This window comes from Pseudonaja textilis, chromosome Z (genome assembly GCF_049901715.1).
Source record: "Pseudonaja textilis isolate UNSWEBS1 chromosome Z, rPseTex1.2, whole genome shotgun sequence".
NCBI lineage: Eukaryota > Metazoa > Chordata > Lepidosauria > Squamata > Elapidae > Pseudonaja > Pseudonaja textilis.
Genome location: NC_142008.1, coordinates 113,596,695 through 113,666,574, shown reverse-complemented (window position 1 = coordinate 113,666,574; position 69,880 = coordinate 113,596,695). Strand labels below are relative to the sequence as shown.

Here is a 69,880-nt window from a genome sequence, read left to right as displayed (position 1 = left end):
TCCACAAATAATATCCCCTTATTCATCAGAGACATCATGGAACATGAACAGAAACATCCAAATGCTATCTTATTTGGTCTCAAAGACAACAACGAATCACCAAAGTTCGCGATATCATAAGCAACATCACCAAAGTTTGCGATATTATAAGCAACTCAAATACAACAAACATCTCTCCTGAAGATATCATTGAAATAACCAGAGATGGCCCTGGGTACAAATACAATGACGGCTCAGTGGACCCAAGATTTTGTAGAGTTGTATGCAAAAATGAGTCCAGCAAATGCATATTCATTCATACAATAAACGCCATTGCAAAAAACCAATCCCAACCACAAAAAACTACATACTGCAAATAATCTTCTTGCATGAACTCCGTGCAGAACTCAAAAAACATCTAGACAATGGAGTAAAGGATCTATACATTGACTACCGAGCTGATTGCATCAAAAGAAAGTCACACAAACCACAACTCCACATCCAACCCTACCCCATACAATCCAACATCACTCAAAACTAGGCACACACACACACCCCAACTACCTCTATTTCAACCACAACTGGCCTTAGATGCAAACTACTCAATGCAAACTATTCAATGTAAATAAAATACCTGAATTTGTCCTCTTACCAAATATGGCTAAATTTGACATTATATTTGTCTGAGAAACATGGCTCAATGCATCTCTTCCTGACTCCATTAAGACAGTAACAGACTGTCATGTTTACTGATCAGATCGTGAAATCTGTAGAGGAGGTGGTGTTGCTATCTTCTATAAAAAGTCCCTACATCTAAAAAACATCCAAGTTACCCAGGAGCTTGCTATTCCTGAGACCATCATCTGTGAACTGTCCTTAAATATCACATTTCAGTTCTTACTATGTTACAGAGCCCCTGATTAGGACATATAAGATGCAAACAAGCTAAATACACTACTAAATTGGGCAGCATCCTGCCCACATGCTTTTTTCTTTCTTGATGCCTTCAATCTACCTCATATTAACTGGACCCTTTGCGGATGTACAACTGAACCCACATATGCAACTTTCTACAATGCAGTAACAAATCTGGGTCTGGAACAACTAGTAACCAACAATAGTAGACTTAACAACTGCCATGACCTCATCTTCTGCAATAGTTTGAATTCAGTTTACAGAATAGAAAATTAAAGAACCCTTTTCCAACAGTGACCACAACATGGTTGACTTTTGTCTCAACATACGGTCCACACAAAAACCATCACAATGATGGAATCCCCAATTATAACTTCAAAAAAGGCCACTATGATCTTACAAACAATGATCTCTCTTCCCTTCATTGACAATTTCTATTCACTGGATGCAATACTGTAGAAGACCATTAAAATATATTTTTACTTGAAGTCAAAAGAGTCATCAAACTATATGTACCAATAACAACTCCCAAAATCAGAAAAAACAAATTACCCATAACAATAAGGAAGCTTCAATCCAAAAAGAAATCACTTTGATGAAAAAACAAATCTGGTCACGTGGCCAACTTCAAAAGCTGATACAAAAATTTATGCCACCAGATAAAGATTGAATGCACCAATTATCACATTAAACAAGAGGAAAACCTTATATAAACCAATTCCACCTGTGCTTTCTACAATTTTGTAAACAACAAACTAAAAGACTCAAGGTCCATCGCACCCCTGAAAGGACTTAATGGTAAAGACTGCAATGACGACACTATTAAAGCCAACCTCCTTAACACATTGTTTGGCTCAGTATTTGTAAACAGCAATGGATCAAGGCCAGTACTTCCTAGTAAAACCACAGACAACTACAATGATCTAATACATATCAATTTTACAGAAGACAATGTTGAAAAAGCACTACGCAATCTAAAACCATCTCTATCTATTGGACCAGACGGAATATGTGCATACTTCAAAAAAAGCTATCCACTGCCATAGCCATAGTATAAACTTCAAAAAATCTTTCAGGACCAGCTCCTTGCCAAAACTATGGTCACAAGCCACAGTCATCCCCATCTTTAAAAAGGGAGACCCCAGCCTAGTTGAAAATTACAGATCAATCTATTTATGCTGTGTCCCATGTAAGGTCATGGAATCATTTATTAACCAATCCATCATCCTTGACTTAGAAAGAAACAACCTACTCTCTAATAAACAATTTGGTTTCAAGAAAAAACTATCATGTAATATGCAACCCTTACACTGCAAAAACATATGGACTACACAACTTGATCAGGGCAAAGCAATAGATGCAAAATACATAGACTTCTATGAAGCCTTTGATTCAGTGGTACATGTCAAACTACTCCTAAAACTAAAATCTTATGGTATCTCTGGAAACCTGCATAACTGGATAGAAGCATTCCTGTCAAACAGACAGCAAATGGTCAAAATTGGGAGTGTCCTGTCAAATTTTGTACCTGTCAACAGTGGTGTCCCCCAAGGCAGTGTTCTAGGACCAACTCTTTTCATACTCTACATAAATGACCTCTGTGATCATATTAAGTGCAACTGTGTTCTCTTCGCTGATGATGTAAAGCTGTTCAACACCACAGAAGATACAGCTACACTTCAAAAAGACCTTGACTGTGTATCAGAATGGTCAAACAAATGGCAACTTCAAATCTCAACAAATAAATGCTCTGTCTTACATATTGGCAAAAAAAAAAAAAATCAGAAAATAAAATACAGGCTGAATAGTCAAGACCTTGTTAATGATCCAAATTCTGTCAATGATCTTGGAATACTCATCTCTAATGATCTAAGTGCTAGAGCCCACTGTAACTACATAGCCAAAAAGTCATTAAGAGTTGTTAACCTAATCTTATGTAGCTTTTTCTCTGGTAATATTACACTAATAACTAGAGCTTACAAAACATTTGCTAGACCAATACTTGAATACAGCTCATCAATCTGGAACCCACATTATGTATCTGATATTAACACAGTTGAGAAAGTCCAGAAATATTTCGCAAGAAGAGTTTTCTATTCCTCTACTTGTTGCAGAATACCTTTTGCCCCCCGACTTGAAATTCTAGACCTAGAAAATCTAGAACTACATAGCCTTCGGTCCGATCTAAGCATAGTATATAAAATCATACATTGCAATGTCCTACCTGTCAATGAATACTTCAGCTTCAACCATAACAACACGAGAGCAAACAATAGATACAAACTTAAAGTTAATAGCATCAAACTTGATTGCATGAAATACGACTTCAGCAACAGAGTGGTCAATGTCTGGAATACTCTACCTGACTCTGTTATCAAAAACAGTTCAGTAACAGATTTATATCAAAACCAAGAAGAACGATGATCAGTAACAATCAATAGGGGAATGCAGGAACACACTCTCAGCAACAGAACAGAACTAACAACCCAGGTTTCTTGCTCCATCTTATGCTCATTTGAGGAACTACACCCAATTACAATTTTAGCATTCCCTTAAAGAGACAGTATTAAAATGGCTATCCTGATATTGTTTGATTACTCCTAACTTTTTTATTTTAAATTTCTTTTATAACAGTGATATTATTTTAGTAGCTTCCTGTCCAGTTTTGGTGATTAATGCTATGTCATCAGGGAACAATAGCAACAATGACACTACACAATTACTTTCCTTTTTAAACAAACATGGATCAGCCATGCCAGCTACAAACTTATCTTAGTTAATTCCTTAACTATATACTGGTTCCACTCATATCCCGATTGCTTCAAGCCAAAAAGACTCTTTTTCAATCTCCAGCAATCAGTTGTATTATCATTTTTGATACCTAAAGGTTTCTTTAAATATAGTGTGTTGCAACGGTGCATGCAGATATGCCGTCTCTACATCTAAACGATTTACAATGTATTTCTCCTTAGCTGCCCACACTAATGCTGCTAGTAATGTAGTAGCCTTCAGACTAGGTGCAAACACCTCATCATAGTCGTTTGCTGTCTGAGTGAACCCTTGTGCTACTAACCTGGCTTTATGGGTAACAGCCCCATCTACACTAGTCTTAAGTTTATAAACCCATTTACACCCCCTGACATGTTTACCTGGTGGTAACTTAACATTTTTGTATACCTCCAATTTTTGTAAGGATTTCTGTTTCTTATCCATTGCTTCCTGCCAAGCAGCCTGATCCTTAGCAGGATACAGTTTTAGTTCATTATAATTACTTGGAACTGTATTCACTTGGCATACAACACTAGCCTGATGTCTATCAGGTAGCCATGTTACTCAGGTTGAACGTCTAGGTAATACAGGGCTTCCTGGTGGACTTACCTGTGCCACCTGCTCCTGTTCTCCTACCTCCTCCTGTGCCTGTTCTCCTACTTCCTCCTGTTCTTCCTCTTTAATGGCTATTCGTAGTTTACTTATTTTATCTTTTGGGACTATTTGGGTGTCAATAATAATATCATTGCTGGATTCCTGTTCCAGTTTATTCCACCCAACGTGCTCAAGAAATTTTGCACTAGCGCTACAATAAACATGAGCTGTGCCTTGATCCCAAAATCTAAACAACCTATGGTTGGCTTCGTAACCTACAAAAAATAATTTCCTAGCCCTATGTTTCCCTTTCAGTCTTACTTGTGAGGGAATATGGACCCATGCTGGAGCTCCAAAAGTGTGTAGGTAGCTTAAATTTGGTTTTCTGCCATGCCAACAAGTGAATGACAATTCACCAGTTATTGTGTTAACTACATTGCTTAACACATGGTTGCTACACATTATGGCCTCACCCCACAGTGTTTCAGGCAAACCTGAATCAGATAACATAGTGCAAGCATGGCTTATAATGTTTGCCCTCTTCGTTCTATAAATGGGTTATGTTATCTGTAAGATGCAGAACATTTATGCTCGACACCAGCCAATTTCAACATAGTTTGGAATCTCTTGTTAATAAACTCAGTCCCGTTATTAGTAGCTAATGTAATTACTTTACTCCTCATTTTTCTCTCAGCAAATCTTAGCCAGTTAAAGAAATGTTGGAATGCTTCTGTTTTGTTTTTCAAGAGATAGCAGAAACGGTACCATGAGTAATGATCCATTATATTCAGAACATAGCAGTTCAGATTTTATATCAAAACCAAGCACGATGATCAGTAACAATCAATAGGTGAATGCAGGAACACACTCTCAGCAACAGGGCTCCATCTTATGCTCATTTGAGGAACTACACCCAATTACAATTTTAGCATTCCCTTAAAGAGACAGTATTAAAATGTCTATCCTGATATTGTTTGATTACTCCTAAATTTTTTATTTTAAATTTCTTTTATAACAGTGATATTATTTTAGTAGCTTCCTGTCCAGTTTTGGTGATTAATGCTATGTCATCAGGGAACAATAGCAACAATGACACTACACCATTACTTTCCTTTTTAAACAAACATGGATCAGCCATGCCAGCTACAAACTTATCTTAGTTAATTCCTTAACTATATACTGGTTCCACTCATATCCTGATTGCTTCAAGCCAAAAAGACTCTTTTTCAATCTCCAGCAATCAGTTGTATTATCATTTTTGATACCTAAAGGTTTCTTTAAATATAGTGTGTTGCAACGGTGCATGCAGATATGCCGTCTCTACATCTAAACGATTTACAATGTATTTCTCCTTAGCTGCCCACACTAATGCTGCTAGTAAAGTAGTAGCCTTCAGACTAGGTGCAAACACCTCATCATAGTCGTTTGCTGTCTGAGTGAACCCTTGTGCTACTAACCTGGCTTTATGGGTAACAGCCCCATCTACACTAGTCTTAAGTTTATAAACCCATTTACACCCCATGACATGTTTACCTGGTGGTAATTTAACATTTTTGTATACCTCCAGTTTTTGTAAGGATTTCTGTTTCTTATCCATTGCTTCCTGCCAAGCAGCCTAATCCTTAGCAGGATACAGTTTTAGTTCATTATAATTACTTGGAACTGTATTCACTTGGCATACAACACTAGCCTGATATCTATCAGGTAGCCATGTTACTCAGGTTGAACGTCTAGGTAATACAGGGCTTCCTGGTGGACTTACCTGTGCCACCTGCTCCTATTCTCCTACTTCCTCCTGTTCTTCCTCTTTAATGGCTATTCGTAGTTTACTTATTTTATCTTTTGGGACTATTTGGGTGTCAATAATAATATCATTGCTGGATTCCTGTTCCAGTTTATCCCACCCAACATGCTCAAGAAATTTTGCACTAGCGCTACAATAAACATGAGCTGTGCCTTGATCCCAAAATCAAAGCCTATGGTTGGCTTTGTAACCTACAAAAAATAATTTCCTAGCCCTATGTTGCCCTTTCAGTCTTACTTGTGAGGGAATGCTGGAGCTCCAAAAGTGTGTAGGTAGCTTAAATTTGGTTTTCTGCCATGCCAACAAGTGAATGACAATTCACCAGTTATTGTGTTAACTACATTGCTTAACACATGGTTGCTACACATTATGGCCTCACCCCACAGTGATTCAGGCAAACCTGAATCAGATAACATAGTGCAAGCATGGCTTATAATGTTTGCCCTCTTCGTTCTATAAATGAGTTATGTTATCTGTAAGATGCAGAACATTTATGCTTGACACCAGCCAATTTCAACATAGTTTGGAATCTCTTGTTAATAAACTCAGTCCCGTTATCAGTAGCTAATGTAATTACTTTACTCCTCATTTTTCTCTCAGCAAATCTTAGCCAGTTAGAGAAATGTTGGAATGTTTCTGTTTTGTTTTTCAAGAGATAACAGAATCAGTACCATGAGTAATGATCCATTATATTCAGAACATAGCAGGCACCTCCCAAGCTGGGTTTCTTAGGACCAATTATGTCAGCAAACACAACCTTTAAAGGTTCTTTGGTCTTAAACCCATTAAGTCTGTTTACTGGAATAACCTTGCTTTTCTCTTGGCTACAAGCATGACAGATTAAATACTTGCTACAGGGTTTTAATTTTACTCCCTCTGACAATTCAACAGTTCATTTAAGTGTTTTGAAATTAATATGTCCCAGACATCTATGCAGTAAATGTATACATTCATCATGTGGCTTAACATTGTTATAAACTGAGTTAGCCATCTTCAACTGGTCATCATGTATAACATATAAATCATTCTCGAAAGTAGCAGTAACACTTTTACCCTCTTTCTCTATTATACAGTTATCTCCCCTAAAGGTTACTACATAATCAAGATTAACTAAAACCCTTACTGATAACAAATTAAATTTCGGTTTAGGTACATCTAACATAGTTAAATGCTCATTTACACTAGAACAATATGCAGTACCTTCACCAGATGCTTTCATCTTCCATCCATTTGCCAATGATACATGTTGCTTACTCATAGACATCTTTACAAACCTCTCTCTATCTTTAGTAATGCACTGCGATGCTCTACTATCAACACCCCACAAATCATGGTTTACAGTTGAATTGCTAGACATAGCTAAACTAACATTCTTCTTAGCCTTCTGGTGATTACCAATATTCTGTCATTTTCCCTTCTTACAGAATCTAGCTATATGTCCCCTAGCCCCACAAGAAAAACATTTCCTAACAGTATAGGCAGTTGAAGACAAATCCTCTTCTTGTGGTTGTTCCTTCCTCAGTTGGTCCCTATCCAGCCTTCTTCTTGCTTCTTCTAAGGACCTTCTGGTTATGTCAGTCAATGTCAGTTCATCTTTGGTCAGGACTTCCAGTGAAGATACGTAATCATTATAACTTTCATCCAATGAGGAAAGAATGATATAAACTTGATGCAGCTCTGAAAATATCACTTCCTTTTCATGTAGCTCTTGAAAAGTTATTTTCATGAAGTTCAAATGAGCTAACATATCTCCACCTTTCAGAAGACGTGCTCAAAACAGTTTACATGTAAGATATATGTGTGCACCTACACTGTCATGAACATAAATCCTCTTCAAATTCTCCCAACACCTAGAAGCAGACTCTACCCCACAAATATGGACTAGTTGCTGGTCACTCAGTGTTAGTCCAATTATACAAAGAGTTCGTTCATTGTTCTGTTTAAAGTCAGCAAGCTTCTTGGCATTGTCCTCATTTTCTGGATCCCAAGCATTTACATCCAGTGGGTCTTGAACTACATTCCATTCCTACATTCCTTCTCTATGCAGAAGTAGACTGCACTTCATAAACCAGGAAACATAGTTTGTTCCATCCAACTGGGTTATCAGTGATAGACTTGTTGAAGGGTCTTGTACTATCTTTTACCAGGATAGTAAATCAAACAGTAAACAGCTGTAAATTAAACAGTAAACAGCTGTCTGTATATGGTACTGTGCATTCACACCAACTCTCAGCTATCTGAGCCTGGTATAGCCTGGGCCCATAACCAATGTTGAGGTAATTCCCCATTAGGAGAATGAGCTCACACAGGGAGACATAGTGAGAGTGGTGAAGAATGATACAAACAGCACACAGTTACACTGTATAGTAAAATGTAGGTTTTACTTCCAGTAAACAGTTAAGCAAAGTCCAGACACAGTCCAAGTCATTCATGGTTAAAGCAGTCAGTTTTCAGCCCAGGGATAATCCAATAACAAAGTCCAGTATCAAAAACAGTTCAGTAACAGACTTACATCAAACCCAAGAAGAACGATGATCAGTAACAGTCAATAGGGGAATGCAGGAACACACTCTCAGCAACAGGACAGAACTAACAACCCAGATTTATGGCTCCATCTTATGGCCATTTGAGGAACCACACCCAATTACAATTTTAGCATTCCCTTTAAGAGACAGTATTAAAATGTCTATCCTGGTTTATATATTTTCCAACCCAACTGTTACATTCCTAACATTCCAATACTTGAGGGGCTGCCACAGGGAGGAAGGGTTAAGCTATTTTCTAAAGCATCTATAGGCCAGACAAGGAATAATGGACGGAAACTGAACAAGGAGAGATTTAACCTGGAAATAAGGAGAAACTTTCTGACAGTGAGAACAATCAATCAATGGAACAGCTTGCACTCGGAAGTTGTGGGAGAGTCATCACTTGAGACTTTCAAGAAGAGATTGGACTGCCATTTGTCAGAAATTGTGTAGGGTCTCCTGCTTGGGCAGGGGGATGGACTAGATGACCTACAAGGTCCTTTCCAAATCTGATTATCTGTTATCTTATCTAGCACTTTCAACCACTACACTAAATTGCATTATTTTCTATTGCTTTCCTAGATACTTGCAGTATAGGAAGATTTCAGTTTGGCAAGTGGAATACAAGAAGAATAGAGCTTACTTTAAAAGGAATAAAAAAAAACAGTTTTCAAATATTTAAGGTTCTCCCATTAAATGCTTAACTTTGCTGTGCCTTTATGGATCTAAGTAGAGTATTTCTCAGATTTCTTTCATCAATGAATGTTTTTAACATCAGTATAGATTTGTAATATATTAGTTCCCACTAAGTTTTCCATACATTTAACATGTACCAAGTGTGATAAAGTACATATTCATTTATTATATTGCAGTTGTAAAAAGCATACCGAACAAATAGAACGACAGGTGATGCTGTTAATATGGCTGTGCACTACAGCCTACAACACCTTGAATCACCAAATACATATGCAAGGGTCTTCTTTGTAGACTTCAGTTCAGCATTCAAACCATCATTCCAGAAATTCTTCTAACTAAACTAAACCAGCTAGCAGTAACTGAACACACTTGTAAATGGTTCATAAGCTTCCTAACAGAAAGGAAGCAGCAGTGAAGCTTGGAAGAATCACATCTGATACCTGTATAATTGGCACACACACACACACCCAAGGCTGTGTGCTTTCTCCACTTCTCTTCTCCCTATATACCAATGATTGCATCTCAAACAATCCATCTGTTAAAATACGGACGTTTACAGATAATACAACAGTGATTGGTCTCATTCAAGACAATGACAAATCCACATAATGAACACACTCAAAGAAATGGTGGTAGAGAAACCCTCCCATACTATCACCTCTTACATCACTAGACAACTCAGTATCAACAGTAGAGACCTTCAAATGTCTAGGTTCTATTGTATCACAAGACCTAAAATGGACACCTAACATAAAAAAGCACAATAAAGAATGTTCTTTTTGTGCTAACTCAGAAAGCTCAAACTGTCCAAGGAACTGTTGATACAGTTCTACAGAGGAATTATTGAGTTTGTCATCTGTACCTCTATAACTGTCTGGTTTGGTTCTGCAACCCAACAAGACTAGCACAGACTTCAGAGAGTAATTAGGTCTGCAGAAAAAACAATTGCTACCCACCTGCCTTCAATCAAGGACCTGTATACTGCATGAGTCAAAAAGAGGGCTATGAAAATATTTACAGACCTTTCACATCCCGGACATAAACTGTTTCAATTCCTACCTTCAAAATGAAGCTATAAAGCACTACACATCAGAACAACTAGACACAAGGACAGTTTTTGCCCAGATGCCATCACTCTGCTAAACAAATAATTCCCTCTACACTGTCCAACTATTTACAAAGTCTGCATTACTATTACTATTAATCTTCTCATTACTCTTTATCACCCATCCATTGCCACTTGTGATTGTATGGTTGTTACTTTGTCACTTGTATCCTTATGATTTATATTGATTGTTTCCTAGTATGATTTAATTGCTTATTGCACCCTATGATTATTATTAAGTGTTAAGTGTTTAAATACCTTATGATTCTTGACTCTTGACGAATGTATCTTTTCTTTTATGGATACTAAGAGCGTATGCACCAAGATAAATTCCTTGTGTGTCAAATCACACTTAGCCAATAAAAGAATTCTTTCTTTCTTTCTTTCTTTCTTTCTTTCTTTCTTTCTTTCTTTCTTTCTTTCTTTCTTTCTTTCTTTCTTTCTTTCTTTCTTTCTACCATGCTACACATGAGAAGCGGTGTAGAAGAAAATAATTGATCTCACCTTGGTGTAAATAATTTGTGGTTTTCTGTGCAGCAGAAAATAACATAGTTATTATTTAAAAACCATATCAAGCACTAATACTTAGTAAGTTAAGTCTTAGTTTTCCATAGCTATTATTGGTATATTAGCATCTAGCCAAATTGTCCAGGCTATAAAATAAAATTCATCATTGTTTTTACAATAGTTGTAATAACTCATCTTTAAAATGTTTATAATAAGGTCTGGTAAATCATCTAGTTGAAATTCTTGTCTATTTTTGCCTTTTTAAAATAATTTCATAAAATCCCCTTCTTGTTATAGATCCATTCATTGTTTTTCCTTATCTATGATCTTTGGTAAATTTGGTTTGGTAAATTTTGGTTATGGTGCTTCCATCTTGCAATTTTAATAGTTTTTCTCTTTTTTGATCCCCAATTTATATGCCAACCATTTTGCTGGCTAATTTGCAAACTGAAATTATTTTGTTTTCCATAAACCATTTTTGCTCCATTTTAGGAAGCTGCCATCAAAGAAGTTTGATTTGTTGTGAAATAATTTTGCTTTCTGTGGATTTCTTTAATGTTTCCTCTTTTGCTTTTATCTGATTTAATCTGATCACTTGTGCATTCTGATTTCTTTTTTTAGTTTTCTATTACATTGTATAAAAGTCTCCTTCTAAAAGTACATCTTTCTATTCTACATCTAAACCATTCTTATATCTGTACCTTTGTTAAAGTTATTGTAAAAAAGCTTTTCATAATTTTCAATTATTTTTTTCTGTAACATTTCATTTAAACTCCATTTGGAGAAACTAATTATTCTTTTAAAATTTAAGAGAAAATTTAAATTGAAGCTAATTTTAGCAAATTGTAACCAGTTCATCAGAGTGAAGCTTGATCTAGAGTAAGAAGCTTACTAAATAAGTAATAACAAACCATGGTGTTCATTTTTGTTTTTTTAAAAGCTGCTTCTTTCTGTTCAAATCAGGCCTCACAACAATAATGTAGCATTTCGGGAAAAAGATGCAACCCAATAATCCTGCTGAAGAAGCCAAAATGGAGAAGACCTCCACAGCTACCATATACTTTCCCTTGGTGCTCAGATAGGTGGGAACAAACAACACCCAGACACTGCAAGAAACAAACATACTGAAAGTTATAAATTTGGCTTCATTAAAACTATCTGGTAACTTCCTGGCTTGGAAGGCCACTGTGAAGCTGATAAAAGTCAAGAGCCCCATAAAGCCTAGTACAATATAAAACATCATGACTGAACCTTCATTACATTCCAGGACAATTTCTCCAGCCTCTGAATGCATGTCTGAATCTGGAAATGGGGGAGAAATTGATAGCCACACACTACAAATGGTGGTTTGCACCAGGGAACAAGACAAGACAATGATGCTGGCTAGCCTTTTCCCCACCCATTTCCTCATTTTGGAATCTGGCTTAGTGGCCATGAAAGCAAGAAGCACTATGGTTGTTTTGCCCAATATGCAAGAAAGGGTTACAAAGAAGAGGATGCCAAAAGTAGCTTGTCTCATGAGACATTTTACTTGGTTAGGTTGCCCAATGAAAAGCAAAATGCAGAGGAAAGAGAACAAAAGAGCAATGAGAAGAATGTAGGTGAGGCTCCTATTGTTGGCTTTGACAATGGGAGTATGTTGGTGTTTAATGAAGATCCCCAGCACCACAACTGAGATGACAGAAAAGAAGAAAGCAACAGTGGTCAAGGTGATTCCCAAGGGTTCTTTGTAAGTCAAGAAAGTTATGAGTTTTTTAATGCAAACAATCTGATCCTTGTTGGGATAACTTTCTTCAGGACATGGGAAACAGTCATCTGAATCTGGAAAAGAAAACAGAGTTGTCAAGCATATTGAGAATTAGCACAGCCATCCCCAACTTTCACAAGCATAGGTTTTCAATATCTGTAATTTCAGAACTGTCACCATACAAAGTGGGAGTTTAAGAATTTAACATCTAATTTATTTGTATTGGCTATAGACCAGGAAAGTTCTAAAATTAAATTGCCTGAAATGAGATCCTTTGAAATTATTTTGACATTATTTAGTGTCCAAAAGAGACTTACATGCAGCCCCACTAGAAGTCCAATGGACAAGGCAAGTTGCTTTGACTGTTAGCCGATCAGATTATTGCAAAGGTTATATGGTAATAAACTCACAATGCTTTTGAACTCTATCCTGGCTCCTGGTTTCTTTTTGACAGTTGTTCTTGCAACTATTCATATTCCCAGAGTCTGTCAAGATAAAGAGTCCAGCCTCTGAAGCATGGGTAGTGCTTTGAACCTACTGACCTTCACACCTAATAGATATCAACATTCTTGTATGATATTTCTTACCTGTCTGGTTGGCAATTTTCCCTTCTGGGCAATTAAGGCATTTGTAACAGCAAAAAGGCTTCCCTTCTATTTTGATCTTGCTGTAACCCAAGTTGCAGGGATCATTGCACAAAGAAAGAGGTTGAGTCTGTAAATAAAAGAAAGAGTAATACAGAATTTAAACATTAGCAGTCTAGAGATTATCTTCTTTAAGGAATCTTTCCTTTCCTTTTTTTGATTGGAGTTAACAAAATTCTGTGCTTTTCTTATCCCTCAAAATATCTTTCTAGCATCACGATCATGCAAATGGAACTATCTCTTATCTATTTGATAGATCTCCAGGATTAGGACTAGTTAGCACAGAGATAGGAAGGACTATTTATGTATCAAAAGTATTGCTTTTCATCTACCTTTCTCCCACTGTAGTTTTGAAACTAGCAGAAAATATTTCATTCATTAATTTATCCAACTGTTCAAACAAGTTATTTGGAGATCAGCTACAGCATGAACAGTGAACCACTTTTTGAAAAATGAATTAAAAAAATACCTGGTTGAAAAGGTTGGGCCAGACAATATTATCTGCTGATAGAGACAGAAGGCTTTCATATTGAGTCGATGGATTTACTTTTCCAACTTTGATCTTATGAAAGGATTGATTTGGGAATGTGACCCAATTGATAATATCAAAGCCAGATGCAACCTTCCCATTCTGGTCAAAGAAAATGTTTTCTCCAGCACTGTTGTTAAAGGAGACTTTTCTCAGATAGTGATGAAGCTTGAGGGGATAACATGTCAGTAATTAATTTTACAAAAATAATTACTATTAATATTACAGTTACAAAATGGTATATATACACACACACACAGAGGGACATGATAACTTAGTGGCTATCTGACCTTTCTGAGCTTGTCAATCAGAAAGCTCAGCAGTTGAGTGGTTCAAAATCCTAGCACTATGTAACTGAGTGACCCCCCATTACTTGTCCCAGCTTCTGTGAACCTAGAAGTTTAAAAGCATGTAAAAATGCAAGCAGAAAAATTGGGACCACTTTGATGGGAAAGGTACATTCCATGTACCTTTGGCATTTAGTCATGCTGGCAACATGATCACAGAGATGTCTCTGGACAACACTAGTTCTTTGGCTTTGTAACAGAAATAAGCAACATCCCCTAGAGCTGGAAACAACTAGCACATATGTGTGAGGGGAACCTTTACCTTACCTTACACAAACACACACACACCACACACACACACACACACACACACACACACACACATACACAAGATATTATCTATCAAGATCAGCCTTATTATTGTTTCACAACTATACCATCCTCTTGTATCTCTGTCCTCACCATTGTGTCTCTGCTCTCTGTGTTGTAATTTTCATTCTTAGTGTCTGAACCCAGAAGCATTTTGCCCTGTTCTTTCCTTTTATAGTTATGCATCCATCTTTAAAGCAAAAATGGCCTTTAAAATTCTCTACTATATGTATTGAGAGACAAATGGATGCACTATTTTTTTTTCAGAGAAAATAGTGCTTCTCCTACCACTTTATACCACTAAAGGGAAGGTTCCATGGGTGCTGGCTCCTTTTTAGGATCTTTGCTTATAATTTAACTTAATAATGACATAGTAGACACAATTGTAGCAAGCCCACTTTGATCAGCAGATAACTAAAATGTTATATTGTTACAAAATAGAACTGTTACCAGTTATCAATACTATAAAAATCTATATGTAAAAAATGAATAGGAAGAATAATCAAAATATCTGGAACTTTGTGTCATAAAAGAACAATCTGGGGTGGACTAGCATTAGAATAGAATAGAATAGAATAGAATAGAATAGAATAGAATAGAATAGAATAGAATAGAATAGAATAGAATTATTTATTGGCCAAGTGTGATTGGACACACAAGGAATTTGTCTTGGTGCAAATCCTTTCAGTGTACATAAAAGAAAAGATACATTCATCAAGAATCAAGAATCATCAGGTACAACAATTAATAATAGTTATAGGGTACAAAAAGCAATCAACCATACTAGGAACCTGTCAATATAAATTGTAAGGATACAAGCGACAAAGTTAGAGTCATACAGCCATAAATGGGAGGAAATGAGTGAAAGGAAGGATGGGAGTGTTAATAGTAATAGTAATGCACACTTAATAAATAATTTGACAGTGTTGAGGGAATTATTTGTTTAGCAGAGTGATGGCATTCAGGGAAAAACTGTCCTTGTGTCTAGCTGTTCTGGTATGCAGTGCTCTATAGCTTTGAGGGTAGGAGTTGAAACAGTTTATGTCCAGAATGTGAAGGGTCTGTAAATATTTTCACATTTGATATGAAAAGATGTGTACATTATGATCTAAGTCTTTTCTCCACCTTTATATTTAAATTGGTTTCTATAAACTTGTACACCAGTAGATAGGAAAGCCATATCATCTGCTAAATTATTAAATACAGGAAATTACCTGCCACACTTGAGGATGGAGAAGTTTCTGTTTTCCACTACTGGCAATTGCTCTGTGTTTGGAGCTGGATGTAAGCATAGCATGGAGAGCATGTGCCACAGCATAGACTGCATTGTAGACACTGTAGCTTTGCCCAGTCATGCTCAATTCAAAAACAGAGTCTGGAAGAGTCTCCAGCTTCTCTTCCCCTGTGCACCTTTTCTCTGACTCTGGGTTTAATGTGGATTTTGAAAAAAAGCATCCAAAGGCTTGTTCCCAAAAGACTTTTGAAAAACTATCTTTGATTTCTAGAATACTGTTTCTGGCCTGAAAAAATCTATTGAATCCTAATAATTTTTTTGATGAAACTGCAAAAGAAAGAGCCCCATGAATGATGTCCATACTGCTTTCTCTTTGAAATGGAACTGAAGTATACTCCATTTGGGCTGGAAAAATCCACTTTGTCTTTTCTCTCAACTCGTGTATCCAAATAATCTGAAATGGAGGACATCATTCTGAAAAGAACCATGATCTGGTTTTCACAATACATAATCACAACATTGGACAAACTTGTCATAATGATTTCATATATTTTAAGAAAGTTATACATTTTTTCTTCCAGCTCGCTTGAGAAAGTTTCTAGCACAAGCTCTTCAATGTAATCAAAGCAGATTCCTTTTTCTGAAAATAAGATAAGAACTTGCCACTGAAATCTTTCACCAATCTTGTTTGCTTGACAAATCACCCCAATCCAGGTCCAATTAAAATGTAGCAGCAACTGGAGGATCCCCATAATTTGTAGCTGCTCATTTGGAAACATCTGATGAAAGAAAGCTGTATGAAACATGTTATCAATCACTGGAGCAGAGCCATATGTGAGCTAAGAGAGGGGGAATACAAAAAAAAGCATAGACATGGGTATTTTAATAAGCATGTGGGACATGTGATGAGGGGATAACCTTAGGAAGCAGAGCCATAGACGATACAGCAATCATGCAAAAATTATCTCAGTCCACAAATAGAAGAGGCATAGCAAGCCTTTTAGAAAGAGACTCTTCTGAAAAAAGAAGGCAGAGCCTCCTCGCTGACAGACTGTAGATTGCATCTCTCTGTGGCTATGGTCCGTGCTCTTTTGTTGGAGAGCCCTGATCATTATGATTAGGGGCTGAAGCTGCCTTGGAGGGTGGTGGAGTAAGGGGAAGATGCAAGCCAGGTTGAGGAGAGCCACATCTCCCCCCCGGGATTGGTCTTTTCCCCCCCGAAGACGACTGTAGTGGTGGTTTAAAATGGCCACCCTGAAGAGGAGGACTCAGCTGGATTAAGATTTGTGCAGGAGGGAAGAAAGAGGTGGATAACATCTGAACCAGGACAATTGGGCAATACAACTAAACAAAAGTACCCTGGGATTGAGGTAATTGGGAATTTTTAAGAAAAGAAAAGTGAGAAAGTGAGAAGAAAAGAAAAATTACAAAGGGACAGGGGAAAAAAAAAGAAAATATTTTTGACAGCTAAATGGGGCTTCAAACTGGGAAAGGAAGAAGCTGGAACTAAAGATTTAACTAAATTGGACTAAAATCTTTTGGCAATAAACAGGCATAAAATAAAGCTGGACTTAAGATTGTCAAAATAATAATAATAATAAAGTTTACAAATTGAAATAATAAGCCCTGGAGAATGCTAACATGCCTAAATCATGGTTGGAAGCATATATTACCCTTAATATCACTTTTAAATGTAGATTACAAAATAATGACTACAATATTGGCGGAAACCTGAGCTGGAACTTCCTTATTAAACAATTGATAGGCATGAAATTTGGTGAAAATTTTATAGGATTTATAAAGACAATTTATAACATGCAATCCAGAAAAATATTAATAAATGGGGAAAATACAGATACCATAAAGATAAATAAGGGAGTAAGACAAGGCTGCCCCCTAGCTCCTTTACTGTATATATTGGCAGAAGAGACTCTCTTAGTACAAATTAGGCAAAATCAAGAGATTAGAGGACTACAAATTAAAAAAGAGGAATATAAACTCCAGGCATTTGCCGATGATATGGCATTTATATTAGAAGAACCCTTAGAAACGAACCCTATACTACTAAGAGAAATAGAAGAATATGGAAAGTGGCAGGGTTAAAAATTAAGAAAGAAGAAACAAAAGTGTTAACAAAAAAAACTGTACAAAGGAGCAGAAGGAAGAACTAGCAAATAATTTAGGTATGCAGGTGGTAAATAAAGTAAAATACTTAGGGATCTGGTTGACTGCTAGATGTTCATCGATTAAAAAAGATAAATATGATAAGTTAATAATGCAAATAGTTAAAGGTTTAGATAATTGGGCCAAATTGCAGTTGTCGCTATTGGGACATATTTCAATAGTAAAAATGGATATTTTGCCAAAACTGTTGTTCCTGTTTCAGACAGTGCCAGTCAAGTTGGAAAAGAATTTTTTTGTAGAATTAAACAAATGTATATCTAAATTTATATGGTGGAGGAAAAAACCCAGAGTGAAATATAAATTATTACAGGATGCCATGAAAAAAGGAGGATTTGGCCTTCCAGATTTTGAATTATATTATGATGCTGCTATAGTAAACTGGCTTAAGGATTGGGTTAAATTAGAAAATAGAAGGTAACTAGTATTAGACAGTTTTGATCTCCAACTTGGCTGGCACGCCTTCATGTGGGATGGAAAATCTAAATAACATTCATATTTCCAAAGGCACCATGTAAGAAATGTATTGTTCAATATCTGGGGAAAGATTTAAAAAAACCACTACCCAAAGGTTCCACTGTGGCTGTCTACATTGGAAGCAGTCACATATCAAAATCTATTGGATTATGAAAATATTGTCAGGTATAAAGATTTACTATATGATACTGGAGAGCGTAAAAATAGGAACCAAATACAAATTCAAAGAAAGGAGATAGCATGGTGGCCCTTTGCACAAATACGAACCCATTATAAAAAAGATAGAGAACAATTTGGCTTTAATATGATCCCACAAGAATTAGATAAAATATGGCTAGGAGAGGAAAAGAAAACAATTAGTAAAACATATAAATATCCTTTGGATTACAAATTAAAAGAAGAAATAGTCACAGAATCTATGATAATTTGGGCTAAAAATGTGGGTCATAGTATTGAATTAGATAAGTGGGAACACATCTGACAAACAAATTACAAATTAACCATGTCAGTCTTGTATAAAGAAAACTTATACAAAATGGTTCATCGCTAGCAACTACCTCCCACGAGACTTGCTAAGATGTTCCCCAACCTACCACCCAACTGTTGGAAATGTAACTACGCACAAGGAACATATTTTCACATGTGGTGGACTTGCCCATGTGCTCAGAAGTTTTGGAGAAATATTAGAAATTGGATTTTAAATAAACAAAACAAAATTTAAAACTTGAACCCAATATCTTTCTGCTAAGTATGATAGATTTAAACATGGAGAAAAAAATATCAATATTTAATTTTGCACATCATAACTGCGGCCAGAATAACCTTATGCACAAAACTGGAAACTGTCTTTCATTCCTTCAGAGGATATATAATTTATAAAATACATGAATGTGCTGAGATGGATAGCCTAACCAAATTGTTAAAAAATAAACAAGATAGTGACTATTATGAAATATGGAACATTTGGTATGATTAGTTAAAGAAAAGGTAATATTTGATATTTGGATAAGTTATGGAAATGACAGAGACATGCATTTAATCATAAACTATATAGAGAAATTAAAACATTAAAAGAATAAAGGAGTTATTGTAACAAGGCAGATCACGCCAATGCTCAATATATGCTGTAAAATGTATGTGTGTGTGTGTGTGTGTGTGTGTGTGTGTGTGTGTGTGGTATTCAGCTTTGTTCGGGTATTTTCCCACGTCATTATAGTTGTGCTTTTAAAGTTGTAGCAACTTTTCGGCAGAATCTCATTTGCCATCATCAGGCTTCTGTATTGAGTTTGTCTGTGAGTCAGACTTTTACAGTTGTTGTAACTGTACAACAACTGTACAACAACTATAAAAGTCTGACTCATAGACAAACTCAATATAGAAGCCTGATGATAGCAGATGAGAAGCCTGATGATAGCAGATGAGATTCTGCCAAAACGTTGCTACAACTTTAAAAGCACAACTATAATGATGTGGGAAAATCCCCGAACAAAGCTGAATACCATACATGTAAGTACCCACGAAATCTTAAGAATATATATATATATGTTTTCTGAGGTTCTCGCGGTATTTATGGGATCTTTGTTGTTCGGGTTTCTCCGCGTAAGATTGAAGTATCTAGGCACGTTTGATGAAGTCTCATTCATCATCTTCAGGCTTCTGTCTCTGGCTCTGTGCTTCTCATTACTCCATTACTCTGAGAAGCACAGAGCCGGAGACAGAAGCCTGAAGATGATGAATGAGACTTCATCAACGTGCCTAGATATCTCTATCTCGTGAGAAAACCCGAACAACCAAAGATCCATATATATATATGTGTGTGTGTGTGTGTGTGTGTGTGTGTGTGTGTGTGTGTGTGTGTCTGTTTTAAATGTGTGTCAAATAAATGTTTTTTTCTAGAATATAAATTTTTGAAAAAAAAATACAAGAGTGTGTAATGATGATTACTCTTCGGGAATTAAAAATGGAACTTAAAAATAGGAGAGAATTACTACAGGAAAGAGGTGAATCACTTTGTTCTGTGTTAGAAAAAATGGAAATGGTGATTGAAGAACAAGAAAAAAGAGCTTTAGAGGAGGAGGAGTCGACTTAAGGAGAAGACATCTTAAAAAGACAATTAAAACAAAGAACGCTGCAAAGAAGTCAGGAAAGAAGGAAGGTTAAAAAGTTGAGACTTAAGAAGGCAATCAAAAGGGGGAATACCTGTGAAAAGACAGAAAAACCCAGCAGAAAAGGGGAAAGGAAGATATTAAGAAAGAGAGGGATATAAACTGAAATGAGAAAAGATATGGGGAAAAGAGGGGGAGGAGAAGCAGTAAGAAACAGGTGCATGAAATAAAGAAATACGGAAATAGTAAAATGTTGAAAAGAAATTGTTTTTTCAGAGATAATGATTGATGAATTAAAAAGGGGATTCTGCAAGGTGATCAGGGGTAATAAGAATATTTCTGCAATTAAAAATATTTAGAAAATAGGGTAATATAATTATTGATAACTCTTATTAAAAATTAAGGGGGGGAAATATGCTGCGGAATCCAAATTAAAAGATGAAATGATTATTATTGTAACTTCTTAAAAATAATGGTTTACTGGGAATCAAGATGAGGGAATAAAGGTATATTTTAACCACTGAGGTGTCACACTCAAAGCAGTGAAAGGGGGGAAACCTATACTTGTTTTTTTCTTTAGTGTTAAAACTTGTATTAATTTAGAATTGATAAAAAGAATGTGTAATGGAAAGGGAATATGAAAGACTAAAGAACCAACTAAATTGATAAGTCAATATAGACTATTAAAAGCAAGGAGAGACATTGGCAACCTTTTTGATGATGATGATGATGATAATGATGATGATGATGATGATGATAACACATATTGTTTATCTTTATTTTTAAAATAAATATTAAAGGATTCTATTTGAAATAATTGAAATGAAACAAAAAGATGTTTCGATTGAGATTAATTAAAGAGGCTAGAATTAATGTGTTTATTTTTCTCCTTACTGAAAATTTGGAATGGAAAAGGTAATGATAGAATTAAGTATGCATATATGAATGTATAATTGCTGTCATATTTGTATGTAAATGTGATGACCTGGAAATATGTTGTCCACTAAAAAGAGATTTTTGTTTTTATGTGAAAAACTGAATAAAATTTGTGAATTTTGTGAATACTTCATGAGTGCTTTCAGGCAATGCCAGATATGGGAGTGTGTTTAGGAGATGTGTTTTGTTCATTCACAAGATCTGTATTTCTGACAGGATCTTCCTTCCTTCCTTCCTTCCTTCCTTCCTTCCTTCCTTCCTTCCTTCCTTCCTTCCTTCCAAATAGCAATGTAGATATTGCAGCCCATGTAGTCCTCAGGTAACAACCACAATTGAAACTCACATCATTACTGTTGTTGTTAAATCAGCTACACTGAATTTTATGAACTTTTTTTTCTGCCCTAAGTCTGTTAAGCAATTCAAATGGAGCCAATTTCTTCTAATGATTAAAGCACAAGGCTACAAGCTAGAAGGCTGTGACTTTTAGTCTGATTTTAGGCATAAAGCTGGCTGGGTGACTTTCAGCCAGTCCTCCTCTCCCTCTCTCTCAGAACAACTGATTTTACAAGGTTGAAAATGTGAAAGAATATTGTTCAACTTCACTGCCTCAACTTATTTATAAAAATAGGGAAAAATTCATACAACATAGTATAATAGAGCTGGAAGGGACCTTAGAGGTCTTCTAGTCCCACCCCTGCTCAAGCAAGAGACCCTATATCATTTCAGACAAATGCTTGTCCAGTCTCTTTTTGAAAGCCCCCAGTGATGGAACACTCACAACTTCTGAAGGCAAGCTATTCGATTGGTTGATTGTTCCCACATTAGGAAATGTCTCATTAATTCTAGGTTGCTTCTTTCTTGGTTAGTCTCCATCCTTTATTATTTGTCTCACCTTTTGGTGCTTTGGAAAATAATTTGATGCCTCATCTTTGTAGGAGAACAAATTTTTGTGCCTCAAATGTTCGAACATCGCTATTGTTGTGGATCGAAGGAACAGACGAGGCTTAGACCAGAGCATACAACTAACAGTCTTTATTCAGGGAATAAAGGGTTGTCACGCTCTGCTAGCTAACAAGGCAGACTGCAGCGAACAACGGCTGGAGCTTGCTCGACAGCCGGCTTTTATAGCCGACTGTCAAACGGAGCCAACCAATGGGAGCTGCTGATGCTCCAGCTCAAACAGCAGACCTGGTTGGGAACTCCAACCAGTCCTAAAGACATAACACTCCTCCCCCTAGCTGGGCACATGCATAGTCTTTGAGGTATGAGGTGGACTTCGCTGGCGCACCGGAACATCATAGCTCAGGAGACTGCTGGTGGGCATCGAGTCCATGGAGCAAGACTCCGAGGTCGCCGGGTGTCATCTTGGCTTGGTGTTGGATCCTGGGAATGAGATGTCTCCCCTCGTTTGGGCTGGCTCGGCAGAACGGCTGGGTCTGGATGGTTGGTGTTCCTGCTGGGTGGATGTGATGGAGGTTCGGGTCGGCAGTCCAGGTCCGTTCTCGGCTCACTCTGTTCGAATGGGGATGTCTGGTCCCTCAGGAAACTTCCTTCTGGAACCTGGGCGAGGACTTGAGGGCTGGCTGGTGGATTCGGCTCACCTCTGGTCAGGTCGTTCCGCCGCCTGCGAAGTTGGTCCAGGTGCCTCCGCCACATGCGACCATCCTCTAATTGGACCCGGTAGGATCTTGGACTGGTGATAGCCACGATCTGTCCTGGCACCCACAATGGATCCCCTGTGTAGTTCCTTGCAAAAACTGGGTCCTGCAAGGCAAAGTCTCGTACCTGGCTGTCCGATCCCAAGGGGTATCCGGGCAGTAATGAGGGTGCAGCCTGTCAAGAGTAGTCCTTAAACGTCTCCCCATTAAGAGTTCAGCCGGGATTTGTTAGTGCTTGTGCATGGAGTTGTATGCTGGCTGAGGAGAAAACGGGACAACTTGGAATGCCAGTTTTCCTGACCGAATCTGGCTAGTGCCTCCTTAGCCGACTTGACTGCTCTCTCCACCATCCCATTACTAGCAGGGTGAAAGGGGGCCGTGAGGACGTGTCTGATGCCCAGATTCGTGACATACATGCTAAATTCACAGGACGTGAACTGCGGCCCGTTGTCGGAGACTATCGTGTCTGGAAGCCCATGAGTTACAAAAAGTCGGGTCAGGGCTTTAACAACTGCCTGTGTGGTGGTCATGGGAAGCAAGGCAATGTCTATCCATTTAGAATACGAATCCACGACCACCAAGAAAGTTTTGCCATGCACAGGCCCGGCCAGGTCGATGTGTAACCGTGACCATGGGGCATTGGCGCTTTCCACTTAGTGGGTGAGGCTGCTTGTGGGGCTGCCCTAGATTCTTGACAGGGTTTACAGGAGCTTACTCACTCTGCGATCTGATCGTCCATCCCCGGCCACCATACGTAACTGCGAGCCAATGCCTTCATTCGCACGATACCGGATGGCCCTCGTGCAGCACCTTCAATATGGGCACGCGAAGAGTGGTTGGGATAATGACTCTGGTACCCCACAGCAGGCATCCCTGGAGTTTTGATAATTCCTGTTGACGCGTTTTAAATGGGACAAAGTCAACTGAACACTTTGTATCCGGCCACCCCCTCCCACCCAGTCCAGAACCTGGGCGATTATTTTATCTTTCTTGGAGTGTGCCGCGATGTCATCTGCAGTCACAGGTAGCTTAAGTTCGTTGACTTCAAGATAGCGTGCACCGGAGCTGGGTCCTCAACTGGGGTCGGTAAGGGGCAGCGGCTGAGAGCATCTGCGTGGCTTAAAGTCTTACCGGGCGATAGACCAGCTTGAACGAATAGGCCGCCAGGATCAATGTCCATCTAGTCATCCTGGGGACAGCACTTGCGGAGTTTGCCTGTCCCCGATAAAAGTCCCAAAAGTGGCTTGTGATTGGTAATGAGTTCGAAATGGTGGCCAAAAAGGAATTCGTGGAATTTTTTTACTGCTGCTACTGCAGCCAGAGCCTCTTTATCAATCTGGCTGTAGTTTCTTTCAGTCATGGAAAGGGTCCTGGAGAAAAAAGCAATTGGTGCCTCGGTGCCATTGGGGAGTCTGTGACTTAGGACAGCTCCTATCCCGAAAGGGGATGCGTCAGCGGCCAAGATCAAGGGAAGGTGTTGGTTGAACTGAATTAGAACGGCATCAGAAGTGAGCAGAGATTTGATCGCTTTAAATGCATGGGACTCTTTGGGGCCCCAGTGCCATGGAGTGTCTTTATCTAATAACCTGTGTAAAGGTTCAGCGACTGAAGCTTTGTGTGGTAAGAATGAAGCGTAGAAATTTAATAAACTCAGGAAGGCTTGTAGTTCCGTTTTATTGGTAGGTGTGGGTGCCTCGTGGATGGCTTTTACTTTTGACTCCACCAGGTGGATGCCTGAGGCGTCTAGTCTATATCCTAAAAGTCCACTTGTCTAGTGGCGATGGTGCACTTCTCCCGTTTGAGTTTGAGACCATGCTGTCTAAACTTCTCCAATACTGCCCTAACCCTCTGGAGGAGCTGGGGCCTGTCCATAGCTGAGACCAAAATATCGTCAAAGTATGGGACTACTCCTGGAAGACCTGGAGAATTCTCTCCATTAGTGACTGAAAAATACCTGGGGCTACGCTAACGCCGAATTGGAGGCGTTTACACCTGAATGCCCCTCTATGAGTTACTATGGTTTGTAAGTCTGCTGTGTGGCTGTCGACAGGAACTGCTGATATGCCTGTGACATGTCTAGCTTGGCAAAAATGGTGCCGGGTTCGAAAGTGTGCAACAGGTGCTGGATGACTGGAACGGGTATGCGCTAACCTGGAGATAACGGTTAAGGGTCGTCTTGTAATCAGCACAAATTCTCAAACTATCGTCCTTTTGAGTGGGGTGACTATGGGGGTCTCCCACTTGGCGAAATCTGTGGGTTCAACTACCCCTTGTTTGAGAAGTTTGTCCAATTCCGCGTCTAATTTGGGGCGGATAGCGAAAGGTACTCTACGGAATTTCAGGCGGACAGGAACTGCCTGGGGGTCTATGGAGAAGGAGATGGGTGTGCCATTGTAGCAACCCAGCTCGCTACTGAAAACATCGGAATAGTCAGAGAACAATGTGTCTACATCAGAAGTTGAGACAGCATGAATCCCTGTTATGCTAAGGCCAAGAGAGGGGAACCAATCTAACCCCAAAAGACTAGGGAGGGTATCATTAACCACCACTAAGGCAAATGGCCTTTGAAGGTTTGGAATTTAACAAGGAACTTGCCTTTCCAGAGGACTTGATAGTCTCTCAGGGTGAGGTGGCACTTTTGCAGCTGCTTCCTGGTCAGTCTGGGTTAAATCTTTTTCAGCGTATCCCAGGAGATGATTGAAAGCACTGAGCCGGTGTTCACCTCCATGGTGCAAGGTTTACCTTCTAGGGAAAGAGAGAGCTTAATTTTATTTGGAGTTTGGGAAGTGTGGTTGGCGTGGTAACATGTGTAACAGTCTTCTACTTGCCTTTGGAGGCTAGGAGATGAAGGAAACTTCTGGGGAGGAGCGCGTGCTGCCTGGCAGACTCTTGCAAGGTGACCTTTCTTGTGGCAGTTTAGGCAACTGGCGTTTCTAAACCTGCAAGATGCCCGGGAATGGGAACCCCCGCAGGTTAGGCACAAAGGGATCTGTTGTGGGCCACTGCTGTTTCTCAGCCTCACTCCTACCTGTGGCTGTTTCAGTTGCTTGAGGCGATGGACATCTGAAATTTCAGAGGGGTCAGCTTCGCTCATTACCTCCTCTGAGTGGACGGTGGAAGTACCAGGCTTTGGTGCGGTGCCCTGAATCTCAGCTGCTGACTGGACGGATAGTTCAGCAGCTAGGGCTTCATCCATCGCTTGGGAAAGATTTAGATCTTTCCTGGCCAGCAGACGTCGTTGGAGCCTCTGATCTCTTACCCGCAGACGAGTTGGTCGAGAAGCATGTCGCTAAGTAATTCTTGAATTCGCATTGAAGAGCGGCTGTCCTCAGGGCGGCCATGTACTGGTTGATGGATTCTCCTCGGCTTGCTTCCTCATCCTGAACGTAGCGTCTTGCGATCTGGGAAGGTTTAGGGAGTAGTGGTTCGAGAGTGTTTCTTGTAGCTCACTCCATGGAACGTTCTTGATGTCACGTGGTGCAAAAAGTGCCGTGGCAGTGTCGAAAACTGAAGCCCCGCAGTAGCTAAGGAAGTACGATTTCTTCCTATGCTCCGCAGTGTCGGCTAACCCAATGGCATCGATGTAATGGCTAAAGTGATTTTTATAGGAGTCCCACGTCTCCTCGTTGGGTTTGAATGGTTGAAACGCCAGATTGGCGTTCATCTTCGGCCCCTCGGTGTCGTCGGTAGACCGGGCTATCTCTCAGGTTGGTCGTGGCTCTGGGGCTGCGCTATCGGGAGTGCTGGCGGTTGTGGCTACAACGCCTCGACTCGCTCCGTGACTCGGCTCTTGCAAGAGCAGCCTGCGTTGCGCTCTCTGTGCTCGTTGGCAGCGGCAGCTAACAGCGCCTTAACTGACTTCAGCTTAGTGATAACAGTTTGAATTTCGCTCCCTGGGGAGCGTTGGCGACTGTGGCTACAGTGCCGTGCCGCTTGAGTAACTAATTCAAACGACAGCGGTTTGAATTTCGCGCCCTCTCGGGGCGTGGGCGGCTGAGATTTCAGCGCCGTGACTTCAGCTCTTTCGCAGCGGATGAGCTTGAGCTTTCAGTGTGAAGTGGCTGTGGTTCAGCTCCGAGGCTTCGCTGGCGTGATTTTCAGCTTTTTTGAATTTGAGTGCTTCTGGCTAGCCTGCGTTCATATCCCATCCTCGTCGCCAGTGTTGTGGATCGAAGGAACAGACGAGGCTTAGACCAGAGCATACAACTAACAGTCTTTATTTAGGGAATAAAGGGTTGTCGCGTCTGCTAGCTAACAAGGCAGACTGCAAGCGAACAATGGCTGGCTCTGCTCGACAGCTGGCTTTTATAGCCGACTGTCAAACGGAGCCAACCAATGGGAGCTGCTGATGCTCCCACTCAAACAGCGGACCTGGTTGGGAACTCCAACCAGTCCTAAAGACATAACAGCTATTATGTCTCACCCAGTCCTTCTTTTCATTAGAGTAAACATACCCAATTCCTGTAACCATTCTTTTTATCTTTTAGCCTACTCTGATAATCTTTGTTGCTCTTCTCTGCACTCTTTCCAGAGTCTCAACATCTTTTTTTATATTGTGACCAGAACTGGATGCAGTATTCCAAATGTCGTCTTACTAAGGCTTTGTAAAGCAATACTAAAACTTCATGTGATCTTAATTCTATCCCTCTATTAATGCAGCCTAGGATTGCATTGGTTTTAAAGAGGAAGCCACATATCAATAGGATTTTGTTTTTTTTTCTTGAGCAGCGCTTACCTGTGGAATCTTGTAAATGCTCAGGATGTCTTCCATAACCAGACTGATAAAAGAATTGGGTCCTGCAATAATACAAACTGAATTTCGGTCTATGTTGCATTTATAGTTGGGAACAAATCTCCCTTGTGAAGAAAGAAGCTCCATAGAAGCAAGGTAGGTCCTTGTTGCCATGAAATAACTATTAGATATCCCAAATCCCAGAGTTATATTTGGCAAGATCTGAGGAGTTTCATTGATTTCCTTTATAGTAAAGATCAAGGATAGTATATGCTGGTAATTCTGCAGAAACATCCTTCAAGAGAATTTAATGCTTCTGTCACACATTTGCATTTCCAAACATTTTTTTTTCATTTCAGGTTAAAAATCATTGTTAACAACAAGCTCGAAAATTGGACTGTACCCACCCTTCAAGAGAAACAGTATGGAAAATATCTGTCTTCACTGTTCCATAAAGTTAAATACAGAATTACATTTTTGGCAGACAACCTGTTTGGTGTCCATTTCCTTCCAAAATGTATTATTGTACTTTACTATTTTGATAGCATTGAGATATTTTTTATCTCACATTGAATCAGATTTGATTGATATATATCAAGAGAGAGGGGGGGATGGACAGACAGACATTTTTAATTCTTAGGGTATCTTATTTTTGATATCAAGGGTATTTGATTAATGAAAACATATACATTTACTATGTGGTCACATTTAACAATTCTACTTTCCTTACCATCATTTCTTCCCACTTTCTTCTCTCTCCCCTCTTTATTCCAGTGTAATTAAACTACTTTCTCAACATAATAATAATGCCATGCAACAATTGATGATTGAAGTATCTAGGATTCTCAGGTATCTAGGACTGATTCTCACGTATCTAGGACTGATTTGGAAGCAAATTGTTTGCCGTGTTATGTTGTCATGAAACCATCCTAAGGATTATCCTTCACAACTGAAGACAAGCTATGTTAAAATCTCTTCTTAAAAGCAGCCAGAACTTCTGAAAACAAGGCATGGTTAATTATTCTTATTGTTAGAAAATTTCTCCTTAGTTCTGTTGTTTCTCTCCTTGATTAGTTTCTGTCCATTGCTTCTTGTTTTGCCATCTTGTGCTTTGGAAAATAGTTTGACTCCCTTATGTTTGTAGGAACTCCTCAAAGATTGGAATATTGCTATCATGCCACCCCTAGTCCTTCTTTTAACTAGACTAGACTACTCTTTTCAGATTATCAACATCTTTTTTTATAATATGATGACCCAACTGGATGCAATTACATCTGTTATATCTATTCCTGTAATTCTTCAAGAATACCAGCCAGACTCAATCAAGAAAAAAGTAACATGGAACGATACAGCATAATCATATTTATATAATGGAAACAGTAGAAATGCATAGAAGGGTTTATTTAGTCTCCCAAATGAAATGTTTAAATATAGGTTTATCTCAGAAATTTCTGTTCTGGAAATTGGTGGAAGTGGTATATTATGGAAATTTTTGGCCAGAAGCACTTGGAAATTAGGAAGCTGAGGTTGGATAAAACTCAGATATATTTTAAGCAACACCCAGGCAAGTGCAGTTCTGTTAAGTTTATGAAGATGAAACAAAGTGGAAAAACTTTGTCTTGATATTAACAAGTTATTATGAAGTATGTAAGGAAAAGGGTAGACTATCCCAACAGAGGAAGGATAATTGAAAGGAGAAGAAATTTAAATGTCAATCATTTCGAACACATAGATCCACTATCAGTTAAGTGCTGGCATAATTAAAATAATAGATACATACACAGGATCATCAAGAAATTCTTCGGATGGAATTGTCTTGAAGGTAATCAGGTTAGACATTATGTAAATCAGATATATAATGCCACCAATGATGAGATCACCTGAATGATAAGACTTGTATTTAATACTAAGATTGCTGATGGTGCATTTAGCATCACAACATATAAACTGTGGAAGCCATATCACCCATAGCATGAAGACTAACATAGCAGATGGTATTGCTATGGCAGTTTCTCTTGCGTTGAACACAAAAACGTATAACAAAAACACGTTTGTTGTTCAGGCTTTATGTTTGAATAAGTTTAGGAAAAAGAACAATTAATAGCATCAGTCAGTCTTGTTTGGGTTCCTGTTTTGCTTTGCTGTTTGGAGCTCTCTAGGGTCCAAAGAAATAGAATTAAACATGATAAATTATAGGGCATTGCTTGCTCAGCTGTTTGTGATATTGCAAAAGAAAGTAGGTGATGTTACCTTGGTGTAAAAGGTTTGTGTGTAGCAGCAAGAAAAAATTGTGTTTGTGTGTGTGTGTGTATGTGTGTGTATACACACAAGATAAACATAAAGACTGAACTAGGCACCCTGACTAAAGTACTGACAGCCAATGGCTTCCACAAAAGCAAAATCACTGGCTTGATCCACAAAAACACAATGAGACATAATGGAGACGTAGAAGATGAACAGACCTATGGAACAGCTGTCCTGCCCTACATAAGAGGTACTACAGACAAAATCAGTAAGATACTACACAGGCATCACCTCAAGATTGCCTTCAAAGACAGAAAAATAGCAGCCATCTTAAGAAACTCCAAAGATAAAATTGACCTGGAAAACCAAGGCATATATGAAGTCCTCCGTGCATCATGCCCTGCCACATACATTGGACAGACCAATAGAAGAATAAGTACCCACCTAGATGAACACAAAAATGCAGTAAAAAAACCAGAACACACTTCCTCACTAGTCCAACACGTGAAAGCCACAGGTCATAGCATCGACTTCAATGGCACCAAAACCCTAGCCACTATAGAAAACCCCAGCTACAAAATTATCAGAGAAGCCATACAAATTGAAAAAAGACCTGAAAGCATGAATAGAAGAGATGACCCCAACAGACTGTCAATCATGTGGAAGCCTGCAATCACAAACAAAAAAATCTCAACACCACAAGCCAAGAAAACACCTTGGCACAAACAGACCACCCTGATACCTCCAGCTCAAACACATTCCAACCAGGCACTCAGATGAAAACTAGCTTCCTAATAAATGATAGCCATCCATTTACTCGAAGCCAAGCCACACCAAAAGTCTCCAATATAGGAAACAAAATGTTGCCAGCCAATCAAGATTTTAAAAAAATGCTACGAAACAGACAGAAGATATTACAAACACCAATCAAGCAGAACACAGCAAACTCCAAGACCAATAAACACAGACCAAGACTCCCAACCAATCAGGATGAAGAAAAAAAACATTCTGGCACAGCAGTAGGCTAGCCCCAAATTTAAAACTGAAACCACTGGAAAAGTCTGACTCACAGACGAACACAATACAGAAGCCTGATGATGGCAGATGAGATTCTACCAAAACGTTGCTACAACTTTAAAAGCACAACTACAATGATGTGGGAAAATACCCGAACAAAGCTGAATACCATACATGTAAGTACCCACGAAAACTTAAGAAAATATGTTTGTTTTCTGAGGTTTTTGCGGGTATTTGTATGTGGATCTTTGGTTATTCGGGTTTTCTCCCGTGTAAAATTGAAAGTATCTTGGCAACATTTCAACGAAGTCTCATTCGTCATCTTCAGGCTTGTGTCTTCGGCTTTGTGCTTCTCGGAGTAATGTGAGCTTGCAGCTGCTTCTTCCTTTTAACTGCTAGTGGGGGTGTGACTTGATTGGGTGGGGGCTTGGCTGTGTTCTGATTGGGTGGGGGTGTGTTCTCATTGGTTGGGGGTTTGGCTGTGTTCTGATTGGTTGTGGGGTTGGCTATGTTCTGATTGGCTGGGGGTGTGTTCTGTTCAGGTGGGGGCTTGGCCGTGCTCAGGTTAGTCTTAGTTGCCGGGGGATTTGAGATGGTGAGCTGTGACCCTTTTGTTTGGCTTCATGTTCTTGGTCATGCCACATCTTCATGGTGGGTGTCCGTTCGCTTCATGTATGGGTCAGAGGGGTTTGAAGCGGGTAGTGATGCAGCTGCGGTACGGCTTCTGGTCCGTGGTCGTGTCTCATCATCTGTGTGGGTGTGAGTCTGCTTTCTACATGGAAGTGTGGTGGTAGTATCTTGTGTGGCCCTCGTGGGTGTGGGTCTGGTGTCATTCTTCATGTTAGGTACTCATTTGTTAATGAGGGTGGGTTTCCAAATGGCTGGTAGGCAGGAGGTATCATCTCGTTTGTTCATGCTATGTGGGCGTTTTTCTATCTCTATGGCTTCTCTGATTATTCTGTTGTTGAAGTTTTCAGTTTTGGCGATAGTTCTGGTATTTTTAAAGTCAATCTCATGTCCTGTGGCTTTGAGGTGTTGGACCAGGGAAGAGGTCATTTCTTCTTTTTTGATTGAGTTCTTGCGTTCTTCAATGCATGCACTTATTCTTCTGTTGATTTGTCTGGTGTATGTGGTGGGGCAGGTGGTGCATGGGATTTTGTATACTCCTTAGTTTTCTAACTCAATTATGTCTTTAGGGTTTCTTAGGATGGTGGATATTCTTCTCTTTGTGCAGAATGCTATCTTAATGTGGTGTTTTTGGAGGATCTTGCTGATTTTGTCTGTAGTGCCTTTTGTATATGGGAGGAGGGTTTTGCCATTCTCTTGTTCTCGGTCTTGGATTTTGGTTGGGGTTTCTTTTTGGATTAGGTGGGTAATCTTTCTTTGGAATCCATTGGCTGTAAGTATGTTAGTGAGAGTATGCCATTCGGTTTTTAGGTGTTGTTCGTTGGCTAAGCATTTTGTTCTGGAGATGAGTGTCTTGGCTACAGAATTGATCTGTTCTGGGTGGTGGTGTGAGAGTGCGTGTAGATAGTGGTTTGTATGTGTTTTTTTTCTGGTAGATGGTGTGTCCTAGGGAGCCATTGGATTTTTTGTGTAGTAAGACATCTAGGAAGGGAAGTTGATTGTTAGCTTCTGTTTCCATGATGAATTGTATTTGGGGGTGTAGGCTGTTTAGGTGTGTGAGGAAGTTGTTCAGTTTTTCTTTCCCATGTGGCCAGATTATGAAGGTGTCATCTACATATCTGAGCCAGGGTTTGGGTTTGTGATCATATTTTTCTAGAGCTTGTGTTTCAAAGTGTTCCATGTAGAGGTTTGCGATGACAGGTGAGAGGGGTGCTCCTTCTATTTGTTTGCATTTTTGTCCGTTGTAGGTGAAGTATGTATTGGATAGGCAGTGGTTGGTCAGATCTAGGATGTGCTTGGGGGGTTGTATTTGTTTTGGAGGGCTGTCAAGGCTTCTTTTATAGGCACTTGGGTGAAGAGTGATATGACATTAAAGCTCACTAGTAGGTCACTGGGCTGTAAGTTTTGTTTCTTTATGATCTCAATGAACTGGAATGAGTTTCTTACATGTGAGTTGATTCTGCATAGGGCTGTAGTTTTTTGGCGAGAAATTTGGCTAGGTTTTGTAGAGGTGAGCCTATGGAGCTGACTATTGGTCTAAGTGGGGTTCATATATATATATATATATATATATATATATATATATATATATATATATATATATATATATATATATATATATATATGTGGATCTTTGGTTGTTCGGTTTTCTCCACGTAAGATTCAAAGTGTCTAGGCAACGTTTCGATGAAGTCTCATTCATCATCATCAGGCCTCTGTCTTTGGCTCTTGCTTTCAGAGTGATGTGAGGTTGCAGCTGCTTTTTCTTTCTAACTGTCAGTGGGGGTGGGATTTGAATGGGTGGGGAGCTTGGCAGAGGCCTGATGATGATGAATGAGACTTCATCGAAACGTTGCCTAGACACTTTGAATCTTACGCGGGAGAAAACCCGAACAACCAAAGATCCACATACAAATACCCGCGAGAACCTCAGAAAACATACACACACACACACATACATACATACACACACACACACACAAACATACTGCACACACACATTCTCTCTCTCTCTCTCTCTCTCTCTCTCGCTCTCTTTCTCTGTGTGTGTGTTTGTATGTATATATGTTTATATATACAAAAATGGTCTACATTATGATCCAGGAATCAAAGCCTAGGAAAAGCTGGATGCAATGCAGAGAACGGAGGATAAATCCAAGGAAGGACTTGCTATTTATCATTACTGCTGCAATATCAAATTTGGGTGAAATTCCCTTTGCGGGTGAGTGAATCTCTCAGCTGGGAATTCTTTTGGCTTCCTCACTACTGATCCATCTACAGGTGAAGGGGTAGCATTCCTCCAACTTCTGCTGCTGCTCCAGTTTAATCCCTATCTGGAATGGGAAGTGTTGGTTAAACCAATATATCTTGATAATTGCAAAATGAGGCTACATTTTGGCATTGATCCTTGTCTTGGAAGTCATTAAAGGTAGATAAAGAGCCAGTTACTTGTAGTTAAAGCACCAGGTTAGAAATTAAAATATTATGCATTCTAGTCTTGCTTTAGCCGTGAAAGCCTACTAAGCCAATCATTGTCTTTCAGCCCTAGGAAGCAGAAAATGACAAGCTACATCTGGAAAATCATGCCAAGAAAATTGCAGGGACCTGTCTAGGCAGTCATCTGGTATCAACAGACTTTCAACCAACATTTAAAAATGGATATGATTTAAAAGTCATACAGGCAGGGTATAAGAAATAACTTCTAAAGTCTTGATTCAGGAAATGTCATGATGAAAGTGGAACAGTTTTTGCTAAGTCTGATTGGCACTGAATATTGGAGAGCACAATAGGTTATCTTTCATCCAGCTCCCTTTTTTAAGGTCCAGGAAAGAAAATAAACAAATCAAAGGATAGTAATATAAAAATAAATGCAACTGCATTGCCTTATGCTTAATGTCTCTTAAATATCTATTCTATTAGTTTTATGAAATATTACTGATGGTCTACAAAGACTAGGTGGAGAGGATTACTTCCATGAAACCAAAGTTCATCCATTACCACGTCCAATGGATGAACTTAGTCTTTATGCATATATTCTGATTGAAAAAGATCCACCTAGACTGGTTTGACAGTAATTTTATGCTATTTACTCAATAACTTATCCACCAAAAGAAAGTTGGAAATTGCCATCGAACTCCAATAAGAACTTATTAGCTACTTAAGAGCTCTGACTTTTGGTAACTATCATCTTATACTTAGGCCTCCTTCAAAGCATCACCCAAGGTCCATGAAGATTTTTTTTTACAAAAAGATCTGAGTAAATGCAAGCAAAATATCAGGCAAAATTGCTATGGGAAGAAATTGTACTTTATTGGTTGACATGGATATAAATCTAGGCACATTCCAACATTTGACAAATATTTATTTTGTACATTTTTTAAAAAAATATGGCTCAGTTTTCCCAGGCTATGAAGTCTAGCACAAAAAGGAAACACAAAAGTGAGGAGAGTTTATAAGATTCGGAAACATAATTCAGATTTGTTTAATAATCTTGTCCTTTCTATTTAAATCAGGTCTCAGAAGAATAATATAGCATTTTGGGAAAAAGATACAGGCAAGCAATCCCATTGCAGAAGCCAAAATAGAGAAGATCTCCACCACCACCATGTATTTCCCCTTGGTGCTCAAATATGTGGGAACAAATGTTACCCAAACACTGCAAAAAACCAACATGCTGAAGGTGATGAATTTGGCTTCATTGAAGCTGTCAGGTAACTTCCTAGCTAGGAAGGCTACTGTGAAACTGATACCAGTCAAGAACCCCATAAAGCCAAGGACAGTATAAAACATGATGGCTGATCCTTCATTACATTCTAGTACAATTTCTTCAGCCATGGAGTGCATGTCAGAATCTGGGAATGGGGGAGAAATTGCTAACCACATTGCACAAATGGAGAATTGTATCATGGAGCATGAAAGCACAATAACATTGGCCAGCCTTTTCCCCACCCATTTCTTTATTTGAGAACCTGGTTTAGTGGCCATGAAAGCAAGAACCACTATGGTTGTTTTACCCAAAATGCAAGAAATGGCTACAGAGAAGATGATGCCAAAAGCAGTTTGTTGCATGAGACATTTCACTTGATCAGGCTGTCCAATGAAAAGAAAAGTGCAGAGGAAAGATAGCTGAAGAGCAACGAGAAGAATATAGGTGAGATTCCTGTTGTTGGCTTTGACTATGGGGGTTTCCCACTGTTTAATGAAGATCCTCAGCACCAAAGCTGAAGTTACAAAAAACAAGACAGCTACAGCAGTCAAAGTGATTCCCAAAGGTTCTTCGTAAGACAAGAAAGTTATCTGTTTTTCAATGCAAAGATTGTGAAATTCATTTGGATATTGATTTTCTGGACATTGGGAACAGTCACCTGCATCTGCAAAAGAAAACATTAATATTTATAGCTCAGAGCTATAAAATGAAGGATCCTTGGTGCTCTCTGAGCTTGATTGTTTTCTTGCAAACATTTCATTATCCAAAGTAGATAATATCATCAGTGCTAGTGACTACATTGATGGCATTATCTAGTTTGGATAATGAAACAAGATCACCAACGACTCCTCAAACAAAACATTGTGGCCATATAACGATTAATGCAACTCTATTTATTTTTAATTATGTCTATTTCATTTGTATTTTGGTATTACAAATTAAGAATGAGAACATCCACATGCAGAAAAGTAACCTGTATGTGCTCGATCACACAGAGACAAAGAATGTTGCTTGTTTCAATCTCAATGTCATGTTGGAGGATGGAAGGATTGTACAAGAGAAATGTTTATGTTAATTCAGAGTTTCCTAATTTATTTTCCAGAGAAATGTTGTGATATTTCTTTGTGATCTAATCTTGGACAATTAATTTAATAACTAACTTATTTTATGGAAAATAAGTTAAAAATTTCTTCTTAATAAGTGGCTTCTCTATATCTAGGACGAGGTAATCTAATTTCTGGGAGAAATTTCCATTAACTCATCAGCTTTTTCATTTTGGATATTCTTCATGTTCAACTGACAATTATTTCACAAGAATTATAGCTATTTAAAGATCCATGAAGATTATAATTCATTGTCAGAGCAGCAGCAGGACCAATATTTATATTTCATATCTATTTATATGCCTGCTTCTCTCCAGCAAGAACAAACTCATCTTCTTGCTTCTTTATACCTAATGTAATATCATAGTATCATGAGCCATGGTGGTAGAGTGGCTAGAATGCAGTACTGAGAACCCTGTAAACCATTTAGAGAGGGCTGTAAAGCACTATGAAGTGGTATATAAATCTAAGTGCTATTTCTATATTCAATTAATTTCCTTCAAAGATGAAAAAAAATCATAAAAGACTTCTTCCCAAGTGCTCCAAAAGGACTTATCTTAATTTAAAAAAATCTTCTCTCACTTAATAAGTAGTCTTTTCATGATGTAGAATTTGATTCTGCATTTATGGGAAGCCAAAATCAGATATAATTCAGGGACAATACAGACCAGCAATTCAGATTTAGATTTTAAGAAAAACTTTTGAAAAAAATATCTAATATAGAGGTTGACTGTCTTCAATGAAGCTAAGACTACAAATTCTGAATAACTGATTACATTGCAGGTACGCAATACTGGTGGTGAGAATCTATAAGTCTTCTCAATTATATATATGACATATCTTACCTAATCTGTTTGAAATTTTCCCCTCTGCACAAGGAAGACAATCATAGCAGCAAAATGGTTTCTCATCTATTTTTTTCTTGAGATAGCCTGGATAACATTTTTTATTGCATACAGATAGTGGTAGCGCCTATTCAGAAATGAAATCATCAGGGAGTTCAATAGTTGCATTTATACACTCATATTTCACTGTGTATATGATATTCTGATAAATCTGCATGGATTTTTGAGAAATGCTATATATGAGACACAAACTCAACATATTATTAGATAAGGGCATTTAATTGATGTCACCACAGCAATGTGCCATTTTCTATATGTCCTCATGGAATCATGTATTTCCTAAGATATTTTATAGTCAGAAAACCTAAGAGATTTTCAGAAGTTCAAACTGGACTTCCCTCAAACTCCATTTTGGTCAATCTGATTGGTAAATATCTGTGTCAACCCTGAAGTAAACATGGTTGAGGCCATCTTGGAGGCTTCAGGATTGCCACACGCTAGAGGGAAATAGGGGAAAATAGTTAATAGCAATAGCACTTAGACTTATATACCACTTTATAGTCCCTCTCTAAGCAGTTTACAGAATCAGCATATTGCCCCCAACAATTTTACCCACTTCGGAAGGATGGAAGGCTGAGTCAACCTGGAGCCCGGTGAGATACAAGCTGCCAAATTGCTGCAGCTGGCTGCAGCAGAAGTAGCTTGCAGTACTGCACTCTAACCACTGCACCACTGATGCTCTAAATGAGGTTTGTAGTCAAAACAATACAACTTTCCTATGGGAACCCAAGGACATTCACACAGGTGGCTGGCCAGAGAAGTAGTGAAGTATCCAAACTACCAGCCAGCTCGTGGATTGGACAGCATAACCAGTGATTTTTTGGGGGGAGTGGGGGGGAGGAAAATTGTTACTTTTAATTAGGTGAAAGCCACGGGAGCTTTTAAAGTTGGCTTTCACCAGTTGTGCCAATATGATACACCCAATAAAACTGTTCTTTGAGGAATTTGTCTTCTTCAGAGTTCTAATTTCTATGGGTGCATTACTTGAAATGCTGACTATCTCTGGAGATTCTCAATCATGGGTTGAATAATGGTTGTCCCAAAGGTGCTTTTCAAAAGACAACTGGATTTTCTTGTTTTTTTTTTCCTTGAAAACATTTGAGAAATATTCAGTTCTTTGAATTCATCCAAGTTGCTTGGATGAGAAATGAAATGTTTTAAAAGGGAAAAAATAAACAAGAAAGTCCAGTTGTCTTTTGAAAAGCACCTTTGGGTTGAATCTGATTAGTAATTTATGCCATGATTTATAGGTGAAATTAAACCTTGGAATTATCTACATTTTCACTGATTCCAATCTTTTCTGTCAAATAGGTCCTGAAAAGTAGTACTATAGAGAATTTACTAATGGGATACAGAGTTCCTGTTGCATCTAATCAGCCTGGTAGAAATTATGAAATAGACCATGTTTTAATGGTGTCAAAGTTGCAGGTTAAATTTAGAAAATAGATGGCATTTCAAAATATGTCTTGGACAATGTGCAGTTAGAATATAATCAAATTATAAAGTAGTGATTTACTACCCTTAATTGATGAAGAAAAATATACTTGGAACAATGAGCAGGAATAAGATATTTCAAACAGTAGAGGATCTCAGCATGTAGCTTGTTTATTATAAAATAATTTCCAGCTTTTATAACTTAAATATGGTTTCCAATGTTTGGTAACCTGAAAATTGCAGCTAGTAACTTCAGGAATTCCCATAGATATCTGGAAGGACAGTAACAAGTTTAATACTGTACAGTACTGTAATGGAAGCCCTATATAACCTAATCCCTGCTCTTTCATGTTCCATCATATTTTATTGCCTTAATTTTATTACTAAAGAGTCACTCAAATGATAAAAAAAGATTTTTAAAAGTGGCATGGGGGACAATTCTAGACAATCTGATATGTCAATAGGAAATACCTGGTTGAACATGGTTGGCCAGATGATATTTTCTTCAGAAACCATGAAAGACTCTTCAGAAGAAGCCAGTGGGTCTATCTTTCCAATTTTGATTTTAAGAAAAGTTTGGTTTGGGAATGTGATCCAGTTGATGATATCAAATCCAGTTCCTAATTCTCCCTTTTCATTAAAGAAAATTTTTTCCCCAACACTGTTGTTAAATAAGACTGTTTTCAGGTAAGGATGGAGCTAAATGGAAGCAGATCAAACACAAATGTTTTGTGTTTGAATTATATAGGTTCTTTAGCTTTGTGTTTTAATTGTGCATGCTGTCCAGGGTTACATCTGTGAGAGGGGTGGTTGTATAAATTCAACAAATAAATAAATAAATGAATAAATAAATGCAAATTATTTGGAAAAATAAATATCCTTATGCTAAATGTACAGTATTACCTTTTAAAAGTTGGGATATGACTGTGCCGGTGAATTATAATTCATCAAAGTGAAATAGCTTGACAAAGCTTCACACTGAATTATGAAATTGTGATTTAGTCAAATGCATTTTTCAATTTAGATCCTTCTTACACAGCTCCTCCATACTGCTGTCATAAAACATGAACCAGTGCAAAGATTTGTGTAATTTCTGAACTATATGGATAGTGAACCTGAAATATACAGTTTTGCAGCCAAAAAATTTCCTGAAGCTTGATCAATGTAATTTCTTTTATTATTACCTGCCATGTTTCTTCCTTGAAAATCATCAGGCTTCCAGGCTCCACCCTTGCTCTGTGGTTATATTTAGATGAAAACATGGCTTTCAAAGCATGTGCCACAGCATAGATTGCATTATAAATGCTGTAACTCTGCCCAGTCATGGTGGTCTCAAATATAGAATTAGGAAGAGTCTCCAGCTTCTCTTCTCCAGTGCACAGCACTCTACCATTCTCATCTAACTTATCTTTAAAGAAAGAACATTCAAATGCCTGTTCCCAGAACAATCTTGCTATATGGTCTTCTTCTTCTGAAGTAGGGCTTCTCATCTGCAAGAATGGTTTGAACTCAGTCACCTCCTTAGAAGAAACTGCAAAAGATATGGCACCATGAATAAAGTCTAAAGGCCGTATTTTTTGAAAAGGGACTGATGTGAACTCCATTTGGCCTGGCATGATCCAAACTTTGTCTTTTCTCCTTACTGGTATATCCTCATATTCTGAAAGATAGGGAAATAGTCTGAAAACGGCAATGACCTGGTTTTCACAGTAGAGGATCACAACATTGGCAGTGCTGTTCATGACAACCTTGTACAAGTCAATAAAATCTTTAAATACAGTGTCAATGTCATTAGAAAAAGTTTCTTTGGGCAACTCTTGCATGAAGTCAAAGCAAATACCTTTCTGGGCAAACAGTGTAAGGGCATGCTGTACAAACCTCTGTCCACTCTCATCACGTTGGGAAATCAGCCCTATATAACTCCACTTTAAATGCAACAGCAGCTGAAGAATCCCATTGGTCTGAAGCTTCTCATTTGGGAAAAAACGGTAAAAGAAAACTGTGTGTTCACTGTTGTCTATCATTGGAGCAGATCCATATATTAGCTAAGAAAAATAATTTAAAATAGTTGGGTTTTAGAGTTTGTGATTCAGACTATGTTGGTCAACAAACTTCAAGAGAAATATAGTCTAGAAAGAAATTAGTTTTTCCTTTAATAAGTATAAATGAAATAATATTTGAATGCCAGAGAGTTGATGATCTATTCCTGAACTTCAACAGGATAACAAAATAACAGAATAACAGAGATGGAGGTTTCTAGTCCAACCACTGCTGAATCAGGAAATTCTATAGCATTTCAGATAAATGTCAAATCTCTTCTTAAAAACCTCCAATGTTGGAGTGCTCACAACTTCTAATATATTCCACTTATTAATTGTTGTAACTGACAGAAATTTTTCCTTAGTTCTAGGCTGGTTCTCTCCTTGATTAGTTTCCATCCATCGCTTCTTGTCCTCCCTTTAGGTATTTTGGAGGATATATTGCCCCTTCCCCTTTTCTTTGTGGCAATCCCTTAGATATTGGAACATGACTATCACATTACTTTAGATCTTATTTTCATGAAACAAGACATCCCAATTCCTGCAACTGTTCTTCATATATTTTAGCCTCCAGTCCTCTAAACATTTTATTGCTCTTCTCTGCAATCTTTCTAGTTATATTTTAATTCACAAAATCTTCTTCTCACTTTCCATGTGGTTATCTGCTGTGATATATGATGATATGACATGTGACATATGATATGATATTATGATATGATATGATACAATACATTGCCTTCCATATAAGAGACTGTGGCAGGATTACTAAGAAGTAGTGTTTCCTTGCCCCATCCTTTAAAACAGGTGTGGGAAATACAAATGATAATCTGAAAACATTAGTTTACAGTTGTACAGAAGTCAGACTCCTGAAATGTGCTCTATATAGGCTATCTTGGAAGAAAGTCTGGAGAATAGAGAAGCTATGAATATGGTTGCTAGATTACTAGTCAAGTACACTTGTCATTGTCACACATACACTGTGATCACTGCCTTGATTGCCAACACTCTTCTGCACTCAAATGAAAATAAAGGAGAACATTTCAATAAAGGACACTATCTCCGGTTATTTTCTTGCAGACATTTCATTACCCAAACTAGGTAACATCAACTGTGCTAGAATATTACATATGTTTCAACTACACAAATCCTCATGATCCATCTGAAGAACCCAGAGGAGTCATGGATCTAGCCACAGGTGATAAAACTTATACTGCTGAACACCTTATCCATATCCTCAGATTCCACAAACTCAAATGAACCTGAAGCTATTTTCAATCTGATTTCAAGATGTCACCTTGTTTATTTTGCTTGTCTCTGCCCAACTGGCACCCAAACTAGAAAAAAATTATTAGTTTGTTTGTCATATTTAGATATCACCCATCTCACTCACAGAGTGATTCTAGAGAGTGTACTGTTTTAAAAAACACTAAAAACTATAAGTTCATAAAGTTTGCAATTTGCTTATTTACATTTCTATATTAATCAACACCTCCTAACCTGAGGTCACTCCTGTACAAAACACTACAATAGAACCATCTTATCTCTCTAAAACTCCTTTTATCCACTTTACACTTTCATGTAACTTTGCAATAATAATCAAATCAGCCAAGTACATAGCTAGCTATACCCAATGCACTGTCATACTAGTTTTCTAAGTGTAAAGTCCAACAATGATGTCTTGTAAAGATGAAATTGAATATCAGTACAGATATAGTGTGCATTGTTTTACCATAGCTCAAACTATCTCAGGGCCAAGGAAATGAAGCAGTAAGCAATACATAACATTGATCCAAACTGGGTTGGTCACTTGGACCAGGGGTTTAGCCTTTTAAGCTGTCATCTTGTGCTGAAGCCTCAGAGAACTTCTCTCTACCGGAATGTGTATTAATCAAGTTTCAGATTTATGCACATATCACATAACTAATATAACATAATTAATTCCTACTGTTTAGGCAATTTTGCCTTTTTATTTTACTCAGATGGTCAATTTGTATGCAAAACTCATTTTTTTGTAAAAAAAAAGAAAGTTAATAAAAAGCATGGGTATTAGAGATTGTGAAAAAATATATTTATTCATAAGTAATTCTTACTTGTGGCATCTTGTATATATTCAGAATATTTGGCATAAATGGAGAGATATTTGCATTAGGTCCTGCAATAACAGATATTGTCTTCTCCTGGACATCACACTTGTAATTAGGGATGAATTTGCCCTGTGTGGACAGCAGCTCCAATGAAGCAAAATAGGTCCATTTTGCCATGAAGTTGCTGTTTGTGATGCGAATGCCCAGGGTCATGTTAGATAAGAGCTGAGGGTTTTCATTAATCTCCTTTACAGCAAAAATTAAAGCCAGGGTGTGTTGGTAGTTCTGAAGAAAAAACCTGCAATGAGAATTATGGATGCATAAAATTCTACAATGAAAACAAATGTCATCTTCTGGCAGCATCTAGAATTGGGTTTTCTGCTTTCAAATATATTTTAAAACTAGCCTAAAGCATGAAATATATGTTTATATGAGCAAGAACAAACATATTTCATTAGAAAATGGATGAATGATGAAATGGAATATTAAGGAATAGTGTTACGTTTTGTTTGTCTAATTATTTCTAGTCCTGCTTTCCACATCTTCTTCCTTCAATTTTTTTTCTATAAAAGGTTAAGCTATGCAAGATGCAAGAGTGCAATTGTAATAATTCTTTGCAACTCTTTAAAACAACCATACTGTTTGCCTGGATCATGTAGCAACTGCAGAAAGCAGATATGTAATCCTGGAGAAAAATGCATTTACTTCAAACAAGTTCAAGATATCCTTTATCCACTATAATGTCTAAAGGACCTTTCTAAGACTTGAACTCAAAATGCACACAGACCTTAATATCCATGAAAATAGTTCAAATCCTAAATATTGATGTCTGATTAATTGCAAAGAGTGATCTGGGACACATTATTGGTGATTTATTCTACAGTGTATAAATTAAATAGATTTTCATCATTTCTGGAAACAAAAGGAATTACTGAACATTTTATTTAGTCACTTAATATTATAAGTTTTGTTTTATTTTTCTTTAAAACAGGAAACATATAAGAGTATCTATATACATACAAGAAACTTGGATCAATCAACAAGAAATACTGACTATTATTGGTATGGTTGATGCTATAATGCAATTATTATATGATAATTATTACTATAAAGTAATTGGAAGGTAGGATTTCCATCAGTTTTACATTCCCCCTTTAAATATAGTTAAACGCTCATCATAGTAAAGAAAGATATCTATTTTATTATATGTTACACTTAATAGCAGTATACATGAGGTCATCAACTAGTTCTTCAGATGGATGCCTTGTAAAATTCACTGCATCAGAAATCATGTAGAATTGAGAAATAATGCCAGCAATGATGAGATCTCCTGTATGATAATAATTATGCTCAAGAAGATTAGGGTTGCCCAACACACAGCTAGCAGTAGCAGGAATATGGCATACCACATCTGGAAGTAATATCATCAATGACATGAACAGTATCATACTGTACAAGAAATCTGAATTTCCTTCTGAAAAATAAAAGCCTTGTTAAAGTGTAATACCCTCCATATAAGTTCTTTTACTTGCTTGATTGGGATTTGGAATGTACAGTTTGAAGAACTTGATTGTCACAGTTCTGTCTATTGCATCCCAGGCTTGAATAGATAAGAAATGTTATTTGCTCTATTCAATTGTATTTCATTGTTATGCTATGTTCCCTGAAGCTCCATAGAGATTTCAGAAGGAATTTAATTAATAAAGTATATTTTGGTAATTATAGGAGAGACACTGAATGGAAAATAACTCTTTTTTTCAGAAATAGCAAGAGAGTCTTATGTCTATAATTTCCCCAGAAAAGTTTGTAAATACTATTAAAGCTTACTTCACAATTGATTCCAGGTTAGACAGTAAGGAAAGAAAGATTTTATAATAACTTTTCCAACACTTTTTAAAAAGCAGAATAAAAAAAATGGCTTGTTTCCCTATATCCATGGTGGCAAACCTAAAGTATGGCACATGTGCCAGAGGTGCAGAGGTGGTATTCAGCAGGTTCTGACCAGTTCTGGAGAATCAGTAGCAGAAATTTTGAGTAGCTTGGAGAACTGGAAAATACCACCTCTGACTGGCCCCACCCCCATCTATTTTCTGCCTCCCGAGTCCCAGCTGATTGGCTGGGTCTTCTTTTATTGCCCCGCACAGGAGAATGGAGCTGAAAAGCAGGTTAGTGGGGTGGGGAGGGAATGGGATTTTGCAGTAACCTTCCCCTGACATACCCACCAAGCACATTCACCAAGCCAGACCACGGCTACCAAGCTACGCCCACAGCAGTAGTAAATATTTTTGAATCCCACCACTGTAGAGGTGACATGCAGAGTCCTCTCTGTGGGCATGTGCACCATCACCCCAACACAGAGTATGCCCTAGGGTGGGTTTCAGCAAGCTGTGGGCTCTTTCTGCACCTCCACTGCACCTCCCTGTTGGGTGATCCCACCACCACCCCTCACCGCCCAGTCACCCCAAAGGAGTCTTTGAGGGTTGAATGCTGAGAGGCATGGATTTCTTCCACCTTTTGTGTTTTCACACCATACTGAAGTAAACCAAATGGGCTGGGGTCTCCCTCCCCACTAAGCAGCCTCACCGAGTCTACTTGTTTGGCTCACACATCCCTCCTGGCAAGCACCATTGCCATAATAGGGGTGGGGAAGGTACATGCCCTGCCTTCTCCACTCTCGCTGGCCAAAGGTGGGTCTCCACACCATTGCCTTCCAGCTGGAGCTGGAGCATCATGTTTGTTTCCTTGATGGCCACCTCCAAGGAGGAAGTTGCCCTCAGGCCACCTGGGCCCCCACCATGGGAGGAGAGAGGGAGAGAGAGAGGGTGTCTCTCCAATAGGATTTAGATTGGAGTTGTCTTATTTTGCATGGATCTCCAACACTTGACTTTGCATGCAAGCCTGGGCAGGAGAACACAGAGAGGGAGGGGGGAGAGAAAGAATGATAGAGAGGGAGGTAAAGAAAATGAAAAAAGAGGGAGGGAGGGAAAGAGAGAGGGAGGGAGGAAAAGAGAGAAAGAGAAACAGATGTATAGAGAGAGAAAGGGAGGGAAAGAGAGAGTGAGAGAGGGAAAGAGAAAGAGAGAAGGAAAGAGAAATATTACAAAAGTTTTTCTTTTTTTAATTGCTGCCAAACATAATGTTTCATAAGCATAAAGAATGAAGTGGCATAAAAGTGCATTTATCAGGTTTTTCTTAGAACAATTAACTGAACTCTGCTTTGTTTATCATTATTTTAGGTAGTAAAACCTCAGTATTCAGGTTAAATTGCCATGTTGGTACTTTGCGATAAATAAGTGGGTTTTGGGTTGCAGTTTGGGTACTCGATCTTTAAAAGGTTTGTTGTCACAGCCCTATATTCATTTACTGCATATAATTATTAATTCATAATCAAGAGGTGCATGCCATAACTTAACAAATTTAGTGAGAACATGGAGTTGCAATTGCATCCATTTATCTCTTGGTATTTTAACAGCTGCAATATAAACCAATCTTTAATTGTTTATAGGTTACTTCATTTTAATATCCACTCTCTAAAGCACCTGTAGGTCAGACAAGGAACAATGGATGGAAACTGAACAAGGATAGATTTAACATGGAAATAAGAAGAAACTTTCTGATAGTGAGAACAATCAACCAATGGAACAGCTTACCCTCGGAAGATGTGTGAGCATCATCACTTGAGACTTTCAAGAAGAGATTGGACTGCCATTTGTCAGAAATGGTTAGGGTCTCCCTCTTGGGTGGAGGTTTGGATTGGTGACCTACAAGGTCTCTTTCAACTCTGATTATCTGTTAAGAAGCAAACTCTACAGGGAAGCCAGTAAGAGGTTGGCAATAACAATCACATCAGTGAGCAAAGACTACCTGCATTTTCTTTTTCAAATCCATATTTGAACAGATGGAAGTCAAGAAGAAAAAAAATATTATAGGCCTTTTTTTTTACAAGGTCAAGAAGTCTGAACTCTATACTTCGATGAAACAGAAGATCCATGTTAGATATGATAATTACATTGAGAATCTAGGCCCTCTTGATTATCTAGGTCAACAAATCACTTGAAAAGTATCTGCCAATTCAGAAGAACAAAGCAAAATAAATTGTGAGTTTGGCTCCTCAAAATGTAATGCAGTAGGAAATCCAAATGTGTATGTTAGGATTTCTGTCAGCGCAAAGATCTTAAACCAATTGTGTCTTTTATGAACATCTTCATCTGCCCCTCTTAGTAGCAATTGTCTCAAAGGAATCAGAGTTAGTGTCACCCCACAGAACATGTTTCTCGCCCTTCAAGATTTTCTCCCTTTGTTTTGCATCTTTCAGCTATCATAAATAACGGGGGGAGGAGTGGGATATGGTTATGGGAAGGGAGCTGGAGGTGTTACAAAACAGAACTGTATAAGTTGTGGGGGGAATTTCTTGCTTAGGCTTCTATCCTATGCTATGCGCAGCTGCAACTCTTTATCAAAATATATCAAGATCAACGGACAGAGGCCTCATCACCACCTGGAGATGCCCACATGATGACATACACAAATTTTAATTGAATGAGCCAATTGAACTATTGGGGGTGGGAACGTTGCCATTATTTTGTATATGTGATTTGCACACCCATTTTCTCAGATTCAGAATTCTTGTGTTGCTACCACTTGATTTCCAGTAAAAGGCATCTTTTCCCTGATTAATGGAGTCTAAGTGCATTCGGGACATCGTCGACATCAGCGTCAACCAGGCCAGATTTATCAAGAACTGCGGCACCACCGACGCCATCTTCGGTGTGCAGATGCTGATGGAGGCTCACAGAGAGAAGAAAATCCCGCTCCACACCGCCTTCCTGGACTTGGAAAAGGCCTTCGACCGAGTCCCGCACGATCTCATCTGGTACGCACTGCGAGATCACGGCGTGCCTGAGCTGCTCGTACAATGGGTCCAACTCCTATACAGATGTCACAAAAGCCGTGTAAAAGCGGCAGCTGGGATATCAGAGGAGTTTAATATCACCGTCGGCGTACACCAGGGCTCTGCTCTCTCACCACTGCTGTTCATTCTGGTGATGGACACAATTACACACGACCTGTACACGCCCGCCCCATGGACGCTGCTCTACACCGATGATGTGTTCCTGGCTAACCTGTGCAAGGCTGAACTCGAGCACCTAGTCCAACAGTGGCACGACCGCCTCGAGCAGTTCGGGCTCCGGCTGAACCTAAAGAAGTCCGAATACCTGACCACTGACAATGAAATGACAGGCTCCATCCACGTGAACGGGCAGGAGCTACCGCGCGCCTCCACCTTCAAGTACCTGGGAACTATTCTTGGGGAAGAAGGCCTACTACAAACTGAGGTGGCAGCCAGGATCAACGCAGCGTGGGGCAAATGGAAGTCCGTCATGGGCGTCCTCTGTGACAAGAAGATGCCGATGCGCCTGAAGGCGAAAATCTATAACTCTGTGGTGCGCCCCGTGGCCATATACGGCGCAGAGTGCTGGCCGGCGACCAAAGAAGTCGAAAGCAGACTCCAGATAATGGAGATGCGAATGCTCCGATGGTCGGTAGGCCTCACCCTACTCGATCACGTCAGGAACGAAGAAGTGCGTAGACGGTTCAACGTCGTGCCCATCTCCACGGTCATGAGGCAGTCCCGGCTACGATGGTTCGGCCATGTGAGCCGCGCCAAGGAAGAATCTATCATCAAATCTGCAATGAAGGTGACTGCCGGAGGAGCGAGACCGCGTGCTAGACCTAAGCAACGCTGGATGGACACGATCAAGGCCGATCTAGAGATCGCGAAGGCAGACCCGACATACGTGGTAGACAGAGAGGTGTGGAAGCAGTACTTAAGGACATTAGCGGACCTCGCCCGAGCGAGAGACAAACGCTGAAGAAAAAGAAGAAGAAGAAGAAGAAGAATGGAGTCTAAGTATTTCTTTCTTGGATTTTGAATGGAGCACCAGCTGACATTATTCTGAATCTCCACATTACCAGCCCATCCGGAGAATTAATAAAAAAATTTCCGAGGGGGTCTGAACACAATGTCAAATCCAGCCAGAGACCAAGAAGACCTGGGAGTGACTGGAGGACAAGATTCCCTGCTGTTAGAGGCAGCAGGGGAAGTCAACTTGTTAGCAGAATTAAGTCTTGGCGAAAAACCAACTGTAAAACCCAAATGATAATGCCCCTCAGCTGGGAGTCGGCTGGAAGGATCCTGAGGAAAAGCCTCCTCCAAGAGTGACCACTACTCATCGGCATGGAAGAGAGGAGCCATGGGAAGAGATGGAAAGAAATAATTTTCTACTAACTCAAGCCATGCATATTCTAAATGAAGCTATCAGAGAACTTCAAACTGATCAAAGGTATAAGGGAGAGTAGAGGGAGGCAGCCCCAGCCAGAAGAATCAGAGCAGCCACCCCCATAAATCAACTTGGGCTAGTGCAACAGGCAGCAGCAGCCCAGGGGCCCCCAGAGGGGGGGAGTAATTGCCAGAAGATGTAGAACTCCAAATGTGTCTCCATTGGAAATAAAATATGGGGAGGGGGGTCCCAAGGAGTTAGGATTCTTCCTGGCACAAGTCTGGAGCCATATGGAGGAATATGGAGGGAAATTTTCCTCAGAAGCATCCAAAGTTGGATATGTTACCAGGGCTCCAGAGGGAACAGCTGCAAAGTGGATGGTGACTTTGCATAATGATAATGCCCTGTTCATGACCTGTTCATGACTGCGCTATGGACCAGGTTTGAAGACCCACTTGCTGAACGTAAGACCAGAATTAGGATGAAGACCATAAATCAGGGGTGGAGATCAGGAATTTAGAGAGCTGGCGTGTCATATTCGAGGCTGGTCCCAGGGAGCCCTGATAGAAGCTTTTAAGGATGGGTTGAATGAAGATGTTTATCAAAGTTGTATTGCCAGAAGAGAGCCCAGTGAGCTGTAGCTGTGGTACTTGCTGGCAGCAGAGGTGGAAATTAACCTGACCTGAAACAGATGCCGGGGGGGCCTTGGTTGGAGCAAGTCCTCCCCCACCAGCCCTCAAGAAACCTTAAAACCTCAAAAGGGAGGGATGGCAACAAAACCCAAGACCACTGCATGCTTCTGATGTGGGAAGGAAGGTCACCGGGCTGCAAACTGCTGTGCCAAGCTACAGCCAAAGGGGGCACCAGGAGGAGGAAGAAAACCTGAAAAAACCCCAGCAAAGCCTCGCGAAATGGCACTTAAAGCAGAGGAGGTTGTAGAGATCACCCCTCCAAAAGGAGAGGAGCTGGGAACTCCAACCTCTTCTGAAGAGAGTGAATCCAAATTGGAAGATGACTCACTGGTAAGTCCAAACAAGGGCCCTATGACCATTTCAGTGAGATTAAGGGTACCCATGTCGGGAGCCAAAGGGGAAATGCTGGCCTTGTTAGACTCTGAGTGCACAAGGTGCATAATCAGGTCGAAGGCAGTAGAGAAAATGGGTTTAAGGCTAAAGACTTTAAAAATGCCCATAGCCTTTTACCAACTGGATGGATTGGTAGCTAGGGGTGACCCTGCACATTACATAATGGAACCAATAGAAATGATGATGGGGAAGCATAGAGAGACTTTGTGTTTTATTGTGGCTCCTGGAATGGAGTGCCTCCTAATACTGGGGTTGCCCTGGCTCTGGAAATGGAACTCTCACATTGATTGGAGGAGGGGATCATTGTGCATACATACTGACCAATGCCCAGAAGGGGAGGGGTAATCTCAACCAAAACTCAAGAATCCCACTAAGCTGGCCTCTACTGGCACCAAGAGCCAGAAGGGGGGGGGGATTCCAGAGGAATATTGGGACTTAAAGGAGGTATTCAGTGAAAAGGCCTCGGATGAGCTCCCCCTGCATCGCTCAACAGTGAGGCTTCAATCCATTCAATCCATTCAATCCATGCAGTGAGGCTTCAATCCATACTCGCCACTGGAGTACCCCGAGCCACCCTGTAGAGGTGGTGAAGAAGGGGGAGACAGCAGGGTTGAGGAGAGCCGCATCTCTCCTCCCCAGCTGGCCATTACTCCCATTCCCGAAGTTTTGGTTGACCAGGTCAAAGAGCAAAAGCAACAAATAAAGTACCCTGGAATTTAAATTTAATAACATTGTTCCCCAAAAAGATTTTGAAGCTGCAAAGGAGAGAGAGAAGGGAAAGAATTAGTTTATTTTCTTTCCTTCCTTATACTGACAGCTAAGAGACTTAAGCAAGAAATTGAAAAAAATCCACTCTGACATTAATAGGCATCTAAGCTGAAAATAAAAGTCAAAGCGATAATAAAGATTTCTGGATATTTAAAAGTTTTTAAAAGCAGGAAACGAGAAAAAAAAAGAATAAAAGGGCAGGATCTGGAAAAATGCAGGAGACTGCCTGGAACTAAGGAATGGAACTGTAACTAAAAGAAACTTACAGTGAAATTTCAACAAGATTCATCAAAGATACATCTTAATTGAAACTTGGTAACAAAATAATAGAACCCCGGCACTTCCGGTTGTCGGCTTCGGTGACAGCAGGGATTCGCCTTCTCTGCGATCCCTGCTGTGCTAGCCGCCTTGGTGCCTCCGATCCTGACAGATTTGGAGGCTAAGGCTGCCCTGTTGGGGCAGCTGAAGATAGGGGGGATCCGGATGGGGGTGAGGGGCGTCGCAACCCCCCCCCCAGCCAGCAATAACCCCCTTTTCTCAAGACAGTGCAGCGGTGGTCTTTTATGGTCACCATAAAGAAGCCAGCAATTGGATAAAGAATGCGCAGGAGGGAGAAGGAGTTTTTTTTTTAAAAGAAAGTTTTTCTTGGTTGAACTGGGACCTTAAGGACATATTTAACACCTGGGAAAGTAATGACTTGGAAGCTATAATGTTCCCGATTGATGTTTTCAGCTGCGAAGAAAAGTGACGAAAAGGGAAGTCACTCTCCCTCCATTATGGAATTAACAAATGGACAAGGAAACCAGCCTTTTGATAGAAGGTAAAACCTAAACTCCTTTGTTATAAGTGGGAAGGGAGAGGCTTGGGAAAACAAATTTTTACTCTAAGACTTTGCTGGAGGAGATGCCTTGAAGATAAAGAGAATAGAAATTAATTCTAAGAAAGATTTAAAGCACAGATTGGACGTTTCTGCTTTCCCTAATTTGACTTCACTCCTAGAAGAGAAACTGTAAAAAGAAGAAGCTTGTACTCTGCCTGGACTGTTTGATGACTGTGGGATTTTGGGACTTTTGGGAACTGTTTTAAATTTGGAAATAACTGATTGGCTTAATAATAAGAAGAGGATACAGAAAGAGAAGAAGAAACAGTTCAAAATGGCTCTATCTCTTGATGAATTAAAAAAACAATATTTAAAAATAAAGAAATAAGGCAAAGATGTTATGGGAGAAGCCCTTTATTTTCTAGATATGGCGCTTGTCATGTGCCAGCAAATTAAACAACAGCTGTAAGAAGCCGAGGAAGAAGAAGCCACTTTTAATGAACTAAACGGTGCGACTAAGAAAGAAAGGAGAAAGAGAGGAGCAAAAAGGAAGGACTTAAGAAATAAAAAATGTTTATGAAAGAGAAAAAGAAGATGCAAAAACAACAGAATGCTAGAAAGCAAAAGGAAAGAGGAATGCAACAGAAAGGGGAAATCAAGAAGGCAGAGGTTTGGAGAGGAGGGGTAAAAGTTTAGGTGGGCTAAGAAGGAAAGGGAAAAGGGGAAAAAGTTACAAAGGTATAAGACAAAATGGAGAAAAGGAAACTTTTTAGGGATAATGGGTAATATATGGGATTTTTTTTTTTTTTTAAAAAAAGGGGGGATTCTGCAAAGTGCACATGAGTATTGTAATAGTGGTATTTGTATTATAAGTAGATAATCAGAACTTTTAAGAGCTAATAAAAGACTAAAATATCAAGGTATAACTTTAAAAGGTTTAATAATGAATGATAATAAGTTTTAATAAAATACTAAAGGGAATGTTTAAAATATTAGTTTGAATATAGAGTTTAATGGATTAATGTGTTGATTGTTATGGATTTATTATTGTAGTATTGGTTTTGAAATAGTAGAATGTACTAAGCAGAATCTGATTGGGATTTAGGTGTTATTTTAAATTTTAACTTAGGGGAATGATAGAAAGGCATCATACTCCGATTAGTGATTCCAGGGGAAACTATTCTTTCTTAAATTGGAAATGAGACAGATGTAAATGGAGAAATGGACAAAAGATATAAAAATATTTTTTAAAGCAAGATTAAATATATAAAATGGAACTAAGATGAGGCAAAAGTGGAGAGGAGTTATATAATAGATATAGAATGGTAAATAAGATGGGTAATGGTATATAAGAAGAGCGTGAATTCAATTGAGTCCATACAAAAGAGGTAATCTGGGGCCAAGTTACTTTCTAGAAGAAAGTTTTATGTTTTTATGTCTATGTCTTATGTGTGTGTGTTTAATTAAGAATTAAATAATAAAATCTCGGAGGAAGACTAGATGAGAATAATTATAAACAAGCCAGAGGAAAATATAAAGTTGATGACTGGATAGCAGATAAATCAGAAAGGAAATATGATTGAATAATGATTAAAGAGAAACAATGTGGAATTTGGTAAAGGGAATTTACGTGTTTATATGGAAATGGGATAAATTATAAGTACGTGATATAAAGCAATATGTTACCTGCCTTGTAAGGATCTACAATGGAAAGAGGTTTTATGTTTTTAATGTTTAATGATGTTTTGTTTTGTTTGTTTGTTTGTAAAATCAATAAAACTTGTTTAAAAAAAAACAAAATAATAGAACCCCAGGAAGAGAAAGTGGAAAAAAAGAAGCAGAAAGAAACAGCCTTGGATTATTTGGATTACTTGCTGATTTTGGGTTTTTGCATCTGGATGACTAAAATTAACAGGGTGGTTGTTTAAAAGTCTTTAAAATGGTATTACTCTTAGAAGAACTGAAAATGGGACTTAAAAATGGAAAGAAGATGCACAAGAAGGGAGAGGTTCTTTTGGCTTCGTATTTCAATTCTTAGAAATGAATTGAAATACGAAGCCAAAAGAACCTCTCCCTTCTGGAACTATCAGAAACAACAAGAAATGCTTGCAGAACAAGAAGATTGGTACAAAGAAGAAGCCATCTTTAATGATCAAATAATTTTAAGTGGGGGGGGAGAAAAGGGGGGAAAGAGAGTGAAAGGTTTAAGACTAGAAAAAACAACCAAAAAGAAGAAAAATTTGAAAGATAAGTATAACATTAGAAAGCAACAGAAGAGGGGATTACAGATGAGAGAGAGTTAGAAGTAGAGAGATGATGGGGTAAAAAGGGGAGGGAGAAGAAGAGGGGGAAGAAGGCAAGGAAAAGAAGTTGTAAAAAACAGAAACAAGAAATGGAGAAACAGGGAAAAGATATAAGGATTGTAACCATAATCTTATTTAGAGATAATGGGTGAAAATGTAATTGCAAAAGGGATTCTGCAAAGGTACATAAGATAGCATTGTTATATTATAAACAGAAATAATTTTAGAAAATATGATTAAAATGATGGATAAAATATTTACTGTAATGTAGTTGAGTGTTTGGTAATAAATAAATGAATTAAAATGATTGAGAAAATTAAATGGGAACATTTTTAATTATTAGTAATGATTTATAAAAATATAAGTGAGAAATATGGAAAAAAAAAGAATTAACTATGGAAAGTTTATTAGAAATGTTAAAGATGTTAAGATTTGAATGACCCCGGGTAGCACCTGCAGTATTGTTCCGTGAAAAGAAAGATGGTTCCCTTCATTTATGTGTTGACTACTGAAACCTCAATGCTATTTCAGAGGAGAATGTGTACCCCCTCCCCTTGATGAAGGATATGTTGGCCCACTTGGCCAAAGGGAAATTTTTTTACAAAACTCGACCTGAGAGAAGCATACTACCAAGTTCGAATTAAGGAAGGGGATAAATGGAAAACTGCTTTTAACTGCCCAGTGGGCTGTTTCCAATTCAACATTCTTCCATTTGGCGACAAGGGGCCCCTGCAGTATTCATGCAAATGATCAATCAGGTATTGCATGAACATTTATACAAAGGGGTGTTGTTTTATCTTGATGATATTCTTATCTACATGAAGACTCGTACTGAACCTGTGAAACTAATGCGGTCAGTTCTGGAAAAACTTTGAGCTGCTGAGCTGTATGCAAAGTTGTCCAAGTGTGAATTCCACCAGGAAAAAATTGACTATTTAGGCTATCGCATCCCACAGGATGGCATAGAAATGGATCCGGGTAAGTTTTGTGCCATTTTGGAATAGGCCCCTCCCCACAGCAGGAAGCAACTTCAAAGTTTCTTGGGATTTGCTAATTTTTACTGTCAGTTTATCCAGATAAAAAGAGAACTCCACAAAACTATATCAAGTTGGTGACAAGGTCTTTTTATCCACCAGATATTTGCAGACCACACAAAAGTCAAAAAAACCTGGACCTATGTATGTTGGACCTTCCTCAGTTGACCGAATTGTGAACCCTGTGGCAGTCCAACTGAAATTACCTAAAACCCTTAGACGGATCCACCCTGTTTTCCATGTTAGTTTATTAAAATCTGAACATACCTCTGACTTGAGACCAACTCAGGTTGATCCCCCTGTACCATTGCTAATTGAAGGTGAACAACATTTTGAAGTTAAAGAAATTTTGAATTCTCGAAAACAAAGGGGTCGACTCCAATATTTGATTGTTTGGAAACATTTTCCTCCTTCCCAGTCTGAATTGGTGAATGAGAAGATTAGAGCTCCTAAGCTTATCAAAGCATTTTGTACTAAATATCCTGATAAACCCTAAAAAAATAGTATGATGGTGTTACATGTATATTTTCTATTACCTTCTATTTTTATCTTTTTTAGGACTAACGTCTCTTTTGCAGGAGGGCCGAATGTCAGCCTTCAAGATTTTCTCCCTTTCCTTTGCATCTTTCAGCTATCATAAATAACGGGGGGAGGAGTGGGATATGGTTATGGGAAGGGAGCTGGAGGTGTTACAAAACAGAACTGTATAAGTTGTGGGGGGAATTTCTTGCTTAGGCTTCTATCCTATGCTATGCGCAGTTGCAACTCTTTATCAAAATATGTCAAGGTCAACGGACAGAAGCCTCATCACCACCTGGAGATGCCCACATGATGATATACACAACATTTAATTGCATGAGCCAATTGAACTATTGGGGGTAGGAACATTGCCATTACTTTGTCTATGTGATTTGCACACCCATTTTCTCAGATTCAGAATTCTTGTGTTGCTACCACTTGATTTCCAGTAAAAGATATCTTTTCTCTGATTAATGGAATCTAAGTATTTCTTTCTTGGATTTTGAATGGAGCACCAGGTGACAATGTTAGGCCTTTCCTGGTTAAAGGTCTGAATTTTCCTCCTTACTATGTGTCAAATATATTTGATAAAAGATGGTTTAGAGGTGATATGATTACTTTTATTGCACATATTCCAGATTCAACAAGATTCAGCAAGTAATGACACCTGAATGTTGTACTATAATAGGGAGAATTGTGAAATGAATAATATGCAGATTAAATTTCAGATTCAGAATTATTTCTTTATTAAACACCCCTTTGTGTTTAAATCAGGTCTGAAAATAATGATATAGCGTTTGGGGAAAAATATGCAGCTCACTAATCCCGCTGCAGAAGCCAAAATGGAAAAAATCTCCACAGCCACCATTTATTTGCCCTTCGTATTCAAGTAGGTTGGAATAAATGATATCCAGACACTACAGAAGACCAACATGCTAAAAGTGATAAATTTGGTTTCATTAATGCTGTCAGGTAATTTCCTGGCAAAAAAGGTGACTGTGGAGCTAATAGAAGAACCCCATAAAACTAAGGACAAGGTAAAACATGGTAGCTGAACCTTCATTACATTCTAGGACAGTTTCTTCAGCCACAGAGTTCATGTCAGAATCTGCGGGAGAAATTGCTAGCCACACTAAACAGATGGTGAATTGAGTCAAGGAGCAAGAAAGGACAATAGAAATAGCCATCCTTTCCCCCACCCATTTCCTTATTTTGGAGCCAGGCTTAGTATCCATGAAAGCAAGAACAACTAGGGTTGTTTTACCCAAAATACAAGAAAGGGCTATAGAGAAAATGATGCCAAAAGCAGTTTGTCTCATGAGACATTTCACTTGGTCAGGTTGCCCAACGAAGATGAAAGTGCAAAGGAAGGAGACCAGAAGGGCAAATGAGAAGTGTGTACGTGAGGTTCTTGGCTTTGACAATGGGAGTGTCCCGATTTTTAATGAAGATACCCAGCACCATGATGGTGATGAAAGAAAAGGAAAGATTAGTAGTGGTCAAGATGAGTCCCAATAGCTCATTGTAAGACAAGAAGGTTATTTCTTTGAGAATCCAGAGTTTGAGCCTTGTTTGGATACTGATCTTTTGGGCATTGGAAGGAATCAACTGCACCTGGAAAAAGAAAAGTTGATGGCCAATTTCAAGAAATATCTATGAAGCAGAACTGAATGTTAATTAAGGGGATTGATTTATTCATAAATGAGCAATGCCTATTTGAATTTTGTTCCTGGCAATAAATGTGCCAGATTTTAAGAAACTTATATATTGCTTGGCAATAATTCTCCTATTATGCAATCTAATAAAGACTTGAATAGTAATCTTATATTCGGGTGCTTATATTGGTGCTTTTTGAGCTTGGTTGTTTTCTTCCAGATGTTTCACTACCCAAAATAGATAACATCATCAGTGTTAGTCCTAGACTAGCACTAATGATGTTATTGAGTTTGGGTAATGAAATGTCTGAAAGAAAACAGCCAAGTTTAGAGACCATCAATGACTCCTCATTTCAACCCTGATCTGCAGCTATTCTCCATTATTGAAATATTGTATCATTCAGACCTTTTTTGGAAAATAAAAAGCAAAAATATGGTTGTATTAGGAGGAAGAAAATGTATACTATATTGTATGTTGTTATTTAATGGAATTAAACTCCTAAATTCAGCAACTGCATCCCAGCTCTACCCCTTTCCTTTGATACAAAAACATGCTAATACAAGTTCCTTCATCATGGAAAACAAAATCTCAGCATTAATTAAAATATGTATTTGGGGAACAATCTAAAACAAACCAGATTGGGTGTTTATTTTTGAATTCTCTGAAGTATCATTTCACCTTTGGTGTTTATAAGAAATATCATTGAATAGAAGCCATCTGTAGATGTAGTTTAAACACGTGGAACCATTTTGAACCACACTTAAGAAGGCTAAATAGTTTTGCACAGCACAATTCTTACCCATCTGGTTTGAAATTTTCTCTTTTGCACATGGAAGGCAATCATAACAGCAAAATGCCTTCCCTTCTATTTTCATCTTTCTGTATCCTGGATAGCAATTGCCATTGCATACAGAAAGATATTGAACCTATCAAGAAATGAAAGGATTTATTACAAAGCATGCATTTTCTTTCAAAAATTCTATTTCAGTATGGATTTTACTTTAAATAATAAATGTTGAATATGGATATTCCAAAATCTCCTTGATTTCGAGAAATTATAGTGAATTGTAATGAATGAGAGTTAGAAACAAAATGAAGGTAGGTACACTAAGCAATGGATTATGAAGATAGCAACATTGGGCAAGGTCAGAGGTTTCAAACTTGATTTCATTGAAAGCCACATCAGGGTTGTGTTTGACCTCGGAGGGGCTGAGGTGGGTGTGGCCAGGGTGGGTGTGGGCAGCATAGTATCACTTGTGTTGGGGGCAACTCTGGTGGCCCAAGTATTCTGCCAGTGAAAACAGGCTCCTGGTGTTCATTTTCAGCTGTAACATCGTCCTGCATACTCTCTGGTAGCAAAAAATGAAGCTTAGGGTGGGGCTATTGTGCAGCTCTCACAAGCTCTGTTTTCAGCTTGAATTGCCTCCTGCAACCCTCTGCCAGCAAAAATGGAGCTCTGTTTTCACTGACAGAGGCACTGTGGGTTGGTCCTTCGCTATTTCCAGGGAAGCCCCGCAGGACAGATTTAAGCATCCCATGGGCCAGATCCAGCCCCAGGGTTTGAGTTTGACACCCTTGGACTAGGTAAAAGTCAAGCTCCAGAAGAACTATTCTTCATGTACAAATTAGTTAGAAATAGAGATGTATATATTTTCCTGTGTTTCAGTTTTTTTCTCTCCCTTTGTCCCCAAAAGGGCATTAAAATTGCTGATCATTATTTCATCAATCTGACAATTTGAAGGACAAGTTCAAATCTATATTGATGAAAAGAAGACAGAAAGGGAAAGAATGTGCACAGTTTGAAATCTGAGCAGGAAATACCTGGTTAAACATGGCAGGCCAGATGATGTCCTCTCTAGAGCTAGCTTATCTGAGGAATTTGTTGGGTCTATCTTTCCAACTTCGATGTTAACAAAGCTCTTGTTTGGGAAGGTGACCCAGTTGATAATGTCAAATCCAGTGTTTAAGTATCCATTTTCATTAAAGGAGACCTTTTGTCCTGCTGTGATGACCCGTAGTCTCTCAAAATAACCCCAAACTCAAAACATACATTAAAGTCTGGTAAGGCCTTCAACTGAACTTCACTGTTTTATTAGGCACAGTTTAAAGTCACAAAAGTAAATAACGAGACAAAAAGAAAACCAAAACAAATCACATTGATGAGAGTTCCAAAGCAAGCCAAGATAAACTCCAGGAAAATAACTGAGGAGAGTGCATGGGAAGAATGCCAGCAAAAATAAACCTCTTTCAAAGAAAACATTAAACTAAATTTTGACTCCAGCAATTCTGACTGTGCAGTCACAAACTTATACACATAGCTCCCAGCTGCAAGCCACGAGAAGGATCATGGTAATGTCCTCCTGAGGAGACCTCACTTTTCCCTGATCCTCTCCTCCATGTGTGACCAAGGATGGATAGGGGATGGGACTGAATCCTCCTCTGATTGATCAGCCGGCCTCTACCCTTCCCAGCCTCCTCCACCACCTCTGGAGCCACACTCCCACTCCCTGTTGGCTGTTCCTCCTCTTCCTCAGAGTCAGTCTTCACCAGGGGCATGACACCTGCAGTGTTATTAAAAGAAATGTTTTTCAAATAGTGATGGAGCTAAACAGAAGCAAGGACAGAAAATTAATAGGGAAAAAGGAAGGATGGAAGGGAAGCAGGGGTGGGAGGGAAGGATAGCAGTGATATTTAAATGTGAGTCATTTATTTAATATAACTGAACACATCAATAGAATTTTATTCCTCCAACCCTCCTGCTGGTTTCTTCACTGCCACAGATGTTTTAAGCTCTGGCACCCACACAGATTTTGCAGCACCTAAACCCTTTCCCCCACATTGTTATAGGCTTGTTATCTATTCACAACTGCAAAACTTTTTAAATCTTGGAAAGATGAGGAAAATGGAGTGATTGGAGATTTAAAATCATTACTCCAGTGTTTTTTGTTCTGTTAAATTACAGAGAACTGCAATGGAAAATATTCATTCATTCTATTATTACCTGCCATGCTTTTTGAGTCAAAAATGTTTCTCTCCTGACTTCTCTTACTCTGTGTTTCAAAGTGGGGGAAAGCATGGCTTGTAAAGCATGTGCCACAGCATAAAGTACATTATAGTTTCTGTAACTCTGCCCAGTCAGGGTGGTGTAAAACACAGACTTAGGTACATTCTCAAACTTTTCTTCTCCAGTGCACTGCTTCCTAGTATTTACCAGTGCTTGAGAAAAGGTGCATTCAAAAACCTGTTTCCAAAATACTCTCATTTAACGCATCTTCCTCTTCTGAAATTGGCTTTCTCTTCTGAAGGAATTTATTGAATCCAGGGATCTCCCTGGAAGAAACTTCAAAAGATATAGCACCATAGAAAGCATCCATATTCAACATTTTGAGAAGGGGGGAAGTGGGCGGAGCTGACATCACGACGGTACACTTTGCAATCAAGCTCCAAGATTGCAGCTGATATCTCAGTCCCTGATTGGTCCAAACAGACCTAAAACGTCCCATAGAGATGGTGATAGTGAAGGGCACATCCTGTGGATCCCAGGGACACCACAAAGTCCCTGGTTGATCCAGGAGAAGCACTTTTGCCAGCGGCAGAGAGGCAGCCATTAAGCTGCTGAAGATGGGACAGCTCTGGAAAGGAAGAGACTGAAAAAGAAAGTGTGTCGGTTGGGTGAGAACTTTTTTTTTTTACTGTTATTCTGAGACTTAAAGGACACCCTAAGAAAAAGGGAAATCTGTAAAAGTTTTAACAGAATTGAGTAAGCGGCGGTTTTTAAATGGAAACATCAAAGTGAGGCTTGGCTTTTTACTTTTTTACTTTTTTTTTCTACTGGACTTCTATCATGATTTAGCTTTGTTAACTGGACTGGTTTTTTTCATATATATATTTATTTTTTCTTCTCTTTTTGATTTTTTAATTTTTTAGATTAGAGGCTCCCTATACTAATCTCTTTTTCATATATATATATACATACATATATACACATACATATATATGGATCTTTGGTTGTTCGGGTTTTCTCCGCGTAAGATTCAAGTATCTAGGCAACGTTTCGATGAAGTCTCATTCATCATCTTCAGGCTTCTGTCTTCGGCTCTGTGCTTCTCAGAGTAATGTGAGATTGCAGCTGCTTCCTCCTTTTAACTGCCAGTGGGGTGGGACTTGATTGGGTGGGGGCTTGGCTGTGTTCTGATTGGGTGGGGTGTGTTCTCATTGGTAGGGGGTTGGCTGTGTTCTGATTGGTTGGGGGTTAGCCGTGTTCAGATGGGTTGGAAGCATGTTCTGTTCAGGTGGGGGCTTGGTTGTGCTCAGGTTAGTCTTAGTTGCTGGGGGATTTGAGCTGGTGAGTTGTGATCTTGCTGTTTGGCTTCGAGTTTCCTTCTGCATCTTCATAGTGGGTGTCGGTTTGCTTCATGTATGGCTCGGAGGGGTTTGAAGTGGGTAGTGATGCAGCTGCCATGCAGCTTCTGGTCCATGGTCGTGTCTTATCTTCTGAGTGGGTGGGAGTCTGTTTTCTACATGGAAGTGTGGTGGTGGCATCTTGTGTGCTCTCATGGGTGTGGGTCTGGTGTCCTTCTTCATGTTAGGTACTGTCTGTTCATGAGGCGGGTTTCCAAATGGCTGGAAGGCGGGAGGTGTCATCTCGTTTGTTCATGCTGTGTGGGCGTTTTTCTATCTCTATGGCTTCTCTGATTATTCTGCTGTTGAAGTGTTCGGTTTTGGCGATAGTTCTGGTATTTTTAAAATCAATTTCATGTCCTGTGGCTTTGAGGTGTTGGACCAGGGAAGAGGTCGTTTCTTCTTTTTGATTGAGTTCTTATGTTCTTCAATGCGTGCACTTATTCTTCTGTTAGTTTGTCCAATGTATGTGGTAGGGCAGGCAGTGCAGGGATTTCATATACTCCTTGGTTTTCTAATTCGATTTTTTCTTTGGGGTTTCTTAGGATGGTGGATATTTTTCTGTTTGTGCAGAAGCACAGAGCCGGAGACAGAAGCCTGAAGATGATGAATGAGACTTCATCGAAAGCGTTGCCTAGATACTTGAATCTTACGCTGGGAAAACCCGAACAACCAAAGATCCACATATATATATATATATATATATATATATATATATATATATATATATATATATATATATATATACATATACATATACATATTTTCTGAGGTTCTCGGGTATTTGTATGTGGATCTTTGGTTGTTCGGGTTTTCTCCGCGTAAGATTCAAGTATCTAGGCAACGCTTCGAAGGAAGTCTCATTCATCATCTTCAGGCTTCTGTCTCCGGCTCTGTGCTTCTCAGAGTAATGTGAGATTGCAGCTGCTTCCTCCTTTTAACTGCCAGTGGGGGTGGGACTTGATTGGGTGGGGGCTTGGCTGTGTTCTGATTGGGTGGGGTGTGTTCTCATTGGTAGGGGTTTGGCTGTGTTCTGATTGGTTGGGGGTTAGCCGTGTTCTGATTGGTGGGAGGCGTGTTCTGTTCAGGTGGGGGCTTGGTTGTGCTCAGGTTAGTCTTAGTTGCTGGGGGATTTGAGCTGGTGAGTTGTGATCTTGCTGTTTGGCTTCGAGTTCGTGGTCCTTCTGCATCTTCATAGTGGGTGTCGGTTTGCTTCATGTATGGCTCGGAGGGGTTTGAAGTGGGTAGTGATGCAGCTGCCGTGCAGCTTCTGGTCCATGGTCGTGTCTCATCTTCTGAGTGGGTGTGAGTCTGTTTTCTACATGGAAGTGTGGTGGTGGCATCTTGTGTGGCTCTCATCGGTGTGGGTCTGGTGAAGCTTCCTCTTTCAAGGACATTGCAACTTGATAAGATAGAGGGAGGAACATGAGAGTATTATTACAGGTGTTCTTCTGGTCTTCTATCAACAATTGAAGTTTGGCTTTGAAACTTGTGGAGAAGAGACATTTAATAAGAACTTTGGATAATTAAATAAAGTGCAGCGTGATCTTTTTTATTTTATCTTTAGCTGTGCCGCCCCTCCTTACCAGTTTTACTGTACTCCTTTCCTTTTTTATTTCCTTAAAAGAAACAAAAAAAATCTTTATTTTTGTAATATTTTTATTTTTGCCTTCTGTTTTTCTTTTTCCATTGGGATTTTCTTTTTTGCCATTCATATTTTTGGCTTATCTTTATGGGGTTTTTTTGCTTTTTTATTTTTCACTTTTGAGACCTCTCAATTGGATCAAGGTGTGAAGAACCTGAAGAAATTTTCTCTCTCATTCTTTTTATTATTATTATTATTGGGCTTTTTTCTTTTTCTTATTTTCATTTTTTATCTTGGATTACAACTGACCATTTTATAATTGGATTAAGGTCTTGAAGAACCTGAGGAATTTTTCTTTTCCTTTACTGGGCTTTTTATCTTTTACCATCTCTACCCCTCATTTTGGATTATAATTGGCTACTTGAATTTGAAGATTTCGATGTTCAAAATGAGTAGGAAACTCATACCTTCTGGCGCCTCAAGTTCCACTTCTGCCTCCCCACCATCTGGAGGTCAACGTTTAATTCAGACAATGTTAAAGCAAGATAAAGAACAAGAAAAAGTGACTCTACAGATGATTATTCAAGGAATCCAAGACATTAATTGGTCCATTAAAGACATTAAAACAAAATCAGATACCATTGAAAAGAGAATAGAAAATATTGAACAAAGAACAGAGAATATTGAACAAAGAACAGGCAAGACTGATTTAAAAATTGAAAATATTCAACAAATGATGGTGAAATATGATGAGAGATTCCAAAAAATTAAAGAAGATAAACAAAGACAGGAGAAGATTGGAAACATGGACAGCAGATTAACAGTGGTTGAACAAGATAAAAGTGGGATGCTGAGGTGGGAGATGGACAGGTCAGAATTCTGTCTTAGATTTCAAAATATAGAGGAAAAAAAAGGACAAAACCTATCTGTGATAATGATAGAAATTCTGGCTGAAGCCTTGGAAATAACAGAGGAAAAGATGATGGATGGAGTAGATGAGGTATACTGAGTTTTTACAAGATATGCGATGAGAAACAACTTACCAAGAGAAGGTCACATCAGATTTACAAAAAAATCCATTAAAACACAAATATTACAAGTGGCAAGAGAGAAGATGTTGAAATGGCAAGGAGATTGTGGTTTTAAAACAAATACCTAGAAGAGTGAGAGAGATGAGAAGAGAATATTGATTCCTGACTAAAATGTTATTGAAAAAGGAGATGAATTACAGATGGTTGATTCCAGAAGGATTAATGTTTACATGGCAAGAACAGAGACATAGAATTGATTCAATTGAGAAAGCAGAACTTTTCTATGCAGAATTTCTTGGAAGGAGAGAGGAACAGGCAGAAAAAGAGGTCTCACTAATTGAATTCCAAGAGGACCAAATGGGGACTGAAAAAGAGGAAGGCACAGTAGGTGGACAGGTGGAGATTAAAGAACAACATGAACCAAGATCTACGAGAGCTGCCAAACCTAATTACAAGCTATAAGCATGGAAAAGAAAAAACTGATTACAATGAATATAAATGGACTTAATTCAGCTGTTAAAAGAAGGAAATTTTTTCAAAATTAGAGAAATTAAAATTGGATATAATTTGCTTACAAGAAGTACATATCAAAAAACAATATGAACAATTGTTGGTACAGCCAAAATTAGGGAAAATATTTACTTCTTTGACTCAATGTAAGAAAAAGGAGTGGTTTTATACATTAAAGAGGCTATCCCAGCAAAATTGATTTATACTGATGAAGATGGAAGAGTATTAATGGTGGAAATAATGGATAATAATATGAAAACACTCCTGATTGCAATTTATGCTCTGGATGATAAACAAGAAGAATTCTACAAAAAATTACACATGAAAATAATTGGACTGGACTATGTCAATATAGTTATGATGGGAGATTTTAATGGAATTGTAGACAATAAACTGGACTATACAGCAACAACAACAAAGCAAAACAGAAGGACTCTCCCTAAATCCTTTTTTAAAATGTCAGATGAATTAAATTTAAAAGACATATATGGAGAGAAAGAAATGCTAAAACCAAGCAATATACTTTTTATTCAAATAGACATTTATCATGGTCCAGATTAGATATGATATGGATCTCAACAGTACTAATATCTAACGTTCAAGAAACAAACATTGAAACAAGTACTTGGGCAGATCATAATCCAATGACAATTAAATGGAAGGGACAAAAAAAAAGATCGAGATGGACGTTAAATAATACTATTTTAAAGGAAAAAGATTTTACACAATGGATGGATGAAAAATTGGCCTTTTTCTTTAGAGAAAATAAAAAAGAAGATATTTCAATGCAGAATGTTTGGGACAAAATGAAGGCATATGCTAGAGGCTTGATAATAGACTATATAAGAAAAAGGAATATCAGGAAAAGGCAAGCCACTAAAGTTTTAGAAGATGAGTATAAAAGACTTGAAAAAGAACTACAGAAAAAAGACATTAAACTAAAATTGGACATAATTAAACATAAAATGGGCCAAATAGAGAAAAAAGAATTGGCACAGAAAATTAGAAGTGCTAAACAGAACTATTTTGAAGATGCAAATAAACCAGGAAGATAGTTAGTATACAAATTGAGAAAGGAGAAAGAATCAAGGAAAATATCATGGTTAATAGATGATCAAGGCCAGGTTTGCTATGGTAATAAAGAGAAAAAGGAAATTATTCGAGACTTGTATGGGCAACTATATAAGCAAGAGAATATTGATGAGGAAAAAGTCAAACAGTATCTACAGAATGCTAATCTACCTAAGATACCTAAAGAGGCTGAAAAAATGTTAGAAAGTAATATAACAATGATTGAATTAACTGAAGCACTTAAGAAGCAAAATATTGGGAAGGCACCAGGTCCAGATGGGCTTCCGGCAGAATTTTATAAAACACTACAAGAATCATTGAGCATTCCACTGCTAGAAGTCACGAATGAAGCTATGTTAAAGAAGATGATACCTGAAACATGGTCAGAAGCTTATATTACACTTATGCCAAAAGAAGAGGCTGATCCATTGCAAATTATGTATTATAGACCTATTTCTTTACTAAACGCAGACTATAAAATCTGTTTCAATTTTGGCAGAAAGACTTAAAAAATACTTAAATAACTTTATTCATCCAGATCAAAATGGATTTCTGCCCAAGAGACAAATCAAAGACAATATGAGACACTTTGGAATATTATGAGGCACATCCTGAGAAGGAAATGGCTTTGATATTCTTAAATGCTGAAAAGGCATTTGATAATGTGAATTGGAGACTTATGTTACTATTATTGGAACAGATGGGTTTTGCTAGAAAATTTATCCAAGCAATAGAAGTCATATACCATAAGCAAATGGCAAAGGTAATGATAGAGGGAGAATTAGCAGATTCTATTAATATAAGAAAAGCTACAAGACAAGAATGCTCTCTATCACCTTTGCTATTTGTATTGACTTTGGAAGTGTTGAATAGAAATATTAGAGATGATAAAAGTATAAAAGGAATGAAAATTAAAAAGGAAGAATTTAAATTGCAAGCCTTTGCGGATGATCTGGCCTTTATTTTGTACGACCCTTTAGAAACAGCTCCAAAATTATTGGAAAAGATAGAGACATATGGTGAGATGGCTGGTTTGAAAATAAATAAAGATAAAACAAAGATCTTGACAAAGAATATGTTACTAAGACAAAGAGAAGAACTGGCAGACCTATTGAAAATTGAAAACCTATTGAAAAAGTCACCAACAAGGTCAAGTATTTGGGGATATATTTGACACCAAGATGTAATACATTAAAAGAGAACAATTATATTGAACTTAAACAACAGATAGCGTTAGACTTGAAGAAATGGGAAAATCTACAACTATCACTAATAGGGAGAATCTCAACAATCAAGATGAATATCCTACCCAGAATCTTACACTTGTTTCAAACAATACCAATCAGGCTTGGAAAAGACTATTTTGAAGAGTTAAATAAAATTGTGTCGAAGTATATATGGCAAGGTAAGAAAGCGAGAATAAAGTTAAAACTTTTACAAGATGCCAGAATTAGAGAAAGTTTTGGTTTGCCTGATTGGGAGTTGTATTATCAAGCTGCAAATTTGATGTGGGCAAAGGAATGGATAACACTAAGAAAGACTAGATTGTTGACATTAGAAGGTTTGATTTGTTGTTGGGCTGGCATGCCTTTTTATGGTATAAGGGAATTAAAATTCAGGGCTATTTTAGAAGACATTATATACAGGAGTCTTTGTGGTTAAATTGGGAGAAGATAAAAAAACAATGTTATCTGAAAATTCCAGTTTGGTTATCGACTATTGAAGCATTTTCCTATCCTATAATTTATAAGAAGGAACAAACAGTTAGATATGGGGAAATACTGGATGAAAAGGGTGAACTTAAATTGATGCAAAACTTAGAGGAACAAGGTATAAAGAATGAATTGGTTTTCATATGCGCAAATACATTCAAAGTATGATGAACATTTTAAAACAGAGGGATTTTATGATAAATCGACTGATTTAGATAAGATCTTGACAGGTACTGATGAAAAGGTGATTAAAAAATTATATGTTTATTTGCTGGAAATTAAATTAGTGGAAGAACAAGTCAAAGAAACTATGATTGCTTGGGGGAAGAATTTTGGATATGGGATTGATTTAGAGAAATGGCAAAAATTGTGGTCTCAAAATTATAAAATGACTATGTCAACAGTTTATAAAGAAAATTTGTATAAGATGTTTTACAAGTGGCACTTTCCCCCTACAAGAATAGCAAGAATGTTCAAGAATAAATCTGAAAAATGCTGGAAATGTCATCAGATACCTGGCTCATATTACCATATGTGGTGGACTTGTGAGGACGCTAGAAAATACTGGACTAAAATTCGCATGTGGTTGGAAAAAATGACAAAGAAACACATAGATTTGAAACCGGAGATCTTTTTATTGGGAATCTTACCTGCTACATATAATGAAGATTTGAAATACCTGGTTGTAAATGTATTAACAGTGGCTAGGATTGTATTTGCTAAAAACTGGAAAAATGAGAAAATACCATTACAGGAGGAAATTATTAAGAAAATATTGGAATGTGCTGAAATGAGTAGATTTACATTTGAAATTAGAGAACAAGAGGATAAACAATTCTATAAAATTTGGGACCTTTTCTATCAATGGTTGGATGATAAAATACAATAATAGAATATTTATCATTTTAGATAATAATGAATATATAAAGAGATTTTTTTTCTTTTTTTATTTGATATCACATCTATAAAATGTCTTCAGGATAGATTTGGTATGATTATATGATTTGTTATAAAATAAATTAAGTAAATTATAGTTATCTCGCAAAGTATGAATGAACAAAATCATAGTTAAATGATTGTTTAATAGTGATACTAGTAACTGGGGTATATAATTTCCGATTGATAATATGAGTTATTATGTAATGCAATTGTAATTGAGACTACGAAATGAATGCACAAAAACCGGTAAACCAACCGACACACTGTTTGTATATTTATGAAAAAAAGCTGGATGTTTTTATGTTTTGTCTGTTTTGTTTGTCTTAAAAACTAATAAAATTTTTTTAAAAAAAAAAAACATTTTGAGAAGGGAAAGTGATGTAAACTGTTAGGAATGTAAGTTACATAACAGTTATTTGGGTTGGAAATATATAAATCGGGATAGACATTTTAATACTATGTCTTTAAGAAAATGCTAAAACTCTAATTGGGTGTGGTTCCGTAAATGGCCATAAGATGGAACCAGAAACCTGGGTTGTTTAGTCTCAGTCTCAGTGAGTATCTGTTTCCTTCTGTTGGAGAGAGTTGCCATTCCTCCTAATGACTGTTACTGATCATTGATGTAAGTCTGTTACTGAACTGTTCTTTGATACTGCACTTTGATATTTGGATTATCTCTGAACTGAACACTGACTGCTTTACCTGTGAATGACTTGGACTGCTTATCTTGGACTGTGCTTAAATGTTTATTGGAAGTAAAAAGCCTAAATTTACTGTACAGTGTATCTGTGTGCTGTGTGTGTATTATTCTTCAATACTCTCACTACGTCTCCTTGTATATGTTCATTCACTTAACAGGGAATTACTTCAACACTGGTTATGGACCCAAGCCATACCAGGCTCAGATAAATGAGAGTTGGTATGAATACACAGTACCTTATACAGACAACTGTTTATTGTTTAATTGTGGGTTACTGTCCTGGTAAAGATGGCACAAGACACTTCAACAAGTCTATCACTGATAACCCAGTTGGATGGAACAAACTATGTTTCCTGGTCTATGAAGTGCAGTCTACTTCTGAATAGAGAAGGGTTATGGAATTTAGTTCAAGACCCACCAGATGTAAATGCTTGGGATCCAGCTAATGAGGATGACTTTAAACAGAACAATGAACAAGCTCTTTGTATAACTGGACTAACACTGAGTGACCAG

At 38.3% G+C, this 69,880-nt stretch overlaps 1 protein-coding gene and 1 pseudogene across 1 annotated transcript; both read right to left on the bottom strand.

Moving 5' to 3' along the window:
• Positions 1–11,813: 11,813 nt before the first annotated feature.
• LOC113452309 (vomeronasal type-2 receptor 26-like) lies at positions 11,814–27,967 on the bottom strand (annotated as a pseudogene).
• A 7,185-nt stretch (positions 27,968–35,152) lies between these two features.
• LOC113451910 (vomeronasal type-2 receptor 26-like) lies at positions 35,153–44,400 on the bottom strand. Its single transcript, XM_087916145.1, has 6 exons — positions 44,183–44,400; positions 42,959–43,136; positions 40,014–40,874; positions 39,301–39,528; positions 37,336–37,462; positions 35,153–36,051 (listed from the first exon to the last, which is right to left on the bottom strand). The coding sequence occupies exons 1-6, from the start codon at positions 44,398–44,400 to the stop codon at positions 35,153–35,155; spliced, it is 2,511 nt and encodes an 836-aa protein (XP_087772271.1).
• Between the last annotated feature and the right edge of the window lie 25,480 nt (positions 44,401–69,880).

What these genes read in the sequence shown, in the direction of transcription:
- LOC113451910 (XM_087916145.1), bottom strand. Translation starts at nt 44,400, where the DNA reads ATGATACTGTTCATGTCATTGATGATATTACTTCCAGATGTGGTATGC. An exon ending in TCAAGGAAGAAACATGGCAG is followed by an intron (nt 39,529 to 40,013) that starts GTAATAATAAAA and finishes GCTTCCATTTAG; the next exon opens with CTCCATCCTTACCTGAAAAC. An exon ending in GGCCAACCATGTTCAACCAG is followed by an intron (nt 37,463 to 39,300) that starts GTATTTCCTATT and finishes ATTTCTGAATAG; the next exon opens with GCGCTACCACTATCTGTATG.